We start from the raw sequence: 72089 nt of genomic DNA, 5'->3' as shown, positions 1-72089 counted from the left end.
AGAAAATATTTTTCAGTTTTTTCTAAAGTAATTTTTTTGTAAAAACTGAAATTTTTTTAGTTTTTAGTAAAAAAAAAATCATATTTTTCAAAAAACAATTGCTTTAAAATATTGCTTTTCGGGTATGTTTAATGGGTCTTTTTAATTAATTAGAAGATATTTAGAATTGACCAACATGACGATGACACGTGTCCTTCCGTTTAAATGAGGGGTATATTTGAACCCAAAGTATGACTGCAGGGGTATAGATAACCCAATAGTATAACGAGGAGTATTCTTAGACCATTTTCGAAAGTAGAAGGGTATATTTGGCCTTTTGCCGTTTATTTTTTCCTGAACACTTCGTTATCAATCCCAATGGTAATAGTAGTACATTTAATGAGAGAAATATTTTTATCATTAGATTAAAATATAATTTGTGCAAATCGCAGGAGAAAATTTAAAAGATATCTTAATTAACTAGCAGAAATGCATATGTTGATCAACTAAATAAAAGGTTGATTGCAAAATTTTATAATAAAAATAAAATATTTTTCAGTTTTTGACTCAGCAGAAAATGATACCAATAATTACTACCAAGAAGAATACTTAAATTCTTTAATACCAAATGGCCTTCTACCATATATGTTTGTTGTCAAGTTTATTATTTCTTACGTATGTTAGTGTCATCAAATATACAATAGACTAAGTTAAAATTGATCTTTCATTGTATATAGGTTAATTTTGAAAAACAATATGTATGTCATACTACTGAAAAACTTAGATACGTCGAGTAGCTTATGTAATAGCACATAGATAGGATATAGAAGTTTTTACAATAACGTCATACATGCAAAAATTATGATACAAGTCAATATGCTTCTAAGTATATTTTTATCCCTAAATTCAAATTTTGTCTTCCGAAACTAAGGAATATCTTTTTAAATTTGTGTGAAAATAATTTTTAGTATGTTTATATTTTGCAGATATAACAAATAAAGCACACGGACAAACATCCTAAATATTGAAATATATTTACCGCAATATATTTTTTCGCACGAACAACTATATGTTGCACTTTCAAGAGGGATATCAAGATCGACAACAAGAGTTTTGGTTAAGGAAGAGCAACCAAAAGCATTAGGAGGAAACATATAGAAAAAAAATATTGTCCACAAAGAAATGTTCGTTAAGATACCATCACATTAAATACTTTTAAACTATAATACATAATTATCTAACTAACATGAAAAAATTATTCATTTGTGTAAATTTTGATTATGTCCTTTTGTTTTAAATTCATGTATTATGCTAATATAATAATATTTTTTGGCATTTAGATGATTGTTGTATTATACATAAAATTTCTCTCATTAATTAAATTTTATTATTCCTTCATATAAATAAATGTTTAAATCATCACGTGTCATTATCAACGTGCAACGCACGTTCATAGATACTAATTATTATAAAAGCACGAATATTTTGCACTAAATATTAAACAATAAAAATATCCTTCAAATATTGATAGACTTTTATGTCCTTTATTGATTATATATCTCCATAATATTAACGTACAAAAATGTAAAAATATTTCATTATTAGAGTGCAAGTCAAATTATAGAATTCACATCCAACTCAGATTCACTATACTAATATCTTATAAAACCAAATTCGCATAGTACAGATTCTCACAAATCACAATTACACAACGCGTTCATTCAGGTAGGTGCCAAGCAATATAATATTATTCTCCTGTTAAGTATATTATTCTACTGATGATGTTTGATTATATGAATCATGCTTGTATTTTAATCTTCAGCCGTAGGTATTTATTTTATAAATTTAATTTTGTGGAGCGTTTTACATTACGAATATTCTTCTATTAATGCTTTGATTTCGTCCCTTAATTACATTGTTTAATAATAGGCTTTATCAACTATTGTTGGAGTCAAGGAATATCAATCTTTCTTGAGGTAATTTATTTTTCTTCATCACATCATCGAATTCCTCTTTCAAAGATTAACTCCATTATCTATAAAGGAGAATAAAGTTTGCCAATATATTGCACAACTTTAATTCTTAACAGAACGAGCTTGAGGAATCAGCGTTCACAAAGCAAAATTTGAATGAGTCTCAATTTGAGCAGCAATCGATTGCTTCATCTTTGATACATATGAACATGATCCACCAAATTAAACAATATCCTTAAGTATGTTCTGCTGCGGATCGGAAGAATTTAGGAGATATTGGACTTTAATATGGTGAATTTATTAAATCGTACTTGTGATTTTAACCGCATATATTTATTTTGTAATATTAATTTGATATTTTAGATTGTGAAATAATATTGATGTTCTATTAAGTCTTTGCCTTAATTGCAACGTTTAATAATAGGCTTTATCAACCACATCCGCAAAGAATATTGGTCTTTCTTGAGGTATTTTTTTTTTTTACATGAATTTTCGCTCAAAAATTAACTCGGTGCGAAGAATTAAGTATTGGTCAAAGATAATTGCCAATAGCGAGAGTCAAAATCAATGTATGTTCTTCTTTATCTTTTAGTCGTATTAAGGTTTGGACCGGCGCCTGGAGACTTAGGTGCTCAGAGATTGAGTTTGCACGCTCATAATTAATGTAATAAATTTTAACACTTCATGATTGCAACTTACAAGAATCCTCATATATGATTAAGTTGCACGGTAAATTTGGTATTGCAAATTATAAGAGAGAAAGAAACTAAATTACAATGGAAAGGGATGATCTGTAATCGATTTTGGTTGAAAAAGGTTTTTGTATACAGCTTCTAACATAAAATTCCAAGCTAGGTGGACTTTTAATCCTAATTTAACTCCTACTTTTCGGTTATTTGGGTTATTACACCCTACTTGTTGTTGAAGTCCTAATTCACTTATACACCCTTCAACGAACGATTGATTCTTTCAAAAATTTACAAGAATATGACATAACATATAGCATGACAAAAAGTTTTACTAGATAAGGGATAAGTTAATTAAATAAAATTCTTATTGGAAGAAAATACATATAAAAGGTCGTACTTATACCTTATAAGAGCCTATTAAACAAAAAGTCTTAATTAAACTCCCCCCGGCTACTTTCTCTCCTTAAAATTACATCAGAGATCAGACATTGATTAATTAAATTGGCCAATCAACTTTTTTCCGTTCACATTCTGCTGGGAGGAATTCAACACAAACTCAAATTTCTTCAAGGGGATAAATCTACCGAGCTAACCTACAAACAATACCAATAATTGGAATCCTATCCTAATGTGCTGCTTCATTCTGGACTCTAGCTTTTCGCCCTCACTTTTACAGAGGTTAGATGTTAAAACAATGTATATTTATTTCAAGAATATTTTTTACAGTTAACTTTTAACAATTTCATTTTTTCCTTTCATTGTTTGACCTTTTTAATTGATTAAAATCTCATCTTTCCTTATAGGATAACACTAGGAATGCAATAACTTTTTAAGTAATAAAAATTTTACATTTAAAAAAAAAGTTTTAATTCATTAAGATAAGGTACACATGTAACGCGCGTACACATAGACTAGTTAAAAAATATAAACATAAAAGTCCAACTAAGATTTTATTTCGCACATGTTACTTTGGTAAATATATGTAAACTCAATTTAACAGAAACAAATGGTACTTGGAAAGTTATCGATGGATGTGTCAAAACAACAAAAGAAGTACTAGAAGGAATACCAAATTAAAATTATTAAAAATAATTATTGTATGTGTTTACCCTCAAAATCTGATAACAAGTAAATTTGTACGTGGTTTTAAGGATACGTGATCTAGCTTGATATAAAATGATAAATCAGATTGAAATTGAAATAAACAATGGAAAAGTAAATGCAAACCTCACAAGTTGAACAGTCTTAGCCTTAAAAGGTTAGCCGCCCTCAAGCGAAAATTACTTTTATCGATATCAGAACAGAAAGACAAGAGAATAATAAGAACTAATAATAATCTATTGCTTTGGGATGCGAGTTACAGTATCTTCAATGAATTATCAAACCTATATAAATCCTTTATATAGTAGATGAGTTTTACTTTAGGTACAATTCTATAGAAAGTTCGATGTCGACCTTAGCCTCGAACGAGGTTGGAGAGACATTGTTGAGATAACTAACAGAAGACCGAAATATCCGTGACCGATCGGATATTGCAGCGAGAATCTCGGCACGTATCAATAAAGAACCGACAATCAGCAAATTAAGAGATTTTTTACTTTCTATAGAATTGTATTTAAAGTAGGACTCATCTACTATATAAACGGGGTATGATAATTCATTGAAGACACTGTAACTCGCATCTCAAAGCAATATATTGTTATTAGTTCTTATTATTCTCTTATCTTTCTGTTCTGATATCGATAAAAACACTTTTGGCTCGAGGGTGGCTAACCTTCTAAGGCTAAGACTGTTCAACTTGTGCGGTTTGCATTTACTTTCCCATTGTTTATTTCAATTTCAATCTAATTTATCATTTTGTATCAAGGTAGATTACGTATCCTCAAAACCACGTACAAATTTAATTGTTATCTGATTTTCGGGTAAACTATGTTATTGTAAATCATCTAACTTAATAATGTAAAAGAAAGTATAAGTACCCTCAATACGAGAAATTAAAGTTCTGAACAAAAAATATGCAACTTTGACTAAAAAAAAAAAAAATATGTAACCACTACCTATTTGATGTTATTATTCTGTATTGCTATAATAAACAATTAAACTTTCTGAAAAAATAAAACAGAAAGTTAGTAATACTTGTTTAATGAAATAGATTCTGGAAAACAAGAAAACAGTATAGGAATAAATCGAGCCCACTGAATACACAGTGTGTCCTTAAGGAAATTATTCCCCTCAAGTACCCGAGGTGCTGGAATATATCCTCCCAGGATAGAACGATTTAACTCACCAGTGTATAGGTACCAAAACTCTGATGAACTGCGAACCACTCGTACCAAAACTCTGATGAACTGCGAACCACTCAATGGTCGTAAAACACACTAAAAAATATTGTGCAGAAGAAGAAGAAGAAGCAGCGCAGAAAATTTCGCAAGGAAAGATTCTGGGATTTAAACTCTATTTATAGAGTTGATGGCAATGTTTCTGAAAAGGTTTGCAACCTTTCAGAAATAGCCATGGCTGTTGGAAAAGGGGTGTTTGAAATATTGCGGGAAAAATATATTTAAAATAATCCGAGAAAGAAAACGGGCCTGACCAAACCGGGTCATGGGTTATTCCGGAATGAATTTTTCGTTAATTAATTAATTAATTAATTAAATAATTAAAAGAAATTTTGTCCAAAAAGATTAATCAATCAATCGATCTTTGACCGAATCCGAATCCGAATCCGAAGCCGAAGCCGTAGCCGAAGCCGAGCCGAGCGAGCGACGACGACGACGGCGCGAGGCTTGCCTTTTTCTTAACTCTTTAAGAGCTAGAAGAAGAGCAATTAAATATATACCCATCAAAAGCCTTTTCTTCCTCCGATATGGGACAATGTCCCTTTCCCAAGGAAAACTCAAATATTTTATTTTTCCCTCCATTTCTCATTCACCCTCTTTAAGCTACACAAGCTTAAAATCCCAACAATCCCCCATATGAATGGGGAATGGCTATAAAATAAAGGAATGCACGGACGCGTGTGTGTTTTACATGCAAGAATTAATTGCATCTGGATAAGTAGGTTTCCCTTTGAACTTTTCGTAGTGAACTTATATCGGATATACTCGGTCAATCGGTAAATTTGATATCTTTGAACCGTCGAGCTTTATTGTATACCTAGACAACATAAGTCACACAATCAATCCTTAACCATCTATGGTTCTCACGGTTGTGTTCGTTTCAGCCATGAACACCGCCTGGTTTCATGAGTGCTTAGAGAATGGGCATTTACTTTCATTCCCCTTGAAGCGGCTTACACTTCACACTCACATAGGTGATTTCTAAATGTGTAATCCTATAGACACACTATCTGGTCATATCCTGCCAGACTTAGCAAATCATTAAAAAACCTTTAAGCTTTGTTGACTCATCAAAAAGCCTTAATGCTTTACCTCGATTTCTGAACATTGTCTTCATCACGAGAATGGGTTGAGTTATTTGACAATGTTGAACCGTCATTCATAACTTTGTTTGATCTCTTTGAACCTAGCTCGTTGGATCTCCAGTCTGCTAGGTAGAGTTACCGTCATGATGACTTGTCCTAGATCTTAACCCCATTCCCTTTGATGATTTTTCAACTGCCTCTCTAGATAGGCCTTTTGTAAGTGGATCCGACACGTTATCTCTTGACTTTATGTAGTCAATTGTGATAACACCACTAGAGAGTAGTTGTCTAACGGTATTGTGTCTCCGTCGTATATGACGAGATTTTCCGTTATACATAACGCTCCCTGCCCTGCCTATTGCCACTTGACTATCACAATGTATACAAATAGGTGCCAAAGGTTTGGGCCAAAATGGAATATCTTCCAAGAAATTCCGGAGCCATTCAACTTCTTCACCGGCCTTATCTAAAGGTATGAATTCAGATTCCATTGTAGAACGGGCGATGCACGCTTGTTTGGATGATTTCCAAGACACTGCTCCACCCCCAATTGTGAAAACATATCCACTCGTGGATTTAACTTCAGATGATCCAGTGATCTAATTTGCATCACTATATCCCTCGATCACGGAGGGATATTTGTTATAATGCAAAGCATAATTTTGGGTATGTTTGAGATACCCCAAAACTCGTTTCATTGCCATCCAATATATGTGATTAGGATTACTTGTAAACCGACTCAGTTTACTAATAGCACATGCTATATCTGGTCGTATACAATTCATGATATACATCAAACTTCCCAATACTCTTGTCTAATCCAATTGTGAGTCACTTTCACGTTCATTCTTTTGAAGTGTATAACTCACGTCAATTGGAGTCTTGGCAATTTTGAAATCCAAATACTTGAACTTGTCAAGTACCTTTTCAATGTAGTGAGACTGTGATAATGCTAGACTTTGTGGAGTCTTGTGAATTCTGATTCCTAAGATCACATCAGCAACTCTTAAGTCTTTCATATCGAATTTGCTAGCCAACATGCGCTTAGTAGAATTTATATCTGCCATGTTTTTGCTCATTATCAACATGTCATCAACATATAAACAAACAATGACTTCATGACCTGGAGTGTTTTTAATGTAAACACATTTGTCGCACTCGTTGATTTTAAACCCACTTGCCAACATTGTTTGGTCAAATTTGGCATGCCATTGTTTGGGTGCTTGTTTAAGTCCATAAAGTGACTTAACAAGTTTGCACACTTTCGTTTCTTTACCAGTTACCATAAAACCCTCAGGTTGTTCCATGTAAATCTCTTCCTCTAATTCTCTATTTAAGAAAGCTGTTTTAACATCCATTTGATGGATTTCAAGACCGTATACGGCCGTTATTGCCACTAACACCCTAATAGATGTTATCCTCGTTACCGGCGAGTAAGTGTCAAAGTAATCAAGGCCTTCCTTTTGTCTATAACCTTTGACAACAAGTCTTGCCTTATATTTGTCAATAGTGCCATCAGCTTTCACTTTCCGTTTAAAGATCCATTTCGAACCTAAAGGCTTATTTCCTGGAGGAAGATCTACCAATTCCCATGTATGGTTATCCAAAATTGATTGAATCTCACTATTGACTGCCTCTTTCCAAAACGCTGAATCAGAAGATGACATAGCTGCTTTAAAAGTTTGAGGCTCATTTTCAAGCAAGAATGTCACAAAATCTGGTCCAAAGGAAGTAGATGTTCTTTGACGTTTGCTACGCCTTGGATCTTGTATACTTGGAGTATTTTCCTTTGGTTCTTCCCGAGGTCGTTTAGGTCTTTCACTTAACGACTCACATTCAGTTTTATACGGATAGATGCTTTCAAAGAATTCAGCATTATCTGATTTCATTACCGTATTAATGTGAATTTCGGGATTATCAGATTTATGAACCAAAAACCGACATGCTTTACTGTTTGTAGCATATCCAATGAAAACGCAATCAATAGTTTTTGGTCCGATTTTAATCCTTTTAGGTAAATGAACTTGTACCTTTGCTAGACACCCCCACACTTTGAAATATTTCAAGTTGGGTTTTCTTCCTTTCCATTTTTCATATGGAATAGATTGCGTTTTGCTGTGGGATACTCTGTTGAGTATTCGGTTAGCTGTAAGGATAGCTTCGTCCCACAAACTCTGCGGTAATCCGAAACTTATTAATAAAGAATTCATCATTTCCTTTAATGTCCGATTTTTCCTTTCCGCAATTCCATTGGATTGAAGTGTGTAAGGTGCAGTAGTTTGATAGATAATTCCATATCCCGAACATATTTCTGCAAATGGAAATTTATATTCTCCACCCCTATCACTTCTAATCATTTTGATCTTTTTATTCAATTGATTCTCCACTTCATTCTTGTATTGCTTAAATGCTTCAATTGCTTCATTCTTACTATTAAGCAAATAAACATAACAATATCGAGTGCAGTCGTCAATAAAAGTAATAAAATACTTTTTTCCCACCTCGAGATGGTGTCGACTTCATATCACAAATGTCAGTATGAATTAAGTCTAAAGGATTTGAATTCCTTTCAATAGACTTATAAGGATGTTTTACAAACTTAGACTCAACACATATTTGACATTTTGATTTATTACACTCGAATTTAGGAAACACTTCTAAATTAATTAACTTCCGCAAGGTTTTGTAATTGACATGTCCTAAACGAATATGCCATAAATTATTTGACTCTAATAAATAAGAAGAAGCTGCAATTTTATTCATACTGTCAACAACCATTACATTTAGTTTGAAGAGGCCCTCTGTGAGGTAGCCCTTTCCAACATACATTTCATTCTTGCTTACAACAACTTTATTAGAAATAGATACACATTTGAATCCGTTCTTAACAAGCAAAGAAGTAGAAACTAAATTCTTCCTAATAGTAGGAACATGAAGAACGTTGTTGAGCGTTAATACCTTGCCGGAAGTCATCTTCAGGAATATCTTCCCATAACCTTCAATCTTGGCTATTGCAGTATTTCCCATGGAAAGCTCTTCTTCGGGACCACCAGTAGAGTAAGTCGCAAATGCTTCCTTGACAGCACAAACATGTCGAGTGGCTCCAGAGTCAATCCACCACTCCTTCGCATTTCCAACTAGGTTGCATTCCAAAAGCATTGCACACGGATCATCAATGTCATAATTCTTCTCCACTATGTTGGCCTGTCCCTTCTTCTTATACTTTTTTGGGAGACGACAATCAGGGGCTTTGTGACTGGTTTTTCTACAATTGTAGCAGCTGCCCTTGAATTTCTTTTTGTTCTGCTCCTTAGTCTGTCCAGAAGACCTCTTTCTTTTCTTACTTTTTGGAGCAGTCTCCTCAACGATATTAGCTCCCATGATCGTTGAATTTCCACCAGACTTCTTCTCGGCTATTTTGTTGTCTTCCTCAATCTTGAGACGAATCACAAGATCTTCCAACTTCATTTCTTTGCGCTTGTGCTTAAGATAGTTCTTGAAATCTCTCCACGAAGGAGGCAATTTTTCAATCATTGCAGCCACTTGAAATACTTCATTCACGACCATACCTTCACCAATAAGGTCATGAAAAATAAGTTGAAGCTCTTGAACTTGGGTTCCAACAGTTTTACTGTCTATCATTTTATAGTCTAGAAACTTGGCAACCACGAACTTCTTCAAGCATGCATCTTCAGTCTTGTACTTCTTCTCAAGTGCGTCCCATAATTCTTTCGAAGTATTTATCGCACTGTACACATTGTACAAGTCATCCTCTAAAGTGCTTAAGATATAGCCTTTGCAAAGAAAATATGCCTGCTTCCACGCCTCAACAATTATAAATTTCTCGTTGTCCGGCATGTCCGCAGCAGGCACTGGAGGTTCTTCACTAGTGAATTTCTGCATACCAAGTGTGGTAAGCCAGAAGAACACCCTTTGTTGCCATCCTTTGAAGTTGGCTCCGAAAAATTTCCTCGGTTTCTCTGCCGGTGGAACAGCAGTCCGGCTGACGAGGCTATCGTCGTTGCCGCAATAGTCGCAGAAGAATTTTCGTTATCAATTGCCATTTCTCACTATAAAGAACAGAAGAGTTCAATTAATGGCAAAATCAGAACAGTACACAATACTGCACAAAAAAAAATAGTATGCATAAAAACCGAAGTTTTTATATACTGTTTTACAGAAAAACGATGAAGTTTTTATGTTCTTCAAATCGTCTTACGAATTTCAATACTCTGATGAAGTTTTTTATATCTTCAAATCAGAATAGTAAAATTCAGAAGGAGTAGAAAACCACACAGGTTTTAATCTCCACAAATAAAATACAAAATATAAAAAAATATATAATTTCCTTAAGATTGTTAATATTCTGTATTGCTATAATAAACAATTAAACTTTCTAAAAAAATAAAACAGAAAGTTAGTAATACTTGTTTAACGAAATAGATTATGGAAAACAAGAAACACAGTATAGGAATAAATCGAGCCCACTGAATACACAGTGTGTCCTTAAGGAAATTATTCCCCTCAAGTACCCGAGGTGCTGGAATATATCCTCCCAGGATAGAACGATTTAACTCACCAGTGTATAGGTACCAAAACTTTGATGAACTGTGAACCATTCAATGGTCGTAAAACACACTGAAAAATATTGTGCAGAAGAAGAAGAAGAAGAAGCTCAGAAAATTTCGTAAGGAAAGATTCTGGGATTCAAACTCTATAGAGTTGATGGCAATGTTTCTGAAAAGGTTTGCAACCTTTCAGAAACAGCCATGGCTGTTGGAAAAGGGGTATTTGAAATATTGCGGGAAAAATATATTTAAAATAATCCGGGAAAGAAAACGGGCCTGACCGAAGCCAAAGCCAAAGCCGAAGCCGAGCGAGCGACGACGACGGCGCGAGGCTTGCCTTTTTCTTAACTCTTTAAGAGTTAGAAGAAGAGCAATTAAATATATACCCATCAAAAGTCTTTTCTTCCTCCGATATGGGACAATGTCCCTTTCCCAAGGGAAACTCAAATATTTCATTTTTCCCTCCATTTCTTATTCACCCTTTTTAAGCTACACAAGCTTAAAATCCCAACATTTGAGAGTATCAACTTGTCTGGGTTTCGATCCAGAACCATAAAAGGGAAGAGAGAAGGTACAGAAGAAATAAAGCTTCAAAACTTCTCCTTATATATATATATATATATATATATATATATATATATATATATATATATATATATATATATATATATATAAACTCAGTTACTAAATTACTACTGTCTTGAATGGAAAAACAGTGAATCTGCTTCCCAAAAGCCATATCGGGTATGTCTGTCTCTTCTCTTTTTTTTCTTTTTTCTTTTTTTCCCCTATGGATTCTTGTTCTATTTTACATGCTAAAATTCTTTGTATGCCAAAATGAGCTTTGCATTCAATCATTAATCCTACAAATAAGGAAAATATGATGTTCTCAAATATTAATTTTTCTTTTTGATAACTATGGTATGAACAACTCGAGTATTATTGCATCCGTGTAACTCTAAATTAATTACTTAAATGGTCAACCAAATTATAAAAATAGTATAGTAAAGCTATTTTTGAATTTTTTGTGATGATAAAATAATCAAACTTAATCCAACCTTCTCAAAAAGACGTTAGAGTCAGAAAATCAACTTTTCGGTGCCATAAAGTGACATAGCATGCCACGTCAGCCACTAAACTTTTGAATTTCTCAAATGGCCACTAAATAAACTCTATATCGAGTAGATAATATTTTTCATGTTTTCACCACGTAAAATATTCTCCTATTTACCTGACAAAACTTACGCAATATTAATTACTCGATAAAGAAAAATTTTAACCAAAAAAGTACACTGATTTAAGGAACAAAGACGTGAAAAAATTGGTGCAGATAAACTAAAAGTTTTACTCGATAAATAAAAAAAATCACCAAATAAAGGTTAATCAAATCTTTATTTGAAAGTTCAATACTTGTTGGGCAGTTGCCAATAAATTTATTGATAAATCTCTTTTTTACTTAGAGATTGCATAAATTATTTTTAAACAAGATCTTAATTAAATTTATTATTTTGTTTATCCACATATCAATTTTTTTCTTTTGACCCTTCATAAAACTAATCTTGGATTTGCGCTTGTCATCTTTCATTCGATCGATGAAAGAAAACATTTATCGAGTAAAATATTTATTTTAATTACTCCAAAATATTCACCCCTTTGTTCCTCAAAACAATATACTACCTTTTATTTGGTGAAGAATTCATTTATCCAATAAATATTATTAAGTAAAGTTTTATTGCGTAAATAGGAGAATATTTTACTAGGTGAAAAAATATATATTATTATGACAAAAAACATTTATCGAAGAAATATTATTGACTTGATACGAATTTATTTAAGAAACAAATGAAGATTTTACAAAAATTCTAAGTTGGATGTCGATTTCAGAAAATTTAAAGTTTATCTAACAATAATAGACAATAGACGAATGTATGCAGCTACTGCTATCAGGGGATAAGGTTATTAGACTTTTTCTTTCAAAAAAAAAAAAAAAAGGACTTAAAATTGGCTGTCAATTGGTTTAAGTATTGAAGATACTTTTTTTCAAAAGATAAATTAGCATCTAGTGAAGTGGGAAAGTGATAAAGATGTCAAGCTGTTCAAATTCACTAGCAGTTAATGCAAGTTCACAAACTCAACCAAGAAAAGAAGACAGAGTGAAATCTGCTGTATTTCTATCACCAAAGTTTGAGCTGAAACCAGGATCAGTTGCTAACAAATTTTACTACAACATAGATTTCCCTAAAGGCCATATTGCTATAAAAGATTTTCATGCTGAAGTAGTTGATGAGGCAGGGAATTCTGTACCCTTATACGAAACATATCTTCACCACTGGGTTGTTGTAAGATATTATCAACGAAAAGGCGTGGAATTCAACGTATCAGATTTCATTGTTAAGAGAAGTTCAGGGATGTGCAATGGTGTTCTTAATCAGTATTTTGGCCTAGGATCCGAGACGCGAATAACAGCCACATATGTTCCAGATCCTTATGGAATAGAAATTGGTAATCCAGCTGAAGTACATAATGGATACGAGGAGAGATGGTTGGTCAATATACACGCGATTGATACACGTGGAGCCGAAGATAAAATGGGATGTATTGAGTGCAGGTGTGATCTTTATAATGTTACAAAGGATGAAAATGGCCGAAAAATAGAGCCAGATTATATTGGAGGCATGAGATGTTGTTACGACGAAATGAGATGTAGGGTAAAACAAGGGTTCAAAGGTAAGAAGAAAAGCATGTACCTGAAGTATACTGTGAAGTATATTGATTGGGATGCCTCCATTGTACCTGTCAAGATTTATATATTTGATATCACGGATACAATTACATTGAAAAAGCCGCAAAACTCAACAGCAACCGCGCCAAAACATAACTGCAAGGTGTGAGCACTTTCCTATCATGTGTTATTTTCTTCATCTATATAAATTTGGTAAACCACTGAATATCATACTTGAAGGAAGCCTTGGCGTAACTGGTAAAGTTGCTGCCATGTAACCAGGAGGTTACGGGTTCGAGCTGTGGAAACAGCCTCTTGCATAAATGCAGCGTACAATAGATCCTTTTGGTCTAGCCCTTCAACGGACCTCGCGCATAGCGGAGGCTTAGTGCACTGGACTGCCTTTTTACTGAATATCTTACTTAATATGCACATGATCCAGTACACAGGGTAATCACACGAATGAATGATATTTTTGTTCATATTAATCATAGCTCTTTGCTACCTAATTCTGTTTGGCTAATAATATCAGGCAATTAATTTCCTGATTTCAGATTGAATATCAAGTGGAGTCATGTTCTGCGGGCGCTGTTGCAAATGTTGGTTGCACTCAAACAAATAAGATGAGTGTATCTTTTCCTAGTGGAGGAGATGTTATATATGGAGTTGCTCACCTACATGTAGGAGGAACTGGTTCAACCCTCCACGGAGAGGTACTCTGAGCTATTTTATTTTGTTTCTTTGGTCATGTTATAACGGTAAAGTTATTTCCGTGTGACTTATAGCTTACGGGTTCGAGCCGTGGAATCAGCCATTGATGCTTGCATCAGGGTTGACTGCCTATATCACACCCTCTTGGGTGCGGCCCTTTCCCGATGGTCATGATATAACAGATTTACAGACACCTTAACTTACTTTGCTTATTTGAGCTGCAACAAACTATGGTGTTGATGATTTTCTTGTATTTCTTTTTCGGCTGAATTGGTATAGGATGGACGCGTCATATGCTCATCTCACCCAATTTATGGGAAAGGAAAGGTACCAGGAAATGAAGCTGGTTACATAGTTGGGATGTCTACTTGTTATCCTAAACCTGGCTCTATCAAAATATTGGAAGGGGAGACTGTAACTTTAATATCAAATTATAGCAATGCCCAAAGACATACTGGAGTTATGGGGCTGTTCTATATATTGGTTGCTGAATCATCACCAAAGCCTAATTCTACCCTACATTCTACAGATATTAGAGTAATATCTTTAACTCATTAAAAATATTATTAGCAACTTCTATCAGTAGACACTTCATTCTGGCATTAATTTATTACTTTTATTTTCTTGTTTCTGCAGACAGGTGAGAATGTAATATTACGCACAGCTGTTGGGGCCTCGGCAGTGTCTGGAATTGGGTTACTTGTTGTTGCTGGTGTAATGTATCAACGTCGAAACAAAGACAAGAAGGATATGGCTCTATACAGATGGAGCATATGTAAACTTTTACCCTGTTTTACAGATAATAAAAGTTTGTAAGGAAATCTTTTTCCTACATGCAACTATAGTGCACTATTACAACTCCATATACAGTCATTTTACAAGACAACAAAGTATTGAAAATTATAAGATTTTGATTTATTCTAAATGAGAAGTACTATGTGTGTGTATAAAGCCTAAATATGTCTTTGGGGGAGCCTAAATATGGCACTAGGCAGGGGAGAAGCTTCATACTGACCACCCTTTGTCGAAACATTATATGGGAAAAAATATTAGGTTCTAGAGATATATAACATATTTTGAATACCCTTTGTTGGGAATTTTTTCCCCCCACTTTTTTTAAGTTTAAACACTCTTAGATAAATTCATGGCTTCGCTACTGACAAGAGAGGTTATGTATCTGTCTCGTGCGATATTCTACTCTTTATACATTCATAGTACACGAGTTATGAAAAAGGATGATGTTGTTGATTACCCTCCCTAGTAGGGGTGTCAATGGATATTTAAAAACTGATTAAACCGACCGAACTGTATCATACCGAACTGATTTTTAGGTTTCTTTTAATAAAACCGTAGGTTTTTATATAAATCGATAATTGTACCGATAATTAGAGTAGATTTTTTATTTTATGAAATAAACCGAAAAAATACTGAACCGTACAGAATAAATTTACAATGTGAAAAATATATTTATATATTAAGTTTAAAATAATAAAGCATTAAATCTTTCTCGGGCCTTGGAATTATGAAACAGTTACAAGCCAACAAGTATCTTAATTCTCAAACCTATTATGCTACTCTTATTGAAACTAAATTATTTTCAGCATATTCACTAACAAATTACAATGTATTGAATATGTTTCCTTTCGTATGATTTAGATTTATCTTTTTGAATATTTAATCTTCTATAGACTTTATTCTTGAGTCCCAGCTTGGTTAATATCTTTACACTCGTGTGATTTATATTTTCATTGTATTTGCTTAATTTCTAATACGTTGTTGTACAATAGTTGATGGATCTATACTCTAGTCATCTTTCATGTTTTCTTAATTCATCACCTTTTAAACTGTAAAAATATCGAGAGAGTTTTGCTAAGTTTTATAAAAGTATGTATGTTATTACATTCTACTTCTACTAGTGACTTTTACATGACATTTAAAAATAATTACCGAAAATTAATAGGAAACAACACCTTCTTATTTCAAGTTCGAAAATATGTGGCTGCAACAAGAAGGGTTCATTGACATGGTGAAAGAGTGGTGGCAAAGTTATTTCATAAGTGGCAGCCCAGATTTTATACTAGTACAAAAATTAATGAATTTAAAAAAGGACATAAGCAATAGGAACAGAGATGTCTATGGCAAAGTAGAAGCAAAAAGAACTAAGGCCTTGGAGGAGCTCTCAGTTTTAGACCAGACAGTAGAAAATAGAGCTCTAACACAAGTTGAGAAGCAAATGGTAGTGAACCTGAAAGTGGAGCTAACGAAATTGGCTAAAGCTGAAGATATCTCATGGAGGCAAAAATCAAGATGCTTGTGGCTTAAAGAAGGAGACATGAACACAAGATACTTCCAAACAATTGCAAACTCACACAAGAGGAACAACAATATTGAAAAGCTCAAAGTGGATAATGAAATAACACATGATAAGGATGTGATCAAAGAAGAGATTTTGAACTATTATCAGAACTTGTACACTGAGAGTGAAACTTGGAGGCCCAGTGCTAATTTTGATGATGTTTCCAGGTTATCAAGTAAAGACAGGGAGATGTTAGAAAAAGTTTTTGAGGAAGAAGAAGTGCATGTCGTTGTCCAGTCAAGTGCTCCAGATAAAGCACCTGGTCCAGATGGATTTACTATGGCATTCTTTCAAAAGACATGAGACTTTATCAAGCCGGAGGTGATAGGGGCGCTCAACCACTTTCACCAGCAATGTTACATGGTGAGATCATGTAATGCATCATTTATCACTCTGATCCCTAAAATAAAAGGAGCAATTGAACTCAGAGACTATAGGCCAATTAGTCTCATTGGAAGTGTTTACAAGATTACAACGAAGTTACTAATAGAAAGGTTGAAGAAGGTAATTGGGAGGCTAGTCTCCAACCATTAGAATGCCTTCATTAAACACAGACAAATAACTGATGCAACTCTCATTGCCAATGAGGTACTAGACTGGAGGATTAAAATCGGTGAACTTGGATTTATGTGCAAGCTAGATATTGAGAAGGTTTTTGATCAACTTAATTGGTCTTACCTTATCTCTATTTTAAGGAAGATGGGATTTGGGAAAAAGTGGATCAAGTGGATCAGATTTAGTATTTCAACAGTGAAATACTCAATTATAGTCAACAGAGGACCTGTGGATTTTTTCTCTCCGCAGAAAGGGATAAGGCAGAGAGATCCATTATCACCTTTCCTTTTCATCCTAGCCATGGAGGGGCCGAGCAAAATATTGGAAAAGGCCAGTCAAATGCAATGGATCCAATGTTTCAGTGTTGGTTCAAATGATGAGAACACTGTCAAAGTATCATATCTACTATATGCCGATGATACTTTGATCTTCTGTGAGGCAGAAAAATCTCAAATGCTATACTTGAATCTAACTCTACTGCTATTTGAGGCTTTATCAGGGCTACATGTCAACAAGTTAAAAAGCATTATCTATCTGGTAAACAATGTGCCAAACTTAGAGGAGTTGTCTAATATCATGTGTTGTACCATTGGAGCACTTCCTACGACCTATCTAGGTCTCCCATTGGGGGCTAAATTCAAGAGTTGTGAGGTATGGAATGGAGTCATTGAGAAATTTGAGAAGAGATTAGCATCATGGCAGATGCAATATCTATCAATGGGTGGTAGGTTAACTTTCATAAATAGTGTGCTTGATAGTATCCCTACATATCACATGTCTTTGTTTCCCATTCCCAAAAAGGTGCTAAATCAACTAGACAAGATCAGGAGGAATTTCTTATGAGAGGGGAACAACAACTCTCATAAGTTCCACTTGATAAGGTGGAACAAGGTCATGCAACCAAAATACAAAGGAGGTCTGGGCATTAGAGACTTAACCATCCACAATAAAAGTTTGCTAATGAAATGGTTATGGAGATATGGCACAAGTGATTCAACCTCTTGAAGGAGGTAATCAACGCCAAGCACGGGAAGAGAGATAATTGGAGCACTAAAATTGCCATTGCATCTTATGGGGTTGGGCCATGGAAGTACATCAGCAAACTTGGACATGAATTTGTCCAGAATGTTCACTACAAAGCAGGGAATGGAGCACATATTAAATTTTGGAAAGACAAATAGATGAGCAATACCCCACTCATATTTGAACACCCCGCCATTTTCGAGATTGTCCTTGATAAGGATTCCTCCATTGCCCATAATAGAATTGGCAATATTTGGAATGTGCACCTCAGAAGATCTATACAAGATTGGGAAAATGGACAGTTTGATGGATATGTTAGCCAGAGTGGAGGTCTTCACCATCGATGAGAATCTATCTGACACTATGAAGTGGGGGAACAAGGGCATCTTTACAGTGAAAGAATGCTATAACTACATATGTACTCAGAACTAGGTATTTGACTCAGACCCTTGTCCATGGAGACTAATATAGAAGACCAAACTACCCACCAAGGTTATTTGTTTCAGCTGGATTGCTCTATATGAAGCCTGCTTAACATAGGGCAATCTCAATAGAAGAGGCTTTCAACTGGTCAACAAATGCTACATGTGTAAGGAAAGCTCAGAGAATGTCAGTCACCTGCTCTTGCATTGCCCAATTGCCACTAATATGTGGGATATGTTTTTTTGTCTTTTCGGCTTGAACTGGTCATGCCATTATATATTAGAGAGGCATACACAAGCTAGAGTCTTTGGAAAGTTGATAAGGCCATCAAGGAGATCTGGTTAATAATTCCTGTAGTTATTTTTTGGAGTTTGTGGAATGAAAGGAACCAAAGATGATTTGATGGAATCTCAACTCCAAATCACACTCTTAAAGCTAATTGTTTGCTCACCCTTTTTAGCTGGGTTAAGTTAACCCTTGTAATTAGCACTGACCACCTTTTGGAGTTTGTTAGCTCCTTAATTATAGTTTAGCACATCCTAAAAGGGCTTACAAACTCTTGTTTTTCTGTGTTTTTGTCTTCTAATTTTGTAACTATTTCATCTACTTGATGTCTTTCAAATGAAATACATTACTTCATCAAAAATAATTACCGAAAATTAACCGAACCGTACCGATACCGAAAAGAAACCGACATGCTTGGGACGGTTTTAAAAAGTATCAATATGAGAAATTGCTGGAGCTGCTGGTAATTTAGGAAAGAAAAAATGTAACTGAAAAATGGGATAACTTGTGCTCAAATATTTTAAATAAGAATTTTAAAAGAAATGCCCAAGCGCTATATGGTTGCGGCATGCAGCCCGATCCAATATTGTTGCGGCGTGCAACCCAATCCAATATTGTTGCGGCGTATAACCCGATCCAATATTGTTGCGGCGTGCAATCCGATCCAATAATATATATATAGCCCAAAGACTCGTTGCGGCGTGCAACCTGATCTATATAAAATATAATCAATATAATATGTTGCGGTGTGCAGCCCGATCTGAAAATATCACTCTCACTCAGGCCCTCGGCCTCACTCAGTCACCAATCTCTCCAGTCTCACTCAGGCCCTCGGCCTCACTCAGTCATCAATCTCTCCAGTCTCACTCACGGGCTCACAATGTCATGAAACTAGCCCGACAATAATGGTATGATGTATCAATAAATAATATCTGAGACTGAGATATGATATGAATGCATGGATATGACTGAGTATGAAATATCAATGAAATAAGTGAGATGACAGTAAGAAACGACCACTATGGGTCCATACAGTATCGGCATAATGCCTAAACATGATATCTAGCATGATTGACAGCTTAACTACTTTATCACATGGTGAAAACACGGATATCAACAATGTAGGACCACTATACAGTGCCATGGGAAAAACAGAGTCTCAATTAACATGGTGCACGCCCATACGCCCGTCACCTAGCATGTGTGTCACCTCAATACCAATCACATAACACGTATTTTGGAGTTTCATACCCTCAGCACTGAGATTAGAAGAGTTACTTAACTCGAACAAGCCAATTCTAACACCGAGCAAGCCAAGCGATGCTCCAAAATGCCATCTCGTGCGTTTCGACCTCCGAACGGCTCAAAAACTAACCAAAAAATAACTCAAATACATCAAACAAGCTAAAGGAACCAATCCCGATCAAAAAGATCAAATCTTGAATAAAAAGCCCAAAATCGGTCAAAAGCCCAACCCGGGCCCGAACCTCGGAACCCGACAAAATTTACAAAATTCAACAACCCATTTAATTACGAGTCCAATCATACTAGTTTCACTCAAATTCGACCCTAATTCGATGTTCAAACCTCAAAAATTCATATTATGAAACTTTAGGCCAAAACCCCAAATTTCCTCTATAAAATTCACAAGCCAATTACCAAAAACGAAGGTAGATTCATGAAATATACCCAAAACCGAGTAGAGAACATTTACCCCAATTCATATGATGAAAATTGCCTCAAGAATCGCCTCAATCCGAGCTCCATAGCTCCCAAAATGAAGAAAGAACCAAAGCCCTCGATAATATAGCTTCTGCCCCAGCGATTCCGCATTTGCGGATAATTCGTCGCATCTACGGTAAAAACTTCGCTTCTGCGAAAATAACCTTGCCCAGCAAACCCCGCACCTGCGGAACAATTTTCGTTTCTGCGCACTCGCGGGTGCGACTCCTCCTCTGCATCTGCGATGACCTCCAGCCAAGCTTGCTATGCTTCTGCGGCCAATTGTCCGCATCTGCGCCCACTCTTCCGCAGATGCGGAAACACCAGAACCAGAAATCTTAGCAAAAAATCCAAAATGCAATGAAATGATCCGAACCTCGTCCGAAATTTACCCGAGCCTCTCGGGACCCCGTCCGAATATACCAACAAGTTCCATAATACAATACGGACCTACTCGAGGCCTCAAAACACACACAACAACATCAAAACGCCGAATCACACCCCAAATTGAAATCTATGAACTTTGAACTTTCAAATTCAATAACTCGTATCGAAACATAGCAAATCAATCCGAAATGACTTCAAATTTTGCGCACAAGTCCCAAATAACATAACGAAGCTATTCCAATTCCCGGAATCACAATCCGAATTCGATATCAAAAAGTTCACTCCCGGTCAAACTTTCCAAAATTTCAACTTTCGTCATTTCGAGCCAAATTCAACTACGGACCTCTGAATCACAATCCGGGTGCGCTCCTAAGTCTGAAATCACCCAACGGAGCTAATGGAACAATCAAAACTCCGTTCTGGGTTCAAATTCACAAAAAGTCAAACTTGGTCGTCTCTTTCAAATTTAAAGCTTCTAGCTGAGAATCATTCTTTCAAATCAATTCTGAATAACCTGAAAACCATAACCGACGATTCACATAAGTCATATTACATCATATGGAGCTACTCATGCCCTCAAACAACCGAGCGAAGTGTAAATACTCAAAACGATCGGCCGGGTCATTACATCCTCCCCTACTTAAATATACGTTCGTCCTCGAACGTGTCCAGAGTTGTTCTCAAAGCCATCAAACTGCCGTATAACCTTACCATGCATATACCCGGGGGTGATCCCACGTCACCCTATCCCATACAGGTCCGATAACACAACATAGCTGAAATTTCTCAATTTAACCTAGCCCACAAGCCTTCGAATCTAATTTCCAACATCCAGAATTTCTTATAAGATCTGAATCCCGCAACCTACATACTGTATAAGTCTAAACAAGCCATACCAAAAGCCATAACTATAACTCAAATACTCAAAACTCAAATACCACATAGCTCAAAAGCTCAAAGCAAAGATTTCTAATCACAGTAGCTGCTCAAATCAACCCAATACCGGTAACAACCTCATATCAAACAAAGCCTCGTTCTAAACCTTCGTACACTGCCAATGATAAAAGAAACATGTAGAACTCATAACCCTTCATCAGATCAACAAGTCATGATACTCCATCTCCTTTGACAAGAACTATAGCAAATTTCTAAGCCGACTTTCGATATTATCCTTCCAACCATGCTGACATCAATTCCGATAGTATCCATTCTAGGTACAATGACCTCATCTTATCAAATACCAGCTACTCTACTGACATACCACACCAATACTATCTAAATCCACAACCCGTGCAATCCGTGCACCAATAAGCAACATTCCAGATGTACTTAATCACGAAAATGACTCAAACAAGAGAACCGTCCTGCAAGCTCGACGGGTATCACCCCGACGCAATGCTAAGAACCCATCACATACCGTAGAACCATAACACACGAATCTAACACCAAGGATCATATCTCAACATAACTCTGCCACAATGCACGACCCCATCCAAACATTGTTCCATATGAAATACCTCAGCCACCATGCTAAAAAACAATAACCATGCACAATCCGACATCAAGTACTCAAAGTGCATTACCATAACCACAGAGAAGCAAATGATACAATGCCACGCAAAACCCGAAATAACATAACCCATACGCCATCAACCATGCAATACCCAATTATTCATCTCGCTCAAATTCCGCTATAAAGCCCAAATAGAACCGCATCAGGTGTGCTTATAACCAACGGATCGCAACTCCTTGTAGCATAGAAGAGTAACTCACAGATCATTTCCGACCACGAATAAGTTCACCAACAACTGAATGGTACATATCTCAACAATAGCAGTATGGAGCCAACCAATCCAGCTCGGTGTAGAATACACATCCTAATTGGGCCTACCAATGGATCCCCAAATCAACTTCGGCCACCCACAAATAGATAAATAACCCTCCGAAAGACCACAATGATTGAATCATAACACATACTATCATCTGGCTAGTTTCGGCCACGACTTCATAGTCCACAACTATGAAACAATCTGCTCTTGAGAACTCTTAGTCTCCAAATCCATAGAACACACGAATCACCATTTTTGATTCCGTCTCCACCGCCCGAATGTCTAACACATCTCTCATACACAATCATTTCACGAGGAATACTTCTAAAATTCTTCTGTGCCACCTGGCAAAATTTGAATATCAGCAGTCGATCAACCAGGAGAGTGTCGTAATACCAATGAAGTGCCTATAAATCAAAACACATTGCCCCTTCTGAAATGTATACTCTCGTCAGGCCATACCGATTAGTAATATCATTTGCCTAGTCATCTGAATCCGTCCATGCTGCCTACGAATTTATGTCCTTCCCTTCAAAACTGAACTGTGACCTTGCACAAGCAAATCTCAATCCCACGCAATACACCACGTCTACCATGCCATCTTGCGAAGAGTACAAGAATCTCATAATCAACTCTGAGTTACAAGCAGAATACATACCCAATCAGTCAAAAACCTTCCATTTGATCTCATCCCGGAGAAAATTTCAATGCGCAACATATTCCTCACGCTGGTAGGAAATATACACCTCGAACCATGGTAAAAGCCATTGAGAACTCTTCTAAACCCATTTGCACACAACCAAGCTATCTGAACCGAATCTCTCTAACTCGTCCCAGCCACGCAGGTTGCCAAAACCCAAGAGCATTGCCACAAAACACATGTAGAGTTTAGCCACGTCATAAGTACCCAAAGAACCGATCATACCCATTACTGTGTTAACCCAACCTACTACCATGCTGTCCTATTTCTCCAAGTCCCTTCCAAATTTCCTTCAAGTTAATACTTCTCCTTGCTGGAGCACCACGATCCTTAACCAAAATTCACCACACAAGAGGCCCTAGTATAAAACAACCACGCCCTAAGGCCCATAAGCCGCTGACTTCCCTCGTAAGCACCCCAAAGTACCACAACCGAGATACCCACTCTAAAGATACCTTATGTGAACCTAAAACTGTTTCCTTCACCTTTTTGATACTGAAATGCATAATCCACAATGATATAAAAATGCCACAAGTCTCGACACCATCCCATGCAAATATCATATCCTAGCCATATACCAATCCGAAATTCTCAATTTCTACATATAATTCTTGAATCCATTAGAACCATTCTCGAGAGTCATCCACTATACTCAAATCTCAATTGAACCGATCAAACGGACCGAACGACCCGTGCCCCATTAGTACACCAACACCCAAGGGAGTAGTCCACACTCCTAAACAATCGAGTTAATTCCTACTCCATGTACCCTATATCCTTCGCGAATAACCACTCAATTATTTTATAATTCCCATATACCCATAGAGCGTAATACAACCTGTATCCAGAAATTCCTTTACCCGAGTCATCCTCGATCTCGACCTCTACAAGTCATAACTGATTCACTAGTATACCCCGAACTGAAATCAATACGACACATAACCGTGCAAACAACTCATACTCTATTACTGCCATAGAACAAAACAGTCGATAACATCACGATACCCATACTCTATTACTGCCAGAATCCCGCAATGAAATTTAATTAAATCCTTCGCAAGACCAGGTAACACAAACTATATAATACCTCAAATCATCTGCAAATCTCTCATTCACCCTTGTAATAGTCAAGCCAACTTCCACAAAAGATCCAAACTCAAATTGCAACATATATCATTCACTGGTAAAAGAGAACTCTCTACAAAACATCATAAGGACCATACATCCTCAGGACACCTCGCATGAGATAACCCGCCTGCTCTGCCTCAAACCGACATCTCTCTATACCCTTCCACAGTCACAACTACTATGCAATCACTTAATCTTCTTGATTCTGAACTCATCAACAAGACATGAGAATCTACTTCACTCCACAACTAAACAACATGAGAGATCCCTCAACACACCCATAACTCGAGACCATACGCCAAATCAAGACAGAAATCAAACACCCCATAGTCCTTGCTACATCTCAAGTAAACTCTTCTCGTTACATTCGAACAATCTGAACACTTTTCAAAGTCTCATCATGCTCACCCTGTAGTCATCCAATCACAAATTCCTCTAACAGGGACACCACCGGACATATAAGTCCCAAAAATATGTGCTCACACAACCGAAATCTTCGTGCTCAAGCCACCATCAAAACCCGGACTCAAGTCCTCTAGACTGGCCCATCATCAGCACGCCAAAATCACATATCGTACCTTAACCATGGAATCACAAGCTGTCGGCGTATAGCTGATACCGAGCGCTCACATGCGCATACGAATTTGTGGAAGGAATTCAAAGAGCTACGCAGCAAGCTGAATCAATGTCGCACGATAAGGAAAGAAAGATGGGAAGTATATCCTAAATGTCCTGTAGCTTCTCGAAGTTAGGTATGGACGTCATCATACTAATCCACAAGACTCTACTAAACACTTGCTTATGACTTGTAGAACCTATGAACCTAGAGCTCTGATACCACCTGTCACGACCCAAAATCCAACCCAACCCGCTAGGTAAGCCAGTTAACCACTAACTAATTCTAATAATAATTAATAAAGCAATTAAGTAAAGAAATTATCTGAATCTGATACATTCCCCACGAACTGGTAGTATAAATCATGAGCTTCTAAGACTAGAGTTTATAAAGCGAAAATGAAATAAATACATAGTCTGTTTGAATAGTACATAAATAGAGTTTTACAGATCTAAAGCTACCACGAACAAAAGGCAGCTACAGCCGGGATGCAGGTACATCTTCAATCCAACTCCCATCGAACACAACAACATCAGTAGCCAACATCTACACGTAAGGTGCAAAAGTGTAGTATGAGTACAACCGATCACATGTACTCAATAAATAACAAACCTAACCTTAGGTTGAAAGTAGTGACGAGGTACCAAAAAGGTCGGGTACAACACCAATATTCCACCACAGTTCATAACAGCATAGTACAATAACAAAAGAGTATCCCGAAAATAAAAGGCTTAGTTCATTCACAGTTCAAAAAAAATATTAGGCATTTCTTTTCAAGTATCTCAGTGAAAATCCAAATCTTTTACCGAAAAAACCCAAAGTACGAGTAAGTTTGAAAACTGTGATTTTTCCCAAAACTCCTTTCAACAAATAGTAAGATGTTTCATTTTCAGATAGCATGAGGAAAGTACTTCTCTATGCCTACATGTCAAGATACATGTAAAATCATAAATGTCCCCAAAACTTGGTAGCAGAAGGAAATGCATCTTTATGCATGTATCTCAAGTAAGCATGTCAAATGCAATGCATCTCAATGATGAGCTAATGTACTCACACTCTCAGAGTACTCAATATCAATGTCTCGCATTCTCTCTAACTATGCTCAATGCTCAGCACACCTAATCACTTAGCATTGTACAATACCTGCTACGACGTGTAGCCCGATCCATATATGACCATAAGGCCCATTGCGGTGTGTAACCCGATCCACATATATATAGTCGACTGCGCTCACTGGGGGTGTGTAGACTCCGGAGGGGCTCCTTCAGCCCAAGCACTATATTGTTGCGGCGTGCAGCCCGATCCAATATTATTGCGGCGTGCAACCCGATATATATATATATATATATATATATATATATATATATATATATATATAGCCCGAAGGATCGTTGCGGCGTGCAACCCGATCCATATAAAATATAATTAATATAATATGCTGCGACGTGCAACCCGATCCCAAAATGTCACTCTCACTTAGGCCCTCGGCCTCACACAACCATCAATCTCTCTAGTCTCACTCACGGGCTCACAATGTCATGAAACTACCCCTACAACAATGATATGATGTATCAATAAATAATATCTGAGACTGAGATATGGTATGAATGCATGAATATATCTGGGTATGAAATATCAATGAAATCAGTGAGATGACAGTAAGAAACGGCCACTATGGGTCCAAATAGTATCAACATAATGCCTAAACATGATATCTAGCATGATTGACAACTTAACTACTTTATCACATGGTGAAAATACGTATATCAACAAAGTAGGACCACTAAGATTAGAAGAGTTACTTACCTCGAACAAGCCAATTCCAACACCGAGCAAGCCAAGCGATGCTCTAAAATGCCATCACGCGCGTTTCGACCTCCAAACGGCTTAAAAACTAACCAAAAAACAACGAAAATACATCAAACAATGCTAAAGGAACCAAGCCCGATCGAAAAGATCAAATCTTGAATCAAAAGCCCAAAATCGGCCAAAATCCCAACCCGGGTCCGCACCTCGGAACTCGACAAAATTTATAAAATTCAACAACCCATTCAATTAAGAGTCCAACCATACTAGTTTCACTCGAATCCGACCCCGATTCGATGTTCAAAACTCAAAAATTCATATTATGAAACTTTAGGCCAAAATCCCCAATTTTCTCTATAAAATTCACAATCCAATTACCAAAAACGAAGGTAGATTCATGAAATATATCTAAAACCGAGTAGAGAACACTTACCCCAATTCATATAGTAAAAATTACCTCAAGAATCCCCTCAATCCGAGCTCCATAGCTCCCAAAATGAAGAAAGAACCAAAGCCCTCGATAATATAGCTTCTGCCCCAGTGATTCTGCATTTGCGGACAATTCCTCGCATCTGCGACCACCGCTTCTGCGGTAAAAACTTCGCTTCTGCGAAAATAGCCTTGCCCAGCAAACCCCTCACTTGCGGAACAATTTTTGTTTCTGCGCACTCGCAAGTGCGACTCCTCCTCTGCATCTGCGATGACCTCCAGCCAAGCCTGCTACGCTTCTGCGGCCAATTGTCCGCATCTGTGCCCACTCTTCCGCAGATGCGGAAACACCAGAACCAAAAATCTTAGCAAAAAATCCAAAATGCAATGAAATAATCTGAACCTCGTCCGAAACTTACCTGAGCATCTCGGGACCCCGTCCGAATATACCAACAAGTTCCATAACACAATACGGACCTACTCGAGGCCTCAAAACACACATAACAACATCAAAACGCCGAATCACACCTCAAATTGAAATCTATGAACTTTGAACTTTCAAATTCAATAACTCGTACCGAAACATAACAAATCAATCCGAAATGACTTCAAATTTTGCGCACAAGTCCCAAATAACATAACGAAGCTATTCCAATTCTCGGAATCACAATCCGAATCCGATATCAAAAAGTCTACTCCCGGTCAAACTTTTCAAAATTTCAACTTTCGTCATTTCGAGCCAAATTCAACTACGGACCTCCGAATCACAATTCGGGCGCGCTCCTAAGTCTGAAATCACCCAACAGAGCTAATGGAACAATCAAAACTCCGTTCTGGGTTCAAATTCACAAAAAGTCAAACTTGGTCGTCTCTTTCAAATTTAAAGCTTCTAGCTGAGAATCATTCTTTCAAATCAATTCTGAATAACCTAAAAATCAAAACCGACGATTCACATAAGTCATATTACATCATACGGAGTTACTCATGCCCTCAAACAACCGAGCGAAGTGTAAATGCTCAAAACGACCGGTCGGATCGTTACAATAGCTTGATTGGTGTGAGGTCTCCACCTATATAACATCCCCTTCCCTACGTACTAAATAGTATACTAATACTCCTATATGTTAATTTAAAAAATAAGAACCTTTAACAACTTGCCTCATTCGCAAACAGTCAAACATGAGCGGGACAATTTTCTTAAACTTCTTTATTACTGTAATGACTTACTTTGAATTTCAGTAGCTTGCCCTCTGAGTCTATGACACTCTAAAAATATTATTGAAAATTCATGCTAAAAGTTGTCAAATTCTAGGTATATGTATGAATATAAAAATACGACTACCGAATAGTCAACTCGTACTTATTGATGAAGCAATATTTAATTTATGTTAAATGAATAAAAAAGAAATACCCTTGAAAAAATCTTTCTCCTTCTTACTTCAGGATTGTCCCTTTCCACACAATTTTCTTTGGGCCGAAGCAATCCTTTAATTAAACCAAAAAAGTCCAAAAACACCAACTCATAATTAAAGAATAATCAGATTATTAGTATTAACGTAATCCAAATTCTCGTCAGAAAGTCACACTTCTCACGCTCTCATTTTGAATTCCCCGAAACACCCTTCGGTAGTCTCAAAGCCGACCTAAACTCAAGTCTATAACCGTCATTTCCCGTAACCGTCTTCTCCAATCAACAGTTGTATAAATATCGAGGCGGCAAAGAAATTTAGTTCCAGAAGTTCTTGTTCGTTGGACAGCGTGGTGCTTACTCTTACAGAGCTTCTCAAAGATATTTTTGTTTATACAGTTTCGAATCTCATCTCTTTGCCATGGATTTGAACTGCAAAGTTTTGAAGTTTATGATGATGAAAACTCCAGCCGATTCCATTCCTCCGTTGAAAATCGCCGGCGATCAAAACAACGTCGTTTCACCGGTTATCGATGGAAACAAAGTGAAAATTCAGGTTCCTGTTCCGAGGAAAATTGTTGGCGGCGAGGACGATGTTGTAGATAAGAAGAAATTGAAAATTGAGGTTCCTATTCCGAGGGAATTGTTATTTCCATCGGCTGAAACGGCATCCTGTTATGATCATGCGCAGTTATTGGTTCAGAACTACGGGAATTTCAAAAAGAGTGGGGAGCCGGTGAGGTTTATGTTCTATAAGGATGGATCGTGGGTGAATTTCGAGAAAAACGTGATGGAAGTGATGGTATCAGGTTTCGTGAGTGGCAAGCCTATGATTGATGTGGAAATGGAAGGGTTAAAATGTCTTTTTGATTTTTATCGCATGTTAGAGATTGACTTGGACACTGGGAAAGAGCGCTCTATTTCTTGGATTGATGTTAATGGTAAGTGCTTTTTCCCTAAAGTCTTCATTGATTCCAGTGAGAATTCAGATGATAAAAATCATGAAATTAAAGCTTCGAATGTTAATGAAAATTTTTCCTCTGAGAATCCTAAGATTGAAATTGAGATAAGAATCTCAGATGACAACTCAGATAAAGAAGTTAACAATTCAGGAGAAGAGTTAAAGTTAGGAAAGAGAAAGAGGGGAAGCGAGGAAAATGAAGTGGAGGAGAAGGGAGAACGGAGTTCGTCTAATGCGAAAGAGCGGCGTGTTATTGCTGCTACTGAATTGCATTCACCAAGGTGGCCAAAGGCAAGGTCATTGAGGGAAGAGGAGAAAGGCTATCAGATGGTAAAGGGTTTACTGTTGTCGGGTTTGAGGACTGTAGATCCTGGTGTTACAGTCACTTCGATTCATCAGTGTGTTAGAACTGGTCCATTGGAAAAGGCTCGTCTCGAGGTTTTCCAAACGAATATGGAGATCATAAAGAGAACTAGAGGGGGGAACCTTAATGTTGTATATGCTTGGTACGGGACATCAGCCAAGAACGTGGAGATCATTCTGCGTCATGGCTTTGGAATGCCTAGCGTGGTACATGGTTCTAATGCTCATGGCGTTGGTGTGTACTTGTCGCCCTTGCGCCAACCTCAAAATAGGTATGCCGTTCTTGAACTAGTTCATTTTTGTGTTCTCGTAATTGCATGTGTTCTTCTTTTTTTACTTGTTATTGATTGTGTGTGTAGTGCAATTATGTCTGAGGTAGATGAATATGGTGAAAAGCATATTGTTCTGTGTCGAGTTATATTGGGAAAGCTCGAAAAGGTTGAGTTAGGATCTCAACAAAGGTATCCTTCTAGTGTGGATTTTGATACTGGGGTTGATGATTTGACAAACCCGAAGTGGTATGTGGTGTGGTCTGCAAATATGAACACTCACATTCTTCCCGAATGCGTAGTTAGCTACAAATATGGACGTCATATGTCAGGTAAATGTTGCTCCTCTGTCATTCAATCTGCTTCAATCACTTTTGAATTTTTCAAAGAGAAATGGAAACACTTATGTGCCCATATAGGTCAAGCAAATTGTGCTTCATCCATGAAGTGGGCTCCTCATGCTTCAAATGCAATGGGTACATTAATATCCAAGCTAAGTACTTTGCTTCCACCTCCGAAAGTGCAGGAGTTGCAAAGTTTGTATGGCTCCTACCGGGTAAGTTGCATTGGATTTTCTAACACCGCACATTCGTTATTATGTGTTTTGACTACTCTTAACTTCTCTTCTCCTACAAATTGTTTACAGGAAGGAAAATTAGGGAAAGAAGTTTTCATGAGACAGTTACGATCTGTTGTTGGAGATGAGATGTTGCGTTCGACTATTCTGGAAATTCGTGGCTGAGATGAGGTTCTTTTAGTGCTTAATTTTTGTCGTGAGAATATGGGATGTGTTCTCATTGATAATTCCGTTTTTATACAACCAAAGTGTAATGTTACCTTTTACAAAGGGAAGCCTCATTAGTAGGAAGCAGGATACACCTTAGGTTATATTCTTACATTATGTTTTTGTTGTACCTTTTGGAAAGGTTGTTGTGGTGATGTTAGTAAAGAGCTTGGACGGTTTTGTCTTTCAGTGGATGTAGAATCCAGTTCAAATGACAACGTTTTTTTTTCTCCCATAACCGGGTTCTGTCTCTATGTTTGCATGTGAAATATTGTTTGGGAATTGTGCAGCGCTAGTGTACAACTCTAAAGTACTTGCCTTATGTTCTGAAGCTCGAATACTGCTTCATGCAGTTATAACTAGATATGGTTTATCTTAAAGCTTTTTCTTTGTGTCTGTTGTTCATGTTCTTTGGATATTATGCCAATCTCTTTTGGGTCTGTATTTTCACATTTTCTTATTTTTTTTATCTACATTGACTTGGAAGAGTTTAGAAATGTATATTTGTTCATTTTGTAGAATTCCTCAGAACTAGCTTTTTCTTATTTTTTTTATCTACATTGACTTGGAAGAGTTTAGAAATATATATTTGTTCATTTTGTAGAATTCCTCAGAACTAGCTGCTTACGTTGATTATTGATATTTTACGTGCTCCTCCTACTGGTTACTTGATTAGGACCTTGCTTTACTCTTCGTGATGTTTGTATATACTGTTTCATATGAGAAGTTTCTTTTGATAGTAAGCATTCCAATTTCAATGTTGAGTAAAGCTTAGAGGCTGAGTTCTCTATGGAAGTGCCTCCTTTTAAGATGTGACAAGGATGGCAGCCTATGTTAACAGATAATTGAATACTTGACTATATGGACCTTGCTTCGCATGATGCATGTAGACTGCCTGTTGCAAAAGTTTCCCTTCAATAGTAAGAATTCAGGGTTGAGTATAAAGCTACAGGCATTTTATGCAACTGCCCGCATTCGAGTAGTGACGAGGGTAGAAGCCTATATTGACATATTACCCAACATATACTAAAATATAATTGGTCGAGTATGGAATGATTGTCAGGTAGTGGTAAAGAACCAATTGCAGTGAAATCTTGTGAAATGTAACTTCGCATTCTGGTGAGTCGACGTATTTATGACGTACATTTTCATGTCTACTATTTAAAGATATGTTGTATGTCCTTGTGTGCATGCCTTTTTTCTCCTTGAACTAAAAGATGTGACAAGGATGGCAGCCTATGTTAACAGATAATTGAATACTTGACCATATGGACCTTGCTTCGCATGATGCATGTAGACTGCCTGTTGCAAAAGTTTCCCTTCAATAGTAAGAATTCAGGGTTGAGTATAAAGCTACAGGCATTTTATGCAACTGCCCGCATTCGAGTAGTGACGAGGGTAGAAGCCTATATTGACATATTACCCAACATATACTAAAATATAATTGGTCGAGTATGGAATGATTGTCAGGTAGTGGTAAAGAACCAATTGCAGTGAAATCTTGTGAAATGTAACTTCGCATTCTGGTGAGTCGACGTATTTATGACGTACATTTTCATGTCTACTATTTAAAGATATGTTGTATGTCCTTGTGTGCATGCCTTTTTTCTCCTTGAGCTAATTTTTTCTTTGATAAGATAAAAGTTTTCTCCTTGAACTAAAATTATGTTTGGATCTTTGGATATTATTGGAGAAGAAGCACCAGAAATCTTCTTGCAGTTGGCTGGTATCCTGCTAAATGCTGTCTGTATTTTATGCCACAGGTTGGAGGATACATGCCTTGCCTATTCTTAAGATGAAATAATTCTTATTACCAGTTAGAGGTGCTTGCATAGTTATAATAAAGTAAAAATATAATTGGAGATATTTAAGCAAATTTTGATGGTTGACTTAACTAACTGGAAGTAGTAAGTCTTGTGATTAGTTATTGCTTGTGGTTTAGAAACAAATGTGTGTTATGACATGATGGAAGTGGGGTAGTATATGGGACAGTTAGCTGCTTTGTTTTGTGCTTGTGTTACTTTTCAAAAGAGATGGTTATGTTACCTTTGCATGAAGAAGTTGTTTTTGCATGTCTAGGGTGGTGTATTTTAGGTTTTGACGCCGGCTCTTTTACCTTTTCTGTAAATGGAATTAAGTTTACTTATCTTTCTGTTCTTAATGTAAGAGCAGAAGTTAGCTACTGAATTATGTCGAATACAAGACCTCTTACCATATGATTGGAGGTTTGTTTTTTTTTTTAAGTTTTCACCTAGTATTATTATGGTTATAACAGCTAATGGCTGGCAATAATGTGTGTGTAAATGTTGTCAGCACATTGGGTTATTATGCTGTTTGGACTACAAACAGTTTCCACCTTATTGCTTTCCGTAAGTGTAACACTGGATAAGTTTTTGAATGTCGATATTGGTCTATGCCATCCAGCAACTACATGTTGCTGCAGTTGGGATTTGACAGTGTGAACTTCTTCTTCATTTAGTGGGTAGCATATTTTTTGGTTGGTGAATGCTTTAAAGTTTAAAGATGCTTAACTAGGTTAATAAGCAGACTTTAGAGGGCATGACTGGTAGTTGGGAGCATGAAGTGCATTAAATGTGAGTTTCAACCTTCCTTTGATGGCCAACCAGGGTCAACTTTATTCATGAACTGGCGAACTGAACAAAGATCTGTGTTGGGTTAGGGTTTAACTTTTATTTTGTATGCCAGGAAGTCATCAGATTTCACAAGCATGAAGAGATAAAAATGTGGTGCTTTAAGTTCAGTTTTCAAAGAGTCCGGCAGCCTCATTGGCAAAAATCCATTTCTTACTGTCGGGTGATTAAGATTATGACTTTTGTAGACTTTCTGTTATCTCTCTATTTTTAGCATCTGATTTATGTTTCTTCTTACTAAAGTTCAGTTGTCAAGGGAAGTAATGGTCAACATAGGTTTCTGTTTGAAGATTTTCTGCCAAAACTAGTCATGTAGTCTAAGAATGTTATAATTTCTTTTAGGGGTCGTTTGGTTTGAATACAGGTTATGCTGGGATAAGTTATGCTGGGATTAGTTATCCTGGTATTGTTTTTTATCCACTGTTTGGTATGTTGTATTAAAAATGACATGCATTGCATAATTTCTAAGAAGAAGTTGTTTGTTTACAAAAATACCCTCCATCTTATTTAGCCTCCATCTTCTTGCTCCTTTATCCGGTTGACACGTCAATATCCAATTCTTACATCAAGTATTAAATAATTTTTTGAGGCTCTAGTTTTCAATTCTTTGAAATATATTTCCTGATTTCTTCTTCTAAATCTTCTTGCTGATATTGGACAATAGTTGATGATCGGTAAGAAAACCTAATTTTGCCATAATAAAAATGAAAAGAATTAATATACAAAATATTTCAATTAGAAAAAGGAGTCTATGAGCAAAAGTTTATAATTTTCAAGCACATAAAGAGAAACAAATGAACCCAACGAATATTTGGAAAGAGGACCTTAGGGCTATTTTTGCGAATTTCACTATTTTGTCCTAGGATAATAATCCCAGCATTAATTATCTCACCCCCTACAAGGTATAAGTTATCCCCGTACTAATTTTAATCCCGGGATAACTTACCCAGGTTTGGTAACCAAACAAGGTATAAGGTGGTATTAAATTTTTATCCCAGCACTATTTTTACTTATCCCTTATACCAAACGACCCCTTAGTTGCTTATATTCACTGAAACGTTTAGCGGTTTTTGTCTGTTCAGTTACTGACTGCATGTGTCTTATCTGTTTTGTTTTCTCTGGAACCTTTGCCTGTAATTTAGGACCAACTTGTTACCAGAGATATTCATTCTTTTTTTTCAAAAAAAAATAATACCACCAACTGTTGGTCGGGGAGGGGGTGGTTAGGCCTAAACTCCTACCTGTATATTTATCATCAAAAGTGCAAGAAGATGGATATAAAATCTGTGCTACAACAGAAGAAATGGACATGATCATTTCTATATACATGTGATTAGCTTAAGCTTCGCCTCATCACAAGGTTCAAGAGTCTTTCATGACTGTTGTGTGCTCTGATTTTGAGTCTTCTCTTTTTCTTCAAGTATGTCCCCCACCCTCAACTTATATTTTTGCACCCTCATATTACTGTCTTCTCAAATCATTAGAGTATTAGTGCAATTTGAATTCCTTCTTTAGGATCTAAGGAAAGAGATCTTTTGCTTCATGCAACAGTGTAAAATTTGGTCGTATTCATCTTAATCTTAATAATATGGAGAAAAGGAGCAAAAATACCCTAAATTAATATTCTGATATCTGTTATTGGTATATCTTTAAATGAGCTACCTTTTCTTGCCAATTAGATGGCAAGGCGGAACAATTTTGTGCGTTTTCCTTTCCTTCTCTTGCTGTGGAGAAACGACAGGAGTTTACGACATTGGTGTGTGATTTGTGCAGTGGTTGGTATTTTTTCTGTTTTCATCTATAGCTACTATTAATCCAAAAGATGTCAACTTTCAGGGACGCGTGTTTGGCATAGTCTATTGTAGGGCCATGAGAGGCAGCAGATTTATCTTTTAGCTTCACTCAGAGGCAGCAGTTTTATCTTTTAGCTTCACTCTATTTTACCGGAGCTTGCCGCAAGTTGGTATATTTCTTTGTGAGCAAGCCCTTTTTTGCTGGATTTTCCAAATACTGAACGCAATACCATTTAAGTACTAATCTTAATTTAAGCAATTAATTTAATGGTGTCGCTCCTGGCATTTCCTTGATTTGGTATTATTTCTCATAAACACACACCTCGTTGCTTAAACTTCCCTACTAATAAATTAATTACCACAAAAGTATTGTGGCAAGTTAAATAACTTGAATGTGTATCACATTGATTTGCTTGGTCAATTTATTGCGATTCATCTGAAGTTCTGAGTTTCATTAGAGTTCTCTTTATCAAGATGAGAGAAAGTTTCTCATCCTCAGTGATTTGGAGTATTAAGACGGTCAGGAACGCGATATCGTACAGACCCATAAGGTATTTAGATGTATTTGCTGGTTATTACTATTACTATATCATAATCACATCAGTTGTTTGTGAAGCTTTAAGTTACTGACAATTTTAATCAAATATTAGCTGTTAATACATTACTGTACACTACTGAATCTGATTTCCTGAATCTAAGTGCCAATAACATACTGTTGTAGATAGATCTTTCGAATGGTTATAGGCTGTCTTCTGCTCTCATCGATGTTATCTTAGCTCTTTAATTATAGAAAGGAATAATGTAAAGCTACCTTATAACGTTTTCTTACTGTGTTCTGTCTCTCCTTCGTAATGGTTTACTGACATTTTAAGGGACACAATCTTCTTGGACTTGGATTCCTCATGTTATGGTACCCATGGTATCATCTTCGTTCTTCATTTTTTTTCCCCTTAAATGCACACTATTACTAAACTTCCCTACCCATAATAATTGCCACAGTTAAACAACATGAAATGTGGATATTATTATACTGCATGCTAATTTGCTGTGTATCAATTGTTTATGACTTTTATGAAGTGCTGTGAATCGTAAGGAATTTGTTGGTGGTGATATGGAAGAAATTATGTCTTTGGTATGTTTCCCATCCTGTGTAGTTCGGACTAATAAGTGGTGACAGTTGGACTCATGAACGCAACATCGTGGAGACTCATCAGTTGTCCAGATTTATCCAGGAGCAATAACTGTCTCATAGTCACATCAGTTGTTTGTCAAGTATTAATCACATGTGATAACTGTGATCACATCTTAGCTGTTAATAGAGCACAGTATATTACAGAATCCGATTACTTGATAGAAGAACAGAAAACGGGAATCTGATTAAGTGAATCTTACTCCTGATTAGATACTCTCTTCAGTGATACCTTAGCTTATTATTTATTGAAAGGGAAAAATGTAAAGCTATCTTACACCAGTTTTTTCTGACTGTATCTTGTCTCTCCGTGTGCATTGGTGTTACTGGCGTTCCTTTAGTCCAACGGTCCTCTTGGACTTGGTGCTTCATGTAACGGTGCTCATGGTATCAGCAATTGTTTTTCTGTTTGGTAAGTGGTTTCACTTCTCTTAGAGGTGGGAGTCTTCTGTTCTAATCAGTTTTACAGTTCATTATGTCATTGTTATATCAGAAGTGGGAAAGAGAAGAGATCACATTCTTCTTTGACTGTTGTGTCATCTCTTGTCACTTACATTACTGCTTAAATATCTTTTCAGGGCTAAGGTTGTGGTGGACCTAAGTTCTTCACGTACTAAGGTACTCCGGTATAAGCACCTGACAGTCAAGTGGAACTAAGTGTGGGGGCGTTCTTTTGCAAACAATATCAGTCACAAAGTTAGTAATGGTAGGAAAATATCTTTCTGGAATGGCAGCTGGGTTGGCTCTCAGCCCCTTGAGGAGATTTATCCAGATCTATTCAACCTCACTCAAGCACCTGATGCAACTATTCATGAGACTTCGGGGCAGCAGGGCTGGATTATAAACTTCAGAAGATTACTAACTGACTGGGAGATTAATAGGATTGCTAAGCTTTTCCAGGTACTGGAACAATTTATTCAAGGAACAAAAGCTAATGAAAGATAGATTAAATTTGAAGCATAGAAGATGTAAATCATTTACTAGACATTATTGGATCCTTGAAAGAGTATCAAGCCACTTTTGGGTTTTGCCTTTTTGAATTGTAAATATGGTTCTCAGCAGCGTCTTTGTGCTGCGGATCTGTAATATCACTGTTTCCTTTCTCAAAGTGTCCTTTCCACAGTGTGGTCTACTTGATAGCAATCATAGAACCCTTGCAAATTAAGGTGCTCTTTTTATTATTTTCGTGAATCTGGGCAGTTCATGTATTTTCTTTTGATAGGATGCTGTAGATAACATACATGGCGAGAGAGATTCTTTTCGTGAATCTGGGTAGTTTATGTTCTTTTATAAATACATTTTCATAGGATGCCATAAATAATATATGAGTTGTATATGGAAGTCATTGCTCATACAGCCGGGAGCCAGGATGCCGTTGTTTAGTCTTCCTCTACAATGAACGATATTTTGGATGAATGTGAACCTGTGTTTTAGCCGCCATAGTATTGCACTCTAATCACCGCATTTTACGTGTGTTTGAACTTAAATGATAGTGAATTAAACTTATTACGTGTTTTATACCTTGCAGGAAACAATTCCGAGCTATTAAGGTAATTTGGAGCTAAATAAAACAAGTTGGAGCTTTGAAGTGTGAGTAGAAGTCTAAGAAATTAAGTCGGGATCACGTTTGGGGGTTGAGGACCAAGTCCGGATGTCAAAAAGTGAACAAACGAATTTACTGTGAGAAAAAGGCACAGTCGAGCCGCATAGGTCGCGGCGCGGCGCGACAGTGTAGAAGTTGGTCTGACAGGCAATGTGCGAGCTCTCTAGATTTCCTCACAAGCGCGCCGCATGGCGCGGCGCGGGGGTGCAAAAATATCAAGAGTGATCTCCTAGTCTAGTTCGGCTAGGAAAGGGTAGTTTCGTCCGGGCTTGTTCCTACATGGTATAAATACACCAAAAATACGATTTTGAGGGGATTTTTGACCTACGAAAGATTGGAGAACGAACCAAGGCAAGAAGACTCAAGAATTATCAATATTTCAACCTGCAATCGGTGTAATATGGGAGTTTGTATCAAATCATTAGAATTGATGTTTTCTTTGTTTTTTGAACCATGATGTCATACTCCATTGCTATGAAGTAATTTTCATTAAGGTGATGACAAATACGGTGTTTCGATAACTTGATTAGGGATTCGATTCTTGGTAATTGTTAGGATTAATTGATGGAGTTTTAATTTGTATTGTAGAGTTATTTATTATTTTGCTTAACCAAAAGAGAAGTTTGATATTGAATTTCTTCACATCTTATGCTCTAGTTTAAATTCATGATTCAAATAGGTAATTGAAAGAGCCTTTTGAATTGTTAATCGAACTAGAAAATAGGGGAATATTCATCAAAGACATCCAGGTTTTTCGTGGAGTTCACCTAGTGGGAGCCTGAACTCATGGCATCAAAATAATTTCAAACCCCAAGGTCAAGGACCACCAGGTTTTCAGAACCAGCACACAATAGTCAAATCAGTCTAGTATGGAAGATCTCATGAAGGCATTTATCAACAAATCTGATGAAAAATTTGAGACTTAGGGCACAACCATCCGAGAGCAGGGCACGGCCATCCGGAATTTAGAAAGACAATTGGGAGAGATTGCAAATTTATTATCTGAGAGAGCTCATAGGACTTTACCCTCTGACACTGAAAAGAACCAAAGGAAACAATCAAAGCTGTATCTTCAAGAAGTGGAAAAATATTGGTTGACCCAGTGGTGAAATCAAGACCAGAGGTGGTGAACAAGAAGACTGAGACATTGGAAGAGAAAAAGAGTGAAGAGCAGAAAAACCAGTCTAGAGGGATACAAAAGAAGATTGAAGAAAGTAGACATATGCCAGCTCTATCATTCCCTCAAAAGATGAAGCGGAAAAAATTTGACAAATGTTTCGGGCGATTCTTGGAGATGCTCAAGTAACTTTATGTGAACATTCGCTTCACAGAGGTACTCACTCAGATGCCTGCTTATGCAAAGTTCTTGAAGGAAATCCTGTCCAGCAAGAGAAAATTAGAGGAGACAACAATGGTCAAGCTGAATGCCCAATGCAGTGCCATATTGCAAAATACATTTCCCAAAAGTGTGGGGACCCAGGAAGCTTCACCATACATGCTCGTTGGGGAGTGATAAATTCGACAAGGCCCTCTGCGATTCTGGTGCGTCTATAAATCTAATACCTCTGTCTGTATTCAGGAAACTAGAAGGTGAGCTTGGAGTGAACAAATCAATACCAGTGTCCCTACAACTGGCTGACCAGACCACTATTTTACCCGAGGGAATCAATGAGGATATTCTAGTGGGGGTAGACAAATTTGTGTTCCCCGAAGACTTTATTGTGGTGGATATGGAGGTTAACAAAGATGTGCCTCTAATTCTAGGGAGGCCATTTTTATGTACAGGCAAAGCTATCCTTGATATCTACGAGGGGCAGCTTATGCTTAGAGTGGGCATTGAAAAAGTGGTGTTCTAGATGAAGAGGATGATGAAATACCCCAGTTATACGGCGTCCACCTACTCGTGTTTCAAGCTAGATATTGTTGAGGAATTGGCTGGAAAATACATGTTTGACAAGCTTGTAGGGGATACTCTAGAGAGGTGTATTACTCAGTTTAGCACAGTGGAGGATGAAGATCCTGAAATAAAGAAAGAGGCTGAAGCTCTTGAAACTGAGGATCAAGTGGTTGATGAGGAAGAACCAAAAGAGGAGGCTTCTAAGCCTAATGTGGAATTGAAAGTCCTCCCCACTCACTTGAAATATGCTTTTCATGAAACTAACAATTTTCTTGTGATTATTTCTGCTAACTTGACAGGTACACATGAGCAGAAGTTGGTGGAGCTGCTGAAAAAGCACAGGAAGGCCATTGGCTGGAATACAACTGATATTCAAGGAATCAGTCCAGCCATTTGCATGCATAAAATTTTGTTGGAAGAAAATAGCAAGCCAGTGGTGCAACCCCAACGCAAGTTGAACAAAAATTTGGAGGAGGTAGTGCACAAGGAGATCATCAAATTGCTATATACGGGAGTGATTTTCTCCATCTATGATAGCAGTGGATTAGTCTAGTGCAAGTTGTACCTAAGAAGAGGGGCATGCCAGTGGTCAAGAATGAAGACAATGAATTGATCCCCACAAGAACAGTCACTGGGTGGAGAATGTGTATTGATTATAGAAGGCTGAATGATGCAACAAGGAAAGACCATTTTTCACTTCCCTTTATTGATCAAATGCTCGAGAAAGTGGATGGACATGGATGCTACTACTTCTTGGATGGTACTCAGGCTACAATCAAATACCCATTGCCCCAGAAGATGTTGAGAAGACCACATTCACTTGCCCGTCAGGTATTTTTCCTTACAAGAGGATTTTGTTTGGGTTGTGTAATGCACCTGCCACTTTTCAGAGGTACATGATGTCTATATTCTCTGATTTAAACAGGAAGTGTCTAGAAGTATTCATGGATGATTTCACCCTCTTTGGTGATGACTTTGAGGATTGCTTGAAGAATTTGGAGCTTGTGCTCGACCGTTGTGAAGCCACTCACTTGGTTCTTAATTGGGAGAAGTGCCATTTCATGGTGAAAGAGGAAATTGTCCTGGGCCACAAAGTGACTGTACATGTAATTGAAGTTGATAGAGCTAAGGTTGATGTAATTGCTAGGCTCCCTCCACCGAATTCTGTGAAGAGCATAAGGAGTTTCTTGGGAGATGCTAGGTTCTATAGGAGGTTCATCAAAAATATTTCCAGCATTACCAAGCCGTCGACTGCATTGCTAGTGAAAGATGTCAAGTTTGCTTTCAATGTAGAGTGCTTAAGATCATTCGAATTGATAAAGAAAAAGCTTGTGAGTGCTCCTATAATGGTGACACCTGATTGGAGCCAGCCATTTGAGATAATGTGTAATGCTAGTGATGTAGTTGTGGGAGCAGTTCTGGGGTAAAGAAAAGATAAGATGTTTAGGCCCACTACTGAGAAAGAGTTCTTTGCTGCAGTCTTTGCTTTTGACATGTTTAGATCATACCTGGTGGGGAGTAAAGTGATTGTAGACGTTGATCACTCAGCCTTGAAATACCTGTTGAGTAAGAAGAAGTCCAAGTCGCGTCTGATGCGATGAGTGTTATTGCTTCAAGAGTTTGACTTGGAGATCAAAGATAGGAAGGACACAGAAAATAAAGTTGTTGATCATCTATCTTGACTTGAGAGACTTCCGGTTGAAACAATTTAAGTAAGGGAAGAGTTCCCTGATGAGCAGATTTTTTTCATTGTTGCGGTCTTCGAAAGGCCTCATTGGTATGCTGATGTAGCCAACCTTTTGGCTAGTGGATGGTTGCCTCGTGACCTCTCTCGTGATCAAAGAAAGAAGCTTCAAGGTGAGGTAAAAAGTTATTTATGGAATGACCCTTTATTGTTTAAATTGTGTGTAGATGGTGTGATTCAAAGGTGTGTGCCTGAAGAAGAGATGACGAGCATTCTTTCTCATTGCCATGATGGAGCAGCTGGAGGACGCTATGATGGAAATCGCACTGTAACAAAGGTCATGAAAGTCGATTTCTATTGGCCTACTTTGTACAAAGACATACGGGTTTATGTAGCTGCATGTGACAAGTGTCAAAGGGCAAGTAACATTAGCAGGAGTGATGAGATGCCACTAAACTCCATTCATGTATGTGAAATTTTTCACGTTTGGGGCATTGACTTCATGGGCCCATTTCCATCGTCTCATTCATATGAGTATATCCTAGTAGCCATTGACTACATCTCTAAATGAGTCGAAGCAATCCCTACTAGGACCAATGATGCTCGGGTGGTGTGTGAGTTCTTGCGGAAGAACATCTTTACTCGCTTTGGGATACCTCGACTGATTATCAGTGAAAATGGGTCGTACTTTGTGAACAAGCAGTTCACTGCATTGTTGTCTAAGTACGGGGTCACATACAAAATAGGAACCCCGTACCATGCCCAAACTAGTGGGCAAGTAGAAGTAGCTAACCGTGAACTTAAATGAATTATTGATAAGACGATTAGTACTTCTCTTAAGGATTGGTCTGTAAAGTTGGATAAAACTCTATGGGCGTACAAAACTGCGTTCAAAACAACCATACGGACTTCACCATGCCAGACTGCAAGTATCGTATTCGAGTTGTGCCAGCTCATGCTAGGATGTGGTACCAGAACTTTGTTACAGCAGTGAGTCCCGACCCGGAAGTCGGTAATGATGATGGTAAGCTAGCCAGGAAGTACTCGGGGATTTACAACAACATCAGATACCTAGGTTTTGAAAGCTTGCTCCGTCCCGGTAAGTCGGTGAACGTGAACATGGTTAAGAAATTCTATGCTAACTGGAAACCTGAGGCCAGTTTAGATACGGTGTATGAAGTGGAGGTGAGAGGAAAGATGATTCCATTTTCTTCTCAGGTAATAAATCAAATCAAGGGGTTCAAGGAGCACTCGCATAAGTTGTTCCTGAGGTTGCTGCGTCGGACCCCCTATCCTGATATTAGACGCCAGCTGTGTGGCGCAGGGTCTCTTGCCACATGGATGCGAGATGCTAATGAGTTCCACAAAGACATAAAGAATTTCCATTTCTATCGTCCCACCAGAGTCATTCTCCGGTTGATTAATGCAAAGATCATGCCTACCCAAAATGACATTGACGTCTCCTGGTTGAAAGTGTGTCTCATTTATGCTATCTTGACTCGGATGAAGTTTGATTTAGGTAAGATTATGCTTGAGCACATGTATCGAGTACCACCACTTGGGGCCCGCCGCATGTATTTCCCGAGCATGATCACGCAGCTTCTGCTGACACACCATGTGGAGGAGGAGTACCATTATGACCGGACGATTCCGGTTCTGCGGCCTCTTAAGCCTTTTGATGTCACAGCTGTGACGGACCCCCTCGCTGCTGTTGTTCCTGTAGTTCAGAGATTTATTCGTGTTGATGAGACATTGCAGCTGTTGTGATGATATGTGCCTTCGTGCTGCTCGGAGGGAGGTTGACTTGGCAGGGCTGTAGGAGGACCATCCACTCTCCGCGGTCACTCAGCAGTGGTTGGTCTTGGCCAATGGAGCACATATACCACCGTATGAGGACGTAAACTCTATTCCCTCTGATGATGAAGAGTACCTGCGTACCTTTGAGGGTGTTGATGAGTAGTAGGCCACGGGCTCAGGGAGTTACCATTTCACTCTTGTTTTACTGTTTTGCATTGGGGACAATGCAATTTCTTAAGTGTGGGGTGGGGGTGCTCCTATTTGATTGTATTTGTACTTGTTTTCTATTTGCAGTTGGTGTTGTTTGATTTGTTTCTTGCTTTTTTAGAAAATATGGTCTGTAATCATAACTCTGAATTATATCGGCCTGAAATAGTTAGTAATTAATTGTTTAGTTTCGACTCTTTCCGATGATGAATTTCGTCGACTGCCTTCTTGAGGGATTTGAAGTCAAACGAGAAAAATATAAAAAAAAAATAAAAAAAATTGAAAATCCAAAAATATGTCTTTTATTTTACTTTCTTAGGTAGTGTAGTAATTCCCCCTTTATTTTTCTTTGTGCCGCGGTTCTTTTCCAAGGGTTTTAATTGAACCGTGTGTAGTTAGTTTTTTTTAGTTTTATAGGAATAAAGAATCTTGAGTCATAGTGCTAAGTTGAAGCAATTTTTCTTGAATGCATATGCTTTGAGAGTGGTGAGTGCCTTAGTTGTGACTCCTAGGCTCAGTTCTTGACTCTTAAATAAGTGCCTTAAATTGGTTGATTGTAACTTTGTTTAACTACTTTGACTAGAGAGTCGGGATAGATCTGATCCTAAGTGAGTTATGTGCCAATGTGTGTGTGAGGTTTTGTGATATTCAGTGCATGTCGGTTGATATTTAGAACTTGCCTGGTATGTTTGCAAAGCGAAATAGTAGTCTTGTTCAGTCTAGGAAGTGATATAGATATTTCTTTGTTGAGCCAGATATATGTTTTTACCCACCTAATGAATGTGTATTTTAGTTAGCCCCTTTGAGCCTATAATCATATTTCTTTGGCAACCACACTACAAGATTGACCCTTTGTTTGAATTGTCTATTTGTTTGAACCATTTACCTCTCTTAAGCACTTGATATATTCATGAGCTTGTTAAAAGCTAAGCGGAGGTATGGTTGAGTTTTTGAGTGGAATTATAGAAAAGGAGAAATGTGCACTGTTTGAAAAAAAATTATTGTGAGAGCCACTTGTAGGGAATTGAAAAAAGAAGAAGAGAAAATCAGAATCTAGAAAAAGAAAAAAAAATGTTGGTGTGTATATATTCCTTGCTAGTGGTAAATCTTACTTTGTTTGTGCTTAAAGAAATTAGGAGCGTTGGGATTTGGTCCAACACAAGTGTGGGGTTTAAACTGTGAAATTGTAAGTATTAAAGTGCTTAGGGAGGTGTAGCCACTATATCCATATGTATCCTACCCGTCTCGCAGCCTACATTACAACCAAAATAAAGTCCTACTTAATCCTTGACTGAATGAGCTCAATTAGTAGAGTATTACACTACGAGCAATCTTATGGTATACTATCTGTGGCGCATGAATTTTATTTCTGAGAGTGAGTGAATTCTTTCTATCTTGAGTTCCTATTTGTTCTTGAATTTTATTGTGTGTGGAATTACTCTCTATTGTTTGTGTGAGGGCACATGATTTGTGAAAGTAAGGTAAAGAATTTGACCTCTATGTTAGAGTAAGTGAACAGGTTGTGAAAAACGCATGGTGCTTTTGAGTCGAGTCTTGATGTTAGGATATTATGACATGGTGCTTAGTCTATTTTAAATATTCTTGGCATGATGTGTTAAGGAGGTTGTTTGATGAAAAGGTCGCCCCTATGTTAAGTGTAGTTTGATTGCTCGAGGACGAAAAATGGTTTAAGTGTGAGGTGTTGATGGTAGGCTAAAAACCTGTGTTTTAGCTGTAGTATTGCACTCTAATTTCCGCATTTTATGTGAGTTTGAGCTTAAATGATAGTGAATTACACTTATTACGTATTTTGTGCTTTGCAAGAAACGATTCCGAGCTATTAAGATAATTTGAAGCTAAATCGAACAAGTTGAAGCTTTGAAGTCAGAGTAGAAGCCCAAAAAATTAAGTCGGGATCACGTTCGGAGGTCGAGGACCAAGTCCGGATGTCAAAAAGTGAACAACAAATTTACTCTGAGAAAAAGGCACAGCCGCGCCGCATGGGATGCCGCGAGGCGCCGCGCGACAGTGCAAAAGTTGGTCTGACGGACAATGTGCGAGCTCTTTGGATTTACTCACAAGCGCGCCGCATGGCGCGGCGCGGGTGTGCAAAAATATCAAGAGTGATCTCCTAGTTCGGCTAGGAAAGGGTAGTTTCATCCGGGCTTGTTCCTACATGGTATAAATACACCAAAAATACGATTTTGAGGGGACTTTTGACCTATGAAATATTGGAGAACGAACCAAGGCAAGAAGACTCAAGAATTCATTAATATTTCAACCTGCAATCGGTGTAATACGGGAGTTTGTATCGAATCATTAGAATTGATGTTTTCTTTATTTTTTGAACCTTATTGAGATGTCATACTCCATTGCTATAGAGTAATTTCTATTAGGGTGTTGACAGATACGGTGTTTCGATAACTTGATTAGGGATTCGATTCTTAATAATTGTTACAATTAATTGATGGAGCTTTAATTTGTATTGTTGAGTTATTTATTATTTTGCTTAATCGAAAGTGGAGTTTGATATTGAATGTCTTCACATATTATGCTCTAGTTTAAATTCGTGATTCAAATAGGTAATCGAAAGAGCCTCTTGAATTGTTAATCGAACTAGAAAATAGGGGAATATTCGTGAGAAGTTACCCTTTAGATCATAACAATCATTTTATTGTTGTAATTGTTTACCGTGCTTCAATTGAATTAATTACTGAAATTAACGTTTAATCGAAAGAGTAATATTAACTTTAAGTGTAATCTGATTATCGGATAAATTCGTGAGAATCAACTGTATTATAGAGTGAATTAACTAAAGAATTGGACCCCGAGTAAGTTATTTTTCACTTATCTAGTCAAATACCCTTATTCCTCTCATTGATATTTTTTCGTTGCTTATCTACTGTCTTTTGTGATCAATTGTTATTTGCTTAAATTTTTAATAGTCAATCGTAGTAATAGTCATCAAATCAAGTGTTAATTTTCCCGGATAGTAATCAACTGGAGATTATTCGAACACTGTTTAAATTCAATCCATGTGGAGACGATAATTAATCTATATTATCTTTGATTAGCGAGCAATAATTTTTTATTGTGTTTTGCGCTCGTCAGACAATCACAGTTCACCATTGCAGAGAGTTAAAGATACTATGTAGGAGACATCCGGACAGCATTGGAAAATCTTAAAGATATCTCATATCATCTTAAAGGCAATGGGAGACGTACGTTTGGACTATTTTTCTTGAAGTTCTATATGTTAATAAAGGTTAATGATCATCTGAAAGTGTCTGATAACTGGCGGTTCAATGGTCGTCCTTTCTGCTTTTAAGTTCTTAGAACTAGTAGTCTGGAATCTGGCACGGCTTTATTTCTAGTTAATCAGTTTAAGTTGCCCGTGGCCTTGTCCCTCGATGGATTGCATGCATTTAGTTTGAAGGAATGTACTCGACGTAAGTCTTGACTTAAACATGCTGGTGCAGCCTGACAATAAAGACACAGTTTACCCTTTGGCTATGGTTTCCGTTTGAGTGTCTCCTAGTGGTTCAACAGAACTATGTGCTGATTTCTTTCGCTTTCCTTTGGAAAGGATGGAACAGCAGTTGCATAAACCTTTTCTCAATGTTTGTTTGCAGCCTTTCTGTTGAGGAAAGCTTGGAACACATTGTCAGAGATAATAGTGAATGTCTTGAAACTTAAATTGCTTGCGCATTGAGTGTTCCACTGCTTGAGGAAGTACTTGAGAGGATTGTTCATTTGTGGTTAGTACCCATTAGGTTATTTTGTCAGAGGTTGGAAGTTTAAACGAAGAGACTATCATGTTGGTTTTGGAATTTTCTGCTACAACAATCATTAAGCGTGGTTTTGTTTTGTTATTTCTTGGGCAAAATGGCCTCCGGGCCACTTTAACTTGTACCCTTTGTCATTCCGGTAGATAAACTTAGAACTTTCCTATTTAAACACATCAACTTAACTAAATGACTATAAATAAATACTCATGACCATGAGTGTTGTTCAATCGCTGCTGAAATGGATAAAATTTAACATTTTCTATTGCCATGTCTTCCACATATTATTTTCTTGATACTTGTAAATTATGGGTCCCACTTCTTTCTTTCTTTTTTAATAATTATTTATTGTAAGATTCTTTGTAATTGTGTGTACCCCTTCTTCTTCCTTTTAGAACTCGCTGGAAAACCTTCAAATATCACTGAAAAGTTTTTCTCGCGTTGTCATTTTTCTTTCAATCAACTTTCTTCATCTTCTATATTTCATCCTCTTCTCACCAACAAAGCAAAAATCATTAAAAAGGAAAATCTTCAAACCTGACCTTCACAAAACGTTGCTTCGATTGGGTAAATCAATATTAGCTTGATCTAATCTACCAACATTTAATTTATTTGAACTTTGACTTGAAGATCTGGTTGCAAGACTACTGGCCAAATAACGTAACCTTTTTCTTCATAAAAACATTATATCTGCAATTCTCCATGATTTGCACAAGTAAGAGACGAGATTGGGGTATAAAGGTGAAAAATGGCTAATATAGATCTTATTTACTTATCCATCAATATCCCATTTTTCTAAGTAGTTTTATTATCATCTCCACCTCCATCGATGGCCCACCCATTGTAGTTATTCCTTCAACTCCCATAGTGATTTTTCTATTATGGTGACGGAATGATCTTTGATTTCGGTGGGTACTGCAGTGGTTAAAGGTATTTTGGTGAAATGGAGATGATAAAAATGGTGGAACAATGACAAAAAGTAAAATTGGGAAAGAAAGAAAGGGGAGGGGAGGCCGAGGGTGGGATGTTGGAGGGAGAAAGTGGGTTGGGTTTTTCTTTTCTCTTTGCTTCTTTATTTTCTTCTGATTTATGTTTTATGATTTTAATTTTTTTTAATTAAAAAATATATCTACGCTTCTTTTCAGCGTGAGCGTCACGTACTATTGCCACATCAGTTACCTTGTTGCCACATTATTTATATGCATTTTATAGAGTTAAAGTTTTTAAATGGGAAAGTTCTAAGTTCACCTACTGGTTGACAAACGAGTACAAGTTTAAGTGGCCCGGAGGTCATTTTGCCTATTTCTTGTAATGGCTGGTAGTGATAACCAGATATGCAGCTCTATTCTGGTATCATGTTGGGGATTAATGTTTTTCGTTGAATACCTAACGTTTGAGAACGTAAATCAGAAATTCAGTAGTTTAGTTGGTTAGGATACTCGCCTCTCACTCGAGAGACCCGGGTTCAAGTCCCGACAACGAAATAATTTTTTTCCTTTTGGTTTCCAGTGTAAGAGTGTTACTTGGGTTTAATATATTGGGGCTTCTTCTGCCATGGATCTGGGCCAACTTAGGTGCAAAGTACAAACTACACAAAAACTTATTCTTTTCATGTTTGATTTTTCCTAACCAAAAGCTGGCTTTAATGAACTTTAGATTAGTTGCGACCTCTATGGGTATCTGTCTTCGGGTGGGAAACCAAAGTATAAAAGAAAAGTTAAAGGCCCGCTGTTGGTACAAAAACTTGAGAAAGATTTTATGTAAATTTGTTTTTTCTGTTCCTGGAAAACCATTTGTTCAACCAAATGCCCTAGGAGAAACATGTATTCATAACAATGTAGAGTTGAATATGAGTGGAGATATTTTTTATAAGAAACCTTGTAACGTATTCTTTTGAATTCATGTACCAAACAACCACTTCTGACATTCTAAAGCATAGCATACTATTGAAGTGTCAACATTCGACAACAAATTATACAAAAATATTGTCTAGATGATAAGGAGGTTTTTCTCGCTTCAACCCATTTCATTAACTTCATCGTGTGTGTTTGGCATATTCTAGTCAGGGTTGTTACTTCAATATGTAAAAAGGAACGACATATGTAACATATATGGGCTATTATTACTTATTCTTTAGGAGTGGGAGTTGGGTGTACGAATAAGGGTACATTGGGGATTTAGAAAAAAATTAAGGATAAATTGTTGACTCTACATGCATTTTCTAATGGACATGTGTGTGCTATAATTGATTCTAACAGACCACGTATATTACTAAAACTTGTGATACAGTACAATCCTATTTCATCCTCTTCTTTCCTTTGGCTTTCTGTGGGCTTCACGCTATTTTATTTCAAATTTCTCATTTAGGGATTCTTGGTTCCTTTGATATCATCGAAAAAATATGCTAATGTATGTCAAGTGTATTTGATACTGGGACTTCCATTGTTACGCTTTTTCTTAAAATAGAGCATTCAAACACCTCTACTTGCACTCACTTATCAACCCGATAAACAAACTTATAATTTTCTCATTCAAACACCTCTACTTGAGAAAATGACTACTAATAAGCTCTATGTATAGAACGTCTTCGTCAATTGCTCTGACACGAATGCCATGTCACATGCTTGATCTTTATTATATGACATGTGAAATTTTTGGATCCCACATTTTGAAAAAAAATAATTTATCAGATTTTTAATTTATTTTTCTTTCTCTTTTTCTCCATCGTAGATCTACCGATAGTCCACCAATGACAATACCAAGCATCAGCCATTTTTAACCATTATTATCTTCTTCCACCTACCCCCTCTTTTGTCTTCCAGTAAAAATTATTATTCCATTTTAAAATTATTTCACCAAACGGCTTCCGGCAAATTTCATTGAAGACAAAAAAAATTAATTTATTTTCTTGTTCTTCTATCAAAGCCACCTAATCTTTTATCAATTCTCACCTGTAATCCGTTAGCGGTAGCCGACTAACTAGGTTTGCTTTGAAAGAAAAAGAAAAAAAGGAAAAAGAAAGAAGAAGAGAAAGGGGGAGCTGATGGCAGTGATATGGGGTGAAGGTGTTGGCTATGGAGGAGTTGAGGGAGGTTGGGACAAGAAAAGTGGGTGGAGACTAGCAAATGAATAAAAAATATTAGAATGAGAAGAGGGAGGGAAAAAGAAACAAGAAAAGGGAAGGGAGGGGGAACTAGAATAGTAAATAAAAAAATACAGATATGGGGTGGGAAATTTGCCGGGGAAGACGAGAGAAGGGTGGGAGGGGAGGGGAAAAGAGAAGAGGAGTTCTTTTTTATTTATATTTTATTTTCTGAATCTAATATTTTTTAATAAAAATAATCATATCTATGTGCTTTGACAGCGTGATTTTCACTCAATGTGGCCATGTAAAATATAAGTTTGTTTAACGGGTTGACTAATGGGTACAAGTTTAAGTGGACCTGAGGCCATTTTAACTTTTATAAATGTATCCTGCCTCATCATTTTTCATCAAGGTAGTTCTTGAAATAATATCCTTTACTCACTTGGCAGCGGAAGCTAAATAGCGCACATGTCGCTCTTTGAATTTGAGATACTTTACACCTGGTAAGTTTTGATTTTTACTAAGTATCTCTTTTCTCCTGTGAATTTATTTTGTTAATTTGATCTTCGTATATTTTATGTATTGGTTGCATCAGAATTCTTGACAGTTAAACAGTTTTCATCTGCATATGTTTGTGCTACATCCAGAAACTGAAAGATAAAAGTAGGCACAACTTTGTTGTATTAATTTGTCGCATATCCATTTTTATTTGCACATGCATGTGCATGATTCTGTATATTTGATGAAAACTGTTGAAATATTAGATCAGCTGTGAGTAGTTGTACAGAGTGCTATTTAAGGAAGTACACTTCTACAAGATTAGTTAGAAAATAGTTAAATGTCAGTGAGCTGTAAATGAGCTGTTAATTTATAATAGATAGGTAGTTAGAGAAGTTAGTTAGTTGATTAATTCCTTTGTATAAATATAACATTGTACAGTACATTTGAGTCGGTTAATAAGAAATACTGAGAATTGCTTTATTTCTCTCTCTCTCTCTCTCTCTCTCTCTCTCTCTCTCTCTCTCTCTCTCTCTCTCTCTCTCTCTCTCTCTCTCTCTCTCTTGCTCTAATCTTCTTCATCTTCGAGCTTGCTTCTCCTCCATTAATGGCACTCCACAACTCCATTTTAACATGGTATCAGAGCAAGTTCACTGCGATTTGAAGAGAAAAGTCCATGAGTATCATCAATTTCTCAATTTTTCACCTCTATCTTTCCTAGGTCAAAATTTCTCCCTTTTTTTGATTCTACCCCAATTTCTGAGAAATTCGCAATAATGGCTGGCGATTCTCCTCAAAGTGTGACAACGAATTTGTCTGGAACACCACATGCAATCAATCCTCAGCTGGATTGCAACTATCCGCTATATGTGCATCCTTCGTATACGCCAGGGCTGCCACTTTTCCACAACTGTTAATCGAAACTGAGAACTACTCTGAATGGAGTCGATCAATGAAGACGTCATTGTTAGTGAAGAATAAGATAGGATTCATTGATGGAACATTTACAAGGGAGAAATATGAAGGTGATGCATTTCACACATACCAATGGGAACGGTGCAATGCGATAGTTCAATCATGGATCATGAGTTCAGTCGTACAAGAGCTCAGAAAAAGTATAGTATATTCCTCAAATGCACATAAAGTTTGGGCAGCCTTTAAGGATAGATTTGATAAAGTAAATGCGACTAAAGTATATCACATGAACAGGTAAATTAGTCTGTTGAATGAAGGTATTTCTAGAGTCTCAATATACTACTCGAAATTAAATGATCTCTGGTGTGAATTTGAGTCAGTAATCCCTTTCCCTGGGTGCGACTGTGTGAAGTCTAGACTCTTTGTTGAATTTCTGCATCAACAAAAATTAATGAAGTTTTTAATGGGACTCAATGATACATATGCTCCTAAAAGAAATCAAATTCTTATGATGAACCCTACACCTACGTTAGACCAGGCCTACTCAATGATCATACAGGAGGAGAGTTAGAGAATGAATGGTGGAATTTTGGGAAGTGCACCTATGGAAGGTGTAGCTAGTGGCTTGATTTCAGCCAATGCCTCTAATGCGAGACCTAAAAGAAATGCACATCTGTAATGTGATTATTATCATATGAAGGTCCACACGAGGGAAACTTGCTACAAATTGGTGGGTTATCCACCCGGGTTCAAGTTCACTAATAAGAAAAAGGGAGTGTATGAGGGTTCCACAGTTGTGGCACATAATGTGCATGTCAAAGAGGAATTGCAGAAGGTAGGAACCATGAATCCACTGAACACTCAGACTGGGAATGCTGGACCTACTAATGCAGTACCTGTTGCACCTGTTTTTACCCCTGAGCAGTACCAACATATTCTCATGATGCTGAACAAGGGAAAAGAACCTGAAGCAATTGAGATGGCCAATATGGCAGGTAAATCTACTAATAAATGTGATTATTAGATTATTGATTCAGGTACCTCAAATCATATGGCTTCATCTTTAGAATTGTTGTCCAATCCCTTACCTGTTTCCTCCTATAGTACTACCTCTGTTCATTTTCCAAACAGAGATAGTACAAACATCACTCATACAGGGTCCTGTCCTATATCCAATTCCCAAACTCTGCACAATGTGCTTTATATCCCTCAGTTTAAATACAATCTTTTATCAGTGTCCAAATACACTAAGGAATTACAATGTTCAGTCATTTTTTATCCAGATTTTTGTCTATTTCAGGACCTCTTTAGTGGCATGGTGAAGGGGATTGGTAGACTGCAGGGAGAACTGTACATACTCAATCCTTTCACAGCTGATGTTATTCCTGCTTCAACATGCCTGTCTTCTTCAATCAAAACTCACTCTACTACTTTGTGGCTTCAGAGATTAGGGCATGCACCCTCTATAGTTTTACAGAAAATTCCTACTATAAAAAATCATTTGTCAACATCCAATAATTGTGATTGTCCCATATGTCCACTAGCTAAACAAATTAGGTTACCATTTTCTATTAGCACAACTAAGTGCACTAATATTTTTGATCTTGTATACATGGATGTATGGGGACCATATAGGGTCTGTACCTATAATGGTTTTAGATATTTCCTTACCCTTGTTGATGATGACTTAAGAATGACATGGACTTTTCTGTTAAGGTTGAAAAGTGATGTGTTTGTTGTCTTGAATGATTTTATTCAACTTGTACAAAACCAATTTTCTACCACTATTAAGACCTTTAGATCTGACAATGGTCATGAATTCTTTAATGATCTTTGTTCTTGTAATGATCCGGCTGGTCGTTTTGAGTATTATAATCTCGTTCCCCCATTTACTGCTCAATTTATGCCACACGGTTGATTTATGACTTATCGGATTAGTTGGTTCGGGTCCGGAAGGATTTTGGAGTGAAATGACACTTAGTCTCATAATTGAAAACTTAAGTTAAAATAGTGACCGGATGTTGAATTATATGTAAACGACCCCGGAATGGAGTTTTGATAATTTCAATAGCTCCGTATGGTGATTTTGGACTTAGGAGCGTGTCGGAAAAATTATTTGGAGGTCCGTAGTGAAATTAGGCTTGAAATGCCGAAAGTTGAATTTTTGGAAAGTTTGACCGAGGGGTTGACTTTTTGATATCGAGATCGGAATCTGATTATGGAAATTGGAATAGCTTCATTATGTAATTTATGACTTGTGTGTAAAATTTGAGGTCAATCAGACTTGATTCGATAGGTTTCGGCATCGAATGTAGAAGTTGAAAATTTCATAAGACTAAGTTTCAAGTGAGTTCGCACAAGATTTAACTTCAAATAAGTAAAAATCTCATAATACGAAGTGTTTATGGTGTATTACCTATCAAATGAAATATATTTGAGTCTAGTTTCTAACGCTTCAAACCGTTCATCATTTGGACATTCTTACAAGAAGTTATGACCAAATTACCAAAGGCTGGAAAAATATAATTCTGCGACCAATTATGCGATCGCAAAACTGCGACTGCGACCGCAAAACTGGTAGCAGAATGGACCAGAAGAGCCCAGTTTTGGGCGCCGATTTTGCGATCAATTTTACGGCCCGCATACCCATTCTGCGGTTCATTATGCGACCGCAGACCTACTTTTGGAGGGTTAATTTTTCTATTTTCATAACCCAATCCCATTTTGATAAATAAGCTTTGGGGCTTATTTTGGGGCAATTATCTGATGATTTTAGAGAGAAGTGAGAGTGTTATAGAGAGAGGAAGTAGATGAAGTGTCTTGTTCATCAAATTCTTGTCCAAGGCTTGGAATCCAACAAGAAATCCCTCAAGTTCTTCATCAAAGAGGTAAGGTTCTAACCCCTAATTTTCAATTTCGAGTTTGGAAAATGATGGGTGATTAAGAGTATGATTCTTGGATATAATAGTATTATTTATACGTATCAATAAGGTTTATGGAAAGAGTGTTGAGTTCAAATAGATAAAGATTGGGTTTTAAATGGTAGAAATCTTCAAAGACTTCAATTGAAGATTTGAGGGTCGAGTTGATGTCGGAATTTTATGAAATTTATATGGTTGGACTCGTGGTTGGATGGGCGTTAATATTTTGTAACTTTTGTCGGGTTCCAAGATGTGGGTTCCACGGGCGATGTTTGAGTGTAATTTCGGATTTTTGGAAAATATTAGTATTTTGATATGGAATTAATTCCTATAATTTTTGTGAGCTGAATCAAATTAATTGTGACTAGATTCGAGCCATTTGGAAGTTGATATGAGCATAATGGAATTTCTGGAGCATTGCTTAGCTTGCTCGATATTGGATTTGGCTTGTTCGAGGTAAGTAACTCTTCTAATCTTGGAGTTGAGGGTATGAACCATGAATATATGTATTTCGTGAATTGTTGGGAGGTGACGCACATGCTAGGTGACGGGCGTGTGGGCATGTACTATAAAAATTGTGACATAATTATTTCTGTGGAATTTTTTAGTTAAATAATCTTGGCATTTTCCATGCGATTTTATGAGTTTAAGAAATTGAGCTGAAAAACATACTAAAAATCATGTTGAGGCTATGTGCCAGTATTATTGGGACTCACAGAGGTCATATTGCCGTGAATTATTGGTTATGTTGAAAATTCAAACTCAGTCTCAGTTATTATTTATTGATACATCATATCATCATTTTTGGGCTATTCTCATGACATTGTGAGCCCATGAGAGAGAGACTAGAGAGATTGATGACTGAGGGAGGCCGAGGGCCTGATTGCGAGGATATTTTTGGGATCGGGTTACGCGCCACAGCAGGCCATGTTGGCCTTATATATATTATTACTATTATATGGGTCGAGGCTGCCTGCCTGCAGCAGGCCTTATTGGCTTATATTATGGCACTTGAGTTATCCGTGCAACACGTGAGTTGTCCGTGCTTATAGCGCATGGGCTGCAGGAGCCCCTCATGAGTCTTTACACACCCCCAGTGAGTGCAGTCGACTATAAACAAGGATCGGGCTGCACGCTGCATCAGGTATTGTATAGCGCTGAGTGATTGAGTGTGCTGAGCACAGTGAGAGAGAATGCGAGACAATGAGATTGAGTACTCTGAGAGTGTGAGTACATGAGTACAATCTCTGAGATACATTGCATTGACATGCACACATGAGATATATGCATAGAGATGTATTTTTCTCATGCTGTACGGTATCACATTATTCATGATTTCTCACACATGTTAACAGATGGGCATAGTGATGCATTTGTTTTACAATGGTTATCTGAAAAGAAAATGAGATATTTTATTTATTATTGAAAGGATTTTGAAAAAAAAATCTGTTTCCAAACTTATTCACATTTTTGGTAACTTTGGCAAAAGATTTGGGTTTTCACTAATGTACTTGAAAGGAAGAACTATTATTGTTGAAATCACGATGTGACTGAGCATTTTATCTCTGAGTTACTTCTGGTATTATTTACTTTATGTCATTATTAATTGTTGTAGATTAGTTGATTTGGACCCGACCTTAGTAGAAGCTCGTCACTACTTTCAACCTAAGGCTAGGTTTGTTACTTACTCAGCACATGGGGTCGGTTGTACTGATACTATACTTCTGCACATTGCGTGCAGATGTTGACTGATGTTGTTGTTGTGCTCGATGGTTGCGGAATTTGAAGATGTACATGCGTTCATGTTGTAGCTGCCTCTTATTCGTGGTAGCCTTAAATTTATAAAAGCTCTGTTTATGTACTATTCAAACAGACTATGTATTTATTTCATTTCCGCTTTGTATACTCTATTTTTAGAAGCTCATGATTTGTATTACCAGTTCTTGGAAAATGTATAAGGTTAAGATAATTATTTACTTAAATTTCTTTAATAATTGTTATTGGAATTGGGTAGTTGAAAGTTGGCTTACCTAGCGGGTTGGGTTAGGTGCCATCACGACTAGTTGGATTTTGGGTCGTGACACTTCTACTCTCTTCACAACTAAAGGCATCATTCACCAAAGTAGTTGTGTCCACACTCCATAGAAAAAGGGAGTGGTGGAAAGAAAGCATAGGCATCTTCTTGAAGTTGGGAGGGCCTTAAGATTTCAAGCACACATACCCTTGAAATACTGGGGTGAGTGCATTCTGGCAGCTACATATATTATCAACGGATTACCTAGTGTTATTTTGAAAGGAAAGTCTCCTTACGAGCTATTCCATGGTTCAACACCTACCCTTAGCCATATGAGAACTATAGGGTGCCTTTGTTATGCCACAAAGACCAATTACTGTGACAAATTCTCTCCAAAATCTTCTCCTGCCATCTTTATGGGATACTCCTCCACTCAGAAAGGTTATAGGCTGCTTGACATTGAATTTGGAAAGTTTTTTGTCAATAGAGATGTTGTCTTTAAGGAACACATCTTTCCTTTTAAACACCCAAAGTCTCAGTTCCTATCCTCCACAAATTCCACACTCAATTCTCCTTCCATGTCTTTTCCTACTTTGTCTACACCTGACTCTTTCTCTAAGACTTTTATTGATTCTCCATCAGCACCTGAACCACTCATTAATCCTGAACTCACTTCCCTAATGGATTTAGCATCAACTTCCCTGAATCACTCATCTCCTTCTTCTACACCTTCTCATTTGCCTCCTAACACTACTACTTCCATTCCTTCCCCTGAACCTATTCCTGATCCACCTAGAAGATCAGGCAGACCTCTTAAACTTTCCATCTGGCTCACAGACTATGCACATCCTCCTTTGCCTTCTACTTCCTTTGCTTACCCTATACAACAGTTTGTTTCCTATTCACACCTACCTGCTCATTTTTAAACTTTTCTAGCCTCCTTCTCTTCAGATACAGAACCCTTTACCTTCTCTTAAGATATTAAGGATGAGAGATGGGTTGAAGCAATGAAGCTTGAGATTGAGGCTCTGGAACAAAATCACACTTGGACAGTAGTTGATTTACCTACAGGCAAGGCCCCTATAGAGTGTAAGTGGGTGTATAAAATCAAGTACAATGCAGATGGTACAATAGAAAGATTTAAGGCTAGATTAGTTGCCAAAAGCTATACACAACAAGAGGGTCTAGATTTTCATGACACTTTTTCTCCTATTGCTAAACTCATTACTGTCAGAGCAGTTGTTGCTACTACAGCTCTTAAACACTGGCTAGTTTATCAGATAGATGTCCATAATGCCTTTCTCAATGGGGATCTTGAGAAAGAGGTGTACATGATAATACCACAGGGATTTAGTAGTCAGGGGGAGCATAAGGTTTGTAGGCTACTTAAATCTCTATATGGCCTGAAACAGGCATCACGGCAATGGAATCTGAAACTAACTCAAACTCTTCTGAATTCTGGTTTTTGTCAAAGCGTGCATGACTACTCCTTGTTTACTAAATCCACTAAGGATAAGTTTGTTCTTGTACTTGTGTATGTGGATGATCTACTTGTAACATGGAATAATATGAAGGAAATTCAGCATGCTAAAGACACACTTCACCAAAGTTTCAAATTGAAGGACCTTGGGGAATTGAGGTACTTCTTGGGGATAGAGTTTGCCAGGTCTGCTGAAGGCATCTTAATGTCACAAAGGAAATATGCTCTTGAGATAATTTACGAAGTAGGATTGGGAGGATCAAAGCCAAAAGAGTCTCCAATGGAGAAAAATTTAAAACTAACAAGTGTGGATTTTGATGCTTGTGTGACTACCAATACTACTGATGAGATACTATGAGACATGAGGAGATTTCATAAGCTAGTTGGGAAGTTATTGTACCTCACTATCACCAGACTAGATATCTCATATGTTGTTCAAAGCTTAAGTCAGTTTATACATGCTCCAAAGAAGTCTCACTATGAAGCTGCACTACATGTGGTGAGATATATAAATAAACAACCAGGTCTTGGCATCCTAATGTCTAGTAGAAGTAGCCAGCAAATAAAAGCCTTATGTGACTCAGATTGGGCATCCTGCCCAATCTCAAGAAAATCAGTAACATGATACTGCATCAAATTAGAAGAATCTCTTATTTTTTGGAAGGTAAAGAAATAGAATACTATCTCCAGAAGCTCAGTAGAAGCTGAGTATAGAAGCATGGCACATACAGTTGCAGAACTGGTTTGGCTTAGTGGATTGTTGAGAGAATTGCAGATAGATTTGCAGATGCCTATGGATTTGTATTGTGATAATACAATAGCATTGCAAATTGCAACAAATCCCATGTATCATAAGAGGACAAAGCACATAGAGATAGATTGTCATTTTTTGAGAGAAACAATTCAAAAGGGACTTATCAGAACTTTACATGTATCCAGTCAAGAACAACCATCTGACATACTAACTAAAGCCTTGGGACATCAGCAACATGCCTATTTGTTATCCGAGTTGGGAATGAAAAATATTTTTTCATTCTCAACTTGAGGGGAAGTGTTGAAATATTATATCAGTTGTGAGTAGTTGTACAAAGTGTTATTTAAGGAAGTACACTTTTAGAAGATTAGTTAGGAAACAGTTAACTGTTAGTGAGCTGTAAATGAGATGTTAATTTGTAATAGATAGGTAGTTAGAGAAGTTAGTTAGCTGATTAATCCCTTTGTATAAATAAAACATTGTATAGTACATTTGAGTCGGTTAATAAGAAATACTAAGAATTGCTTTCTTTCTCTCTATCTTACTCTAATCTTCTTCATCCTCAAGCTTGCTTCTTTTCCATCAATGGCAGTCCACAGCTCCATTTTAACAAAAACAAATATGATATTTAGGATAAAATATATAATTTTTGTTGCACACTAATGCACGGTATGCACCCAATGTGTTTGATGATATGACTGCAATAATTGAATAGTAATTTCATTTTCTCTTTGACAGGTAGACAAAGGGATTTACATGTATCTTATTCATGCATGTTTCATGATCAATGCAACTGATACTAGGTATAAGAAAAATTTATCTTTGGATATGATTAACCAATTCCTAATGTAAAGTTCTGTCCAAAGATCTTTAGTGTGTTTCCTCTGTTACTTGGATGATGATTTAATGTAGGTGTTGGCTTCTTGGAGCTTCAACCTTGTGAAATTGCAGCGGCAATGGCTTTGTCTGCCTCGGCCTTTCAAGAAAAAAGCAGGCAAAAGACACTGAAAAGCTAATGCAGTTGCCTTACTTCATCACATAAGTACAAGTTGTACAAGAAGAACTTTTTGCTTTCCTTTGCTTTGATTCTTGAGGTATTGGTCATTCTTTAATTTATTTTTGGAGTTAATTACCCATTGATTAATATTATTCTATTCTATGTTTATTATATTTATGATTAAATATTGGCAGAATGCATAAAATGACACCTGAACTTGTACTCAAATCTCTGTTACACACTTGTTGATCACGAGAATATTTTCAAACACTCAACCTTTGAAAAGTGTATCTATTACACACATCTTTGCCTACATGGCACGCGCGTCCTTTACACGCAAATAAGGCGACTGAACTAAATAGTTTTGTATCTAAAGTCTCATAAAAATGCCACATGTCCAACTTTTTCCCATTTCTTTTTATTTTTATTTTTATTAATCTCCTTGATTTTTCTTCCTCCATTAATTAATGCTCACAGAACCTCTTTTTAGTTTTTTTTGGTCACTTTCCAACCTTTTATTTCGTTTTTCAACTAGTAAATAAAGCAATTTCGAATTATCAAGAGATTGGTGTGAAATTGTTGGCTCGAAAAGTACGATTTCAATTAGACCCAGAAATTTTCGATTCAAAAAGTGCAATTATTGACTCGAAAAATCAAGAGAACAGTACTAAAATTATTTATGTGAAATTATTTTTTACTAAAATTTATGTTTGGATACTAAATTAGTTGTTGATCGGAAGCTCTATTTCAAGTTGGAACTCATTTGGAGAGGAATTGAGAGTTGGATCAAATTTGTTGAAGAATACAAAAGAATAATATTTTGAATTTAAGTGTTGGATCTTAGACTTGAAGAATTCTGAGCTTGATTTTAAAAATTTTGATAGCTGAAATTAAGATGAAGGTGGGCGCAACCATGATGGTTGGTCTTGGGAAGAAGATGAGTTTCTTTTCTTTTTATTTTTCTTTTGGCTGGGTTCAATTCCTTTTTATTTTTTAAAACTTTGTTAAAGGCTTTTTTTTATTTTTTAATTTAATGACACATGTCACGATGATATTGGTGAGTGACATACACCTATTTAAAATAAGTGGTCAAATATCAAAGTGGTGTGTAATAGATACACTTTTGAAAGGTTGAGTGTTTGAAAATATTTTTGTGGTCAACATGTGTGTAACAGGGATTTGGAGTACAAGTTCAGATATCATTTTATGTATTCTGCCTTAAATATTTAATAATTACAATGGTACTTCCCCGCCTCTATGTTATTATTTTGTTGGGGGATTCATTGATGTATGCTCTGAGCCTCCAAGGACAAGAAAGTTTATTGATTTAGTTAAATATTCGCCTTTATTTCTATTTAATTCATAAATACAAGATTTTTTAGAGTAGTTGTATATCTCCGTGTATGATAATTTGGAAAGTGAAAAAGAAAAAATTATTATAAAATATAACTCAAAGTAATAATATGGAACAAGGAAAAACAAGCTAAGAGGTATATAGAGAAAGAGAGAAGAGATTCTAATTTCTTCTTCAATTGTGTGTATTTTCATATCTATTACAAGGCCTTTATATAGGCATGAAAAGTGAAAAAAATATGTCATTAAACATAGAAAATATGTCATTGAATATGTCACTAAGCATTTGAGATGAAGATCATGGAGGAAGAATAGACATCCACCATAATTTGTTATTTCTTATAATACCCCCTCCCCCCTGGATGTCCATAGATAATGTGCCTCGTTAAAACCTTATTAGAAAAAAAATCCTAGTGAAGGAAAAATAGTACACATATTTAGAAATACGCTTTTTGGTTGCCTCATTAAAAACCTTGCAAGTAAAACCCAGTGGGACAAAACCTTGTAAGGAAAAAAGAGTACACCGCGTATTAACTCCTCCTGATGAGAGCATCAATTCACATCCTTGAGCCTTCGCATCCCAATATTGTACACTAGTTTATTGAAGGTTGATGTCGGTAGAGATTTAGTGAACAAATCAGCCATATTATCACTTGAACGGATCTCCTTCACACTGATATCACCATTTATTTGAAGATCATGTGTGAAAAATAACTTTAGTGAAATGTGCTTTGTCCTATCCCCTTTTATGAATCCTCCCTTCAATTGGGCTATGCATGCTGCATTGTCTTCATACAAAATTGTGGGTAGTTTGTCACACTTCAAACCACATTTGTCTCGAATAAGGTGTATTATAGACCTCAACCATACACATTCTCGACTTGCTTCATGAATAGCAATTATCTCAGCATGATTAGATGAAGTAGTCACGATTGATTGCTTAGTCGATCGCCAAGATATTGCAGTGCCTCCACATGTAAACACATAGCCTGTTTGAGATCGAGCCTTGTGTGGGTCAGATAAATACCCAGCATCGGCATAACCAACAAGATCGGGACTGCAATCATTGCCATAAAATGAGCCTATATCGGTAGTCCCTTTTAGATACTGCAATATGTGTTTGATTCCATTCCAATATCTCCTTGTAGGATCAGAGCTATATCTTGCTAAGACATTAACTGAAAAATTTATGTCATGCCTTGTAGTGTTAGCAAGATACATTAGTGCACCAATTGCACTAAGATATGGTACTTCAGGACCAAGAATCTTTTCATTCTTTTCATGAGGTCGGAACGGGTCCTTATTCACATCAAGTGATCGAACAACCATCAGAGTACTTAATAGATGTGCTCCATCCATGTAAAACTATTTTAATACCTTTTCTCTGTAGGCAGATTGATGAACAAAAATTCCGTTTGCCAAATGTTCAATTTACAAACCAAGACATAATTTTGTCTTTCCGAGATCTTTCATCTAGAATTCCTTCTTTAAATAATCAATTACCTTTTGGAGTTCTGTAGGAGTTTCAATAATATTTATGTCATCAACATATACAGTAAGTACAACAAACTCCGATGCTGTTTTTTTTATAAAATAATATGGACAAATGACATCATTTATATAACCTTTCTTTAATAAATATTCACTAAAGCGGTTATACCACATTCTTCCTGATTTTTTTAGACCATACAAAGATCTTTGCAATTTGATTGAAAATATTTCCCTGGACTTTGAATTATGTGCGTCAGACATTTTAAATCCCTCGGTAATTTTTATGTATATCTCATTATCAAGTGAGCCGAAAAGGTAGGTTGTAACCATATCCATTAAATGCATGTCAAGCTTTTCATAAACAACAAGACTAATGAGATAACGGAACATTATAGCATCCATAACAGGAGAATACGTCTCTTCATAATCGACACTAGGCCTTTGTGAAAATTCTTGTGCAACAAGGCATGCCTTATATCTTTGTACCTCATTTTTCTCATTCCTTTTACGTACAAAGACCCATTTATAGCCAACAGGCTTAACACCATTAGGTGTTTGGACTACAGGCCCAAAAACTTTACGTTGCGCAAGTGAATCCAACTCAGATTGAATTGCTTCTTGCCATTTTGGCACATCACGTCTTTGTCGACATTCTCCAACAGATTGAAGTTTAATATCCTCATTATCTTGCATAATACTAGATACAACATTGTATGCAAAGACATAATCCACCACTATATTCAATCGATTCAAATTTGTCTCAATATTGATTGGATTTATTGATAGTTCCTTATTTTTTTGAGTCTTGGGCTCATCGATATCCTCATGAATCTCAGGATTGGTTAAATTATGGGTTTCTTTTATGAGACTCTTTCGTAGTGTCATCTTGGTCATTTATTTTCCTTTTTCTAGGATTTCGATCCTTAGAACCCACTAGTCTGCCACGTTTTAGGCGTGCTTTTGACTTATTAGCTATGACACTAGAAGATTGTCCAACGGGGACATCAATACGGATTGGAACATTCTCCGCAGGGATATGTGATTTCGTTATCCTTTTCAGATCCGTAAATGTATCTGACATTTGATTTGCTATTTTTTGCAAATGGATAATCTTTTGTACCTCTTTTTTACAAATAGAGGCACGTGGATCAAGATGAGAGAATGATAAATTTTTCCACGAAATTTCCCGTTTGATTTCACCAATTTCTCCCCTAATTTTGGGGAAAATGCCTCATCGAATCGACAATTTATAAATCGAGCAGTGAACAAATCTTCTGTTAATGTTTCGAGGTAGCGAATAATGGAGGGCGATTAAAACCCAACATATATTCCTAACCTTCTTTGGGGACCCATCTTGGTGCGATATGGCGGTGGTACATGCACATATACAACGCATCCAAAAGTTCTTAGATGAGATATATTAGGTCCATGGCCCAAAACTAATTGCAACGGGGAATATTTATGATAATTTATCGATCTGAGACGATTTAGCATTGTTGCATGCAAAATGATATGACCCCAAACTGAAGTGGGTAACTTGATTTTCATGAGTAATGGTCTTGTTATCAATTGCAGACGTTTAATCAAATATTTTGCAAGGCCATTTTGAATGTGAACATGAGCTACAGAATGTTTCACTTTTATCCCAATTGATAAACAATAATCATTAAATGCTTATAAAAACTCAGTGGCATTATCAAGTCTAATAGACTTAAGTAGATTATCAGGAAATTATGCCCGTAATCCGATTATTTGTGCCATTAATTTTGCAAATGCCAGGTTGCGAGATGACAATAGGCATACATGAGACCATCTAGAAGATGCATCTATTAAGACCATAAAATATCTAAACGACCCACTAGGTGGGTGAATAGGTCCACAAATATCCCCTTGTATATGTTCCAAAAACACATGGGACTCAATCACAACCTTTGTTGGTGACGGTCTATTAATCAACTTGCATTGATAACAAGAAATACAAGAAAATTCACTATTTAAAAGAATCTTTAAATTCTTTAATGGATGCCCATTTGAGTTCTCTATAATTCGTCTCATCATAATTTATCCGGGATGTCCCAATCGATCATGCCAAAGTACAAAAATATTGGAATTAGTAACCTTTTGGTTTACGATAGAATGTGCCTCAATTGCACTAATCGTATCCTCCCTCCAGCAAATAAGGTGGAGTGGGCAAGGCAGAGAAGACAGGAAAACACAAGCTCAAACTTCAGGATTTCCATTACCTGCGGAAGTAAAGGAAGCATTTCCAGTGAATAAGAACTAGAATTTCCATTGGGTCGGGAGCTTATACCGCCTGCTGATAAAGGGAAGACAGTATACCAAGCTTGTCCCAGCAGTCAGGTTTGGTCCTCCGGGCAGCAACCCGGCCGGTATACACCCCACAGAGGGCACTCCACTGCTATCGTCATGTACATGGTACAACAAGAAGAGAATTAGCAGAAATCGAAAGGTTTTTACCCAAAACTCCGCTGTAAAAGGAAGAGGTTAGTTCACAACTCTGAAAGCCGAAGACGAAGCGAGGAAGGCAGCTACAGAGTGGGTCCCCTAGTTCTCTATTTGCTTAAGCCCGGCTCTTAGTCATCGGAGAGGGATGAGAGTAGTCTTTTTCCAATAGGCTAGGGCTCTACTAAGAGAATTCTGAATTCCCGGCTCTTAGTCATCGCTCTGTGAAGGAGTGGGCGAATAAAGATCCGGCAAAGGCAGAGCTAGCGCACGGGAGGTGACACCAACCACACTCCTGGCTAGGCACACTCTCATCGATCTACCACAAAGGTTAACGACGTATTCGACCGAGTTTGGAAGAAAAGAAAGGGGCAGCACATTATCCATGTGCAAATGGAGATGCGGTCCGGGCCCATTCCGGGCTATGTAGGCTGTGGCCGTCCAAGGGATGCTCGACAATGAAGTGGTAAAATAATATTAAGCACATTAAATCTGCCTCGCCTTTCAGAGGTTTTCCACCCTTCTGTTGAGTACCAATTGGAAATCCAATCTGACTTCTAAAATGGAAGTGAGCACAGGTGAGAGGACCCCACTTTCCCGCATTCCTCTCCCCACGAGCAGAACACCAGAGATGCACAGCACGTGGGCCTTGTCTAACGAACGACGACTTTCGATTCTTCACTTCAAGGAGTAGAGTCGCTGCCCAACCCTACCTATATAAAAGAAAAAGAATCGATCACTAGGTCCCGAGCAATTCTACCTTCTTTCCATTATCCAACGCTCATGCGTCCCCTTTCTCCCACTCTTTTAAAGCTTTCAATAAAGACTTCTTAGCTGTGGAAGCAGCAACTAGTCTGTTGGAAAGTTCCTGACTTTTGTGTTCGAACCTCGAATCCGGACCTGTTTGACAAGACCAGATCCATCAATAAACCTAGGTCCAATATTTGCGGCAAAATCCAATACAGAATGTCCCGATGGGGCATTGTTGAATAAATTTACTGTCTTCTAGGGAGTAGTCAAGATAAGATGACTCTGATCTTTCCTTCTATGGAGCCGGATGTGAGCTTATCGCCTACTGATCTTACTCAAAAAGAGTCAATGGGAGTCTGATCAATCACACTGATAGCTTCAATAGTTCACTGAAATTTTTGTGAATGATCGTGACAGCTCTTCAAATCCTATTCAGTCGGTGGCTACCTAAGGAAACTCCGATTCGATCCGCCCCCCGGCTGGGAGGCATCTACCTCATCCCGATCACAAGCTAGGTTAGGGTAGCGCTTGCCATAAAGAAGCTAGCCAGAAAGCAGGTCAAGGTCCAGTTCCAGTATTGAAGGAAGCATTGCATAGAAAGCGAAGCTCTTTCTTTTTTTTTGGCCGTGCCGTGAAGTGAAATTGTATCGTATGTTGACCCCTTCGACACTTTTTTCGCTGTATACCCCCTCCATCCTTCGAAAGTGGAAGAAAGGGTACTCTAATTTGAATACATAGTAGGGCCTCAGAACGCAGCCGAAGTTTGCTAAAGAGTCTGCCACTTTGTTGTTTTCTCTAAATGTATAGACGATTTTGAAATGGCCAGCTATACAGGCCACAAGATAAAGATGGGAACTTCTGAATAACCCTTTTTTCTGGCCATAGACATTCTTGGTAACGATGAGATATTCAAAATTATTCTCATCTATTGTCTTAATATGAAATTCATTTCGGCGAATATCTTTAAAACTCAACAAGTTCCTCTTGGACTTGGAGGAGAACATTGCATTCTCTATGATAAGTATTGTTCCCTTAAGTAGAGTTATAGTAGCTATTCCATAGCCTTCAATTAATTTTGTACTACCATATATTCATCAACATCTATATGGTGAATATCTCTTTTAAAGAGAAAGTTATATCATTATGGGCATGGTCAAAATTAGATGCAAGATCTGTTTCTTGCATTATTGTTGTCTTTTAATAATCACATTGCCAAAATATTTTGGCGTACAATTGGTACGTGACCAGTGACCATTCATGCCATAATAATGACATTATTTTTTTATTTCATCTCAAACCCCCTTCTCGAGGTGAGTGTGGTATATTTACTACCACTAGCACGTTCATAATCTTCCAAGAATGAATATGTATTCATAATGATTATCACATTGTTTTCACATTCACTTCAGGAATAGAACATAATAATCCATGCGTGCTTTATAAAATCTCATGCCATATCAATGGCAAACATCACTTTCACAAAGTGAAGGATTCACTACCAAAAAAATTAAAATTAGCTACGAACGTCGTCGCTAATCTATCGCTAAAATACTCGTAGCTAGCATAATTTCTTGATAATCTGTTGCTAATCCGTCGCTAAACGAGATTAGCGACGGATTTTTCTGTTTAGCTACAGAATTTGTCCATCGCTAAAACCTGATTTTTTCGTAGTGATTATTTTGAGAGCCATTATTGTTCTCATTAATATAATGATGACGATTATAATTTCGTCCATTACCACGTCCACATTCATTCATACCTCCACGGTAACATCATATCTTATTTTTGACTTATGGGACGGATTTTTACTATTGGTGGCGATTGAATTTAATTTGCATATGCGAACTTTCATTAACTGAACTCAATCAAATAAAAAGTATCAAGTAAATATAGAAAAACACATAATCAATTAAAATCTACGTATCCTTTGTGATAATTATCCCACTTTAAGATGGAAGAAATATGTGATAAAATAGAAAAAAAAATATTTGCTCTCTCAAAAGTCTTCACTTTGTGTTTCTTAATATTAACACATAGGAACATAATACTTGTTATAGAAAAAAATATTTATCGTTCTTTACACCAAAAATCCTTACATGATTTGATGAACTTTCAAGAAAAACTTTTCTGTAAAGCAAGTTTGTTCATGTATGGAAACATAAATAGCAAAGTGTAAAGAAACTTGAAAACTAATTAGAAAAGGCTAACCGTGATGGCCGAATATATGCTGGAGTTGTACACCTTATACCGTCATCGTTCTTACCATATTATTAATATTAAATGACGCTACCGGAACTGGCCGCATTATAACAACTCAGTTGACTTTGTGTTGATAACGTGTTATAAAATATAACTCAAATTAACAATATGTAACAAGGAAAAACATTCTAAGAGATATATAGAGAAAGAGAGAAGAGATTCTAATTTCTTTTTTAATTGTATGTATTTTCCTATCTATTACAAGGCCTTTATTTAGACATGAAAAGTGAAGAAAATATGTCATTGAATATGTCATTAAGCATTTGAGATGAAGATCATGGAGAAAGAATAGACATCCACCGTAATTTGATATTTCTTATAACAAAAACAGAGTAATAGAAATAGGTAGAGAAAGTGGAATTCTTTTTTTTTTTCCTATTGATCAGGAAATGAATAGAACTATCTCAAAAAATTTAATTTAATCTTGGACTATTGAATCAACATTTAGGTAGTTCTTTTCAGGAAAGAACAATATGATCAAGTGATATATACTCTGAAAGAGAATCACATTACTTATCAATAAGAAATGAACTATTTGTATTGGGGAACTAAAAATTCTGACAAAAGACGAAGAAAATAAAAATCGAAACTTGAAAGATTATCTAGGAAAATGATTGAAAAGAAAAAGGAAGAACAACGGTTGAAAGGGACAAACAGTTCCCTAGAGTAACATCCATTTCTCTTTCTTTTATTGCATTTCTTCAAATTAGTCAAATATCATTTTGAGCTCCATTCATCAATCTCATAACCCGATATCATAAATAGCACTGAAAAGCTCACATTTCAAGCCTATGAAGTTTCATGAAATTAGAAGTTGAAGAATCAATTCTGCCAACAATTTTAGGTGTACAACATTTCAATTGAAATTTTCATTGTGTACCCCGAAGTGGCAAGAATTACACTCATTGTGCTCTGCAAGCTTATGAACATTGTGAGTGATAGTTTAGTATTTTCAATCATACAACTTCTTGATATCTTTGTGAAAGAAAAATAGGCTGAACTTCATTGAGAGATGTGTATCTATATCACTAAATTATTTAGGGGTGTGAGTCAAGAAAGAAGCTGTGCAAGATAGAGAACTTATCTTTCTTCTCATGTTATATGGTCTGTCCTATATCCTACGATGCATCTAGCTCATAGATTGCTTAGATTATGCGCTTTTGAAAATAATGCAAGCTGATACTGTCTTTTACAAATTTAGTTTTACACATTTTACATTTAAGACTGCCTAGGTTGACAAATTATTTCAATGGGTACCCTCTGCTTAGTCATACGAAATTATCTCGATTGTATGATCATGCTGATTGTTTGGACTCTTTGTGACATTGATTTGGATGAGCTCAGAGGAACTACAGAAGTTAGAGAATGTGACTTTGTGGCTTAATTAAACTTAAAATGCATTAGCATAATTGCTGGAGACTCTTTAATAAAGATGTTTTAGCATGATAATTCAGTTTATCTGTAAGGAATTCAACTAATCTATTTTAGGTGGTGAAGTTGGAGACCTATCTTATGCAATGATATGAATTTTCTGTTTATTAAACTCATAAACTAGAATAGTAAAAAAAAAAAAAAAAAAAAATCCACTCAAAGTCGTTGCTTTTGAGCATTGTACAACGGTTGTGTGACAAAGGCGGATCTGTGTCACGACCCTAAATTCCCTCCGTAGGATGTCGTGATGGCACCTAGTCTCTAAGACTAGGTAAGCCTATCAATGCGGAATAATAATAAATATCTGAAATAAATAAACTACAATTCAAACAATTTCAACTCCCAAAACCCGGTAGAAATAAGTCACAAGCTTCTAAGAATTTATTCTCAATGTCTCTATATGTCAAGGTCTAAATAAAATATAAGGAAGCAACATAAAATGATAGAAGGGGACTCCGGAGTCTGCGGACGCTGGCAGATATACCTCGAAGTCTCCGTGCGCAAGTAACTCACTGACGTCTAGGCTGGTAAAATGTACCTGGATCTGCACAAAAAGATGTGCAGAAGCGTAGTATGAGTACACTACAGCGGTACTCATTAAGTGCCAAGCCTAACCTCGGTAGAGTAATGGCATGGTAAAATGTTTATCAATGTAGTAAAATAAAATGACATTGGAAATGAATCAAATAGTATGTCACATCTAATGACATCAAATAATTACAAATAATATCTCGTGGAATCAAAACAGAATTTCCTTCAACTTTATGAAAATCACAATAATTAATCGAAAGCAACTATGGCCATAAATCAATATCAACAAGGGCACTCCCGAAGTACCGCCTCGTAGTCCCAAATCATAAATAAATTCACAATATCTCATTTCCTTATATCACCGCGGGAGCCTTCACAATTTATTTAAAGAAAATATTTTTTTCCGAAATAGCATCCCGCGTTTTAGCCACCCTTATCACACCGCATGACTTCTAGTAGTCACCCCTACTAGCCACGCGTATCAAGCCACCCTTATCTCACCGCATGCGTTTCAACACCCAGACCTTATACCACCGCATGCGTATCAATATCACAATATATCACAATTTGCACCTCAAGTGCTCAAATAATTTAACTTGCCAAAATAATTCAACAACAATATTTTTTCACAATAAAGAGCTCACGGCTCATGCCAAAATAAATCATCAATAATAGTTTTCCACAATAAAGAGCTCACGGCTCATGTCAAAATAATTCAACAACAATATTTTTTCACAATAAAGAGCTCACGGCTCATGCCAAAATAAATCATCAATAATAGTTTTTCACAATAAAGAGCTCACGGCTCATGTCAAAATAATTCATCAATAATATTTTTCCACAATAAAGAGCTTACGGCTCATGTCAAAATAATTCAACAATAATATTTTTTCACAATAAAGAGCTCACGGCTCATGTCAAAATAATTCAACAATAATATTTTTCCACAATAAAGAGCTCACGGCTCCCTCCCAATGAGTATAAAAATATTCAGGAGTAAATAATTTAGGAAAATAATATTTTAAAATTTTTACTACGTTGCTTCAATATCAAGTTTAAAAATGTCAAATACTTCATATTAATAATATTTAATTTAAAGAAAATCAACCTTCAAATAATGCACAGAATAAAAGAAACCAAGTTTCAATTAAACAGGTAAAATAATTAGTAAGAAAAGATCAAACAAATTTGAAGTATATATATCTCAGATCAATGATGAAGAATATAACAAGATAAAATAATTTAATAAATGCGCAGCAGTGATCTACACAATTTAAAAATATAATCTTTCGCAATTTAGTCTGTGTACACACTCGTCACCTCGTGCACACGACTTTCAATACATTTCAATAATCACATCAATACCAATCCTAGAGGAAATTTTCCCCACACAAGGTTAGACAAGTCACTTACCTCGACTTACTCCAATTT

General features: G+C 36.8%; 4 protein-coding genes across 4 annotated transcripts; all 4 read left to right on the top strand.

The window, feature by feature from the left end:
* The first annotated feature begins 12717 nt into the window (after window positions 1-12717).
* Window positions 12718-13524, top strand: LOC107820041 (uncharacterized). Its single transcript, XM_016646244.2, has one exon. It carries the CDS (start codon window positions 12718-12720, stop codon window positions 13522-13524), a length of 807 nt encoding a protein of 268 aa, XP_016501730.2.
* Window positions 13525-16059: 2535 nt separating this feature from the next.
* Window positions 16060-16725, top strand: LOC142167056 (uncharacterized). Its single transcript, XM_075227209.1, has one exon. The coding sequence runs from the start codon at window positions 16060-16062 to the stop codon at window positions 16723-16725; it is 666 nt and encodes a 221-aa protein (XP_075083310.1).
* A 12319-nt stretch (window positions 16726-29044) lies between these two features.
* Window positions 29045-31345, top strand: LOC107824787 (inactive poly [ADP-ribose] polymerase RCD1). Its single transcript, XM_016651594.2, has 4 exons — window positions 29045-30329; window positions 30417-30658; window positions 30746-30882; window positions 30973-31345. Exons 1-4 carry the CDS (start codon window positions 29155-29157, stop codon window positions 31066-31068), a joined length of 1650 nt encoding a protein of 549 aa, XP_016507080.2. The 5' UTR covers window positions 29045-29154; the 3' UTR covers window positions 31069-31345.
* A 19924-nt stretch (window positions 31346-51269) lies between these two features.
* LOC142167055 (uncharacterized) lies at window positions 51270-58075 on the top strand. The gene is made up of 6 exons (XM_075227207.1): window positions 51270-51304; window positions 52191-52476; window positions 52915-53209; window positions 53252-53409; window positions 53515-54055; window positions 57390-58075. The coding sequence occupies exons 1-6, from the start codon at window positions 51270-51272 to the stop codon at window positions 58073-58075; spliced, it is 2001 nt and encodes a 666-aa protein (XP_075083308.1).
* The last annotated feature ends 14014 nt before the right edge of the window (window positions 58076-72089 follow it).

Source organism: Nicotiana tabacum, chromosome 12 (genome assembly GCF_000715075.1).
Source record: "Nicotiana tabacum cultivar K326 chromosome 12, ASM71507v2, whole genome shotgun sequence".
Taxonomy (NCBI): domain Eukaryota; kingdom Viridiplantae; phylum Streptophyta; class Magnoliopsida; order Solanales; family Solanaceae; genus Nicotiana; species Nicotiana tabacum.
This window is presented reverse-complemented; position numbering and strand designations above follow the sequence as displayed.

Coding starts and splice junctions, on each gene's coding strand:
- LOC107820041 (XM_016646244.2), top strand. CDS start 12,718: ATGTCAAGCTGTTCAAATTCACTAGCAGTTAATGCAAGTTCACAAACT.
- LOC107824787 (XM_016651594.2), top strand. CDS start 29,155: ATGGATTTGAACTGCAAAGTTTTGAAGTTTATGATGATGAAAACTCCA. Junction 30,330..30,416: donor TTGCGCCAACCTCAAAATAG/GTATGCCGTTCT, acceptor TTGTGTGTGTAG/TGCAATTATGTCTGAGGTAG. Junction 30,659..30,745: donor ATATGGACGTCATATGTCAG/GTAAATGTTGCT, acceptor GTGCCCATATAG/GTCAAGCAAATTGTGCTTCA.
- LOC142167056 (XM_075227209.1), top strand. CDS start 16,060: ATGTGGCTGCAACAAGAAGGGTTCATTGACATGGTGAAAGAGTGGTGG.
- LOC142167055 (XM_075227207.1), top strand. CDS start 51,270: ATGTCGCTCTTTGAATTTGAGATACTTTACACCTG. Junction 53,210..53,251: donor TGAGATGGCCAATATGGCAG/GTAAATCTACTA, acceptor TTATTGATTCAG/GTACCTCAAATCATATGGCT. Junction 53,410..53,514: donor ATTCCCAAACTCTGCACAAT/GTGCTTTATATC, acceptor TGTCTATTTCAG/GACCTCTTTAGTGGCATGGT.